Source organism: Pinus tabuliformis, chromosome Q (genome assembly GCF_031772625.1).
Source record: "Pinus tabuliformis cultivar Carrire ecotype Pingquan chromosome Q, CPIR1, whole genome shotgun sequence".
NCBI lineage: Eukaryota > Viridiplantae > Streptophyta > Pinopsida > Pinales > Pinaceae > Pinus > Pinus tabuliformis.
Genome location: NC_142296.1, coordinates 720,808,616 through 720,880,704, shown reverse-complemented (window position 1 = coordinate 720,880,704; position 72,089 = coordinate 720,808,616). Strand labels below are relative to the sequence as shown.

The 72,089-nt window shown below is 36.4% G+C and overlaps 1 protein-coding gene across 6 annotated transcripts; it reads right to left on the bottom strand.

Moving 5' to 3' along the window:
• Positions 1–49,797: 49,797 nt before the first annotated feature.
• Positions 49,798–60,656, bottom strand: LOC149221571 (ran-binding protein 1 homolog c-like). 6 transcript variants are annotated; one of them, XM_089385140.1, is made up of 5 exons: positions 60,375–60,637; positions 59,100–59,251; positions 58,814–58,939; positions 50,283–50,375; positions 49,798–50,110 (listed from the first exon to the last, which is right to left on the bottom strand). In XM_089385140.1, coding segments are annotated over exons 1-4 (348 nt in total). In that variant the 5' UTR covers positions 60,377–60,637; the 3' UTR covers positions 49,798–50,110; positions 50,283–50,307. The 6 variants fall into 6 exon arrangements, 5 of the variants coding, with proteins under 5 accessions (XP_089241266.1, XP_089241270.1, XP_089241269.1 ...); XR_016249376.1 differs by lacking the exons at positions 58,814–58,939; positions 59,100–59,251 and adding an exon at positions 54,788–54,947 and having other exon boundaries at positions 60,375–60,656; XM_089385144.1 differs by lacking the exons at positions 58,814–58,939; positions 59,100–59,251 and having other exon boundaries at positions 60,375–60,524.
• Between the last annotated feature and the right edge of the window lie 11,433 nt (positions 60,657–72,089).

Below are 72,089 nucleotides of genomic sequence, written 5' to 3'. Positions count from 1 at the left end.
TAATCTCTTCTACCTGCAAAAATAAGAATTCATGATGTGGATGTGTGGCTCTTACTACACCACGTGATATAGCGGGGGTGGTAGGTGATTGAAGATTTTTTTATTTTTATTATATATATATATATATATATATATACGATATGCAGCTAAATGATTTATCCATCTACATGATTTAATCATGCATCTAGAAAAAAACTGAAAAAAAATAAACTCTAGACTGAAAGCTAGTTCCTATGCACAGTTCCCCGGCAACGACACCAAAATGTTGAGGCAAATTAATTACCTATCATTTAATTGTCAATCCGGGGGTTTCGTAAAACTTGCGAAGCATGCATGCACTGTATATGCTAGAAATTAACTTCCAATTTAGATCCATCTAAATATGAAACCAAATAACAAAAAATCCAATTCACCTATTCTAATTCAACAATCAATTCAAAAGAAATTATAGTACAGTGCGTGGAATTGAAATCTTAATCTATCACACTTGTAGGAATTGAAATCTTGATCTACCACACTTGCATAAATGAAATTGCATGAAATAAAATCTACTCTAAGGGATCATGTGTGTATTATCAAATCAAGACCCTATGAAATGAATAATCAAAACCACATGATATTAAATGAAAGGAAAAACAATCATTCTTAACCTCTATATATGTAAGCAAATAAAAACAATCACTCTTAACCTGTCACACAGGAAAATATATGAAATAAATAAATCTTAATCTATGAAAGCAATAAATCTTAATCTATAAAAAATAATAAATCTCACTCATTATAGGTGGCCAATCCAAAAGCATGAGGGATGGAAAGTTGAGAGGCTCCAGATACAAGCATAACCAAATAAAAGTGAACATCACTCATGAGCATAGTGCCAAATCCAAATTCTATATCCAAAACATGCGCATTTCCCAAACTTTTCACATGCCTTTGAAAGGAGGAGGCTCTCCTATTTATACAAAAACATAAGAAGCTACCTCATTAATGGAGGTCCATTATTCTGTCCCTAGATCCCTAGAAAATCTCATAGAGTTACAACTTAAATAGGTAATGATGAGACACATATCCTCTTTGACCTTTATCCAAATCGTCTTCCATATCTTGAAGAGAATTCGAATTTGAGCATTAGAGGCCACATAAGGGTGCCTTGGAAGCTTCCAAATGACCTACACATGTCATGAAACTCAAGCCACTTTTACGTATTAGCAAGTATATGCCATTTTTCTTAGTTTTAACCATTTAATTCACTTATAATACTAGAAATCATTAAATTTTGGAAAACACAAATGGAACCCATATAATTATGAAAATGGAGGCTAATGAAAGGTTATATGGTTGTGACATGTGAGTGAAATGGTGGTGATAAATGTGAAAGTGGATGATATTTTGAATAAATTTTGGAGACATTTCAAGATGTCCAAATCTCAAATTCCATAACCAATTTTCATCTTTAACTTCTGCTTGAAAGTTTACTTGTGTGACAGCTACATATTTTCTTCCATCCGCTTGTGAGTTCATTGATAGTTGTGCTTGTGCACCTTCTTCCTTCAAATTTGATCTTATATTTACGAGAAACATTCTATTGTTTGTCATTTGAAACTTTTCAATTAGTTGTCTACTTGAAGGCCTATCCAAAATTGAGCACTCATGATTTTTGAAAAAGACATTATAGCCATTTTGTATGGGTTGTCCAATGCTTATGAGGTTATGCTTCAGACCGGGGACAAATTAAACATCTGAGATGTACTTCTTCTCTCCCTTCTTTGTTAGGATATTGACTCTTCCTTTTCCCATGATAGAGACTTTGCTATCAGTCCCTAATTTCACTTCAGATTTCACACTTTCATGTAGATTGGAAAACATTTCTATGTTCCCTGACATGTGGTTGCTACACCCTGAATCTAGATACCATATATCACTTTTCTTTTCTTGTGCTACATTACAAGCTAAAAACATGTTATCATGTTTCTGATTTTCTTTTGTGAAATTTACACTTGGTTTATTACTAATTTCATATTGCTTCTTTCTACATTCATTTGCATAATGATCATACTTCTTATATTAATGACATTGAACTTGAGATTTATCATACCTTTGACCTTGTGCTTGATTCGGGCTTGGGCCTTGACTTGGATTTTTATTGCTACCCCTTCCACTTGAGCTTGAGAGGCTGCTTCTTCCACCTTTGTATTGGCTACTTCCTCTTCCTCTAGCATATGATCTTCCTTTGCCTCGAATTTGACCAAATGAAACTTGTGTCTTGAAGGCATGCTCGAATGAGGAGCTTGTTGCTCTATGCAGTCTATGCTCATGAGAAATTAGTGATGTGTGAAGCTCATCCACTAAGAACTGTGAGAGATCATTTGTCTCTTCTATGGCCACAACAATGGCATCAAACCTTGCAGGCAGGCTTCTCAAAACTTTCTCAACTATTTTCCTTTCCTCAAGTGTCTCACCATGAGACCTAATTTGAGTAACCAACCCAATTACATGTCTAAGAAATGAGTCCACATTCTCAGACTCTTTCATACAAAGTGTTTGAAAGTCTCTTCTCAACATTTGCAACTTTGTTGTCTTGACTTTTTCCATGCCTTGTTAGGCTGTCTGGAGGGTGTCCCATGCTTGCTCGGACTTCATTGCTGCTACAACCCTTGGAAAAATACTTTCACGAAGTTCTTGGAAAATATAGAACAAGGATCTTGAATCCTTCTTCCTGTTGTCCCTTAACAAATCTCTTTCTACTTGAGACAAGGCAATGTATGCTGCTGCATCTGCTGGTTCTTGAAAACCATTCTCCGCTAAATCCCAAATGTCTTGAGACAAAAACAGGGTCTTCATTGTAATAGACCAATAATCATAATTTTTTCCATTAAATTAAGGTATCTTAGGATTTTTCAAGCTTGTGCTTAATTTTTCCATTTCTGAGTGTAAAAAAAAACTTTCTACTTGCTGGTAAATATGCTAAAAAATAATCTGCCCTCAAAACAATTTTAACTTCTAGTAAAAACACTTGTTTTTACGCTAACAATATTTAACCTACTCTGGTACCATGTTAGAAAAATTTTACGGGGCAAGAGGAGAGGAGTCTCACTCAGAATCCAGTTGCGGCAAGACAAATCTTAAGATAATTCAGTTGTGTGGAGGTAAGTCTTATGTTACGGCATGGAAATCGCAATTACATAGAGCCTTAATAAAACACAGGAAATAACTCATGGCAAAACAGAGTAAAAGCGAAAAGGGTTGCGGTAAAGTTACTCATGAATGTTTAAGACCACATCGCAACATAACATACTCTTGATTATAATATAAAACATAGGAAAATACATCCTCATGATAAATGGAAGTTTCATCTCCAAGTGAAAAGACAAAAGACTTACTGCGATTTACGCATCACGTGGGTTGCAGAGTAAATGCATGTAAAACTCCGTAAAACTGGTTTTCACACACCCACCAATATTTACTCCACCATTTTCTCCTCACAGAATCTTGCTCTCTAACTTGCCCAACATTATAAATGACTTTTACATCCATATTTATCTCAACATACAAATTTGACATTAATACATGACAGAGCAAATAATTAATACACAACAGGGGCGATTTCACATAGTAATTAGTTTTCTAAACTTGTAGGTGTTGTGGAGCGTGGGCAATAGTCATGGAGTAAATGTTTGCTCATATCTATTTACCAAAATTTATTAAATGCCTTAAACTCTCTGCTGTGTTGCGGAATGGTTAGTGTTGTACTTCTGCTCTGACTTTAGTCCTTTCCCTTGCAAACAAATTCGCAACCGTGCAGTAGTTGACCGGGCAAGCATGGTGTTTGTCAGTGTGTTTAAGACGGTGGTTGGGACTTTATGTGTTCTACAAATGAAGCTCGGTGTCTATTGTTTTCCCATTAAATTTAATCCAACCATTGCATAGAAGGAAACGACAAAATTATGTCATTTCAAAAACCATTTGCAGATCAAGGAAAAAGTGAGCAGTGGATAGATTTGTTATTTGAGATTTAACCAAACCTGCTTACTTGTGAATTGTATGCCCAAAAAAATATGTAATTTAAAATTGGATTTATTTTTTCTGCATCCCATCCAACACCTATAATAATAAATAGAAAATCATGTGTGGCGACCCATCTGGTTGGCATTCAACTCCGGATCCATCGTGTGGCAAGTGAAACAAGGGTTTCAATTCCATTAGGGCACGAGATTCGTGGTATACCACACACATGTATGGGATACACGGTTAAGGACATATCCTAGGTTCAATAAATCCAATGGATCATGAATTTACAGACTTCGTATAATATTTATGGCTGGGATGCCTATGTTTGGGATTTTAGAACAATCGATGCTTTCCAACCATAAGCTGAAAATATCGAGGTTATTTTCCAAAATCTTGGTCTGGAAGAGGATCCAGCTTGCAGTCCCATTCTTGACGCCATCACCCTGAAAAATATTTATACTCCTGAAATGATTTGAGGTAAATTCAAAATTAAAGTCTTTAATTATTCATGTTTGTTGTTTAACAATAAATTTTGGTTTTAGTTTCTTTGAAAATGTAGCTCCGAAATGGGAAGGAGGATGCATAACATTTTTAATAAATGTTTGGATGTAAACTGGTTTTTGGTTAAAGTTGATTTTATTATGGAAATTTACCTGAATGTTGACGATGGGTTTCAGTAACCTGTAACTAATTAAATTAATATTTTTAATGTTCGTGATAATCAATTTGAAGAATGTTATCATTCAGAATAGTGATTTCAGCTAGTTGAGATAATTCTTTTAAAGAACATTGAGGGAATATTAATAATCAAAGAACATGAACAAAATATTAACAAAATACACATAAGATTATGAATTTAAATGATTTAAAATGTGTTTTTTATGTTTAAATAATTTCAATGTTTTTAAATGCCAAATGTCAAGGTCTTTAAATTTTACATTTAAAATTTATATTATAAATGTGTTTTACAACTGAAGAATAAGTATTGGGGGTTTTTGTAGTGCATTATATTAGATATCATTTTTTGGGATTCAACTGCGTTAAGTAAGTCATTCATCTATGAACATTTCCATGAGAGGTAGTTGTAACTAACTAACTTCTCATGATTTTTGAATAGTCTAGTTATAGTCCAGTTAGCACTCATTACATCGGGTGATGCTCACAGGGGTGAAGAAGTGGGATTGAAACTAGTGAAATAAATCACATAGTGTCAATCATCGGTTCCGAGGCTTGCACCCGGTAACCAGGACTTCATGGGTAGTCACCCATCCTAGATCGTCTCTAACTCAAGCACGCTTAACTGTGGAGTTTTCCCCACAATCAAGACCACTTAGCTTGCTACCCCATTTGCAAAACCTTGGCAAGTATTGTGCCTCATGAATCATTCAAGTAGAGTTCCCTTCACTCCTTTGAATTAAGTATTGGGGGTTTTCGCAGTGCATTATATTAGATATCATTTTTTGGGATTAAATCGCGTTAAGTAAGTCATTTATCTATGACCATTTCCATGAGAGGTAGTCGTAACTGACTAATTTCTCATGATTTTTGAATAGTCTACTTAACACTCATTGCCTCGGGTGATGCTCACATGGGTGAAGAAGTGAGATTGAAACTAGTGAAATAAATCACATAGCGTCAATCATCACTTTTGGTGCTTGCACCCGGTAACCAAGACTTCCTGAGAGGTCACCCATCCCAGATTGCCTCTAGCTCAAGTGCGTTTAACTGTGGAGTTTTCACCACAATCAAGCCCACTTAGCTTGCTACCCCATTTTAATTATAAATTTTAATTATTTTAAATATTTCAATGTCCTGAAAGGTTAAGGGCTTCAAATTTTATTGCTAAGACATACAATTTTAAGAAATTCATTAAAATATATTGATATGACTTTGTTCAAAAATTACCTTTACAATAATTTGGACTAGCTTAGCTCGTTGGTATCCTTTACATTAATTTGGAGTCAAACTTTTCTCATTGGTCTCCTTTATTTGGAATCACTCTGCTCGTTGTCTCCTTTACTGTAATTTGGACTAACTTCGCTCATTCGTCTTTGCTACAATAATTTGGACTAACTTAGCTCTCTGGTCTCCTTACGGTAACTTGGAAGTTAGACCAACTTAGGTCAGTGGCCTCATGAGCATTGACCAGTGAGAGTAAGGAAATTTTTTATAATAGTTAATCTTTAAAATAATAGTCAACCATGTATTGGGAATCTAGATGCATTGGCTTGACTTTCAAATTTTTTTCCCTTATTAATATCTTTTCTTGAAGTTTTTCTGAGCCTTCTCGACGTGTCGATCCCCAACTTCCAGTGCGACATTAGAAACCCTTCTATTTCAAATGTTATTGTATATATATACTCAAAGCGTAAAAAACCCCAAAACACTATCTGCGTGTCTTTGCACTTCTTGGTGCAAATGCTAGTTATATTATCTTCACATAAATGGGTAAAATTATGAGAATCACATACAATTAAGGAATTTATGGATTATCCTAATGTAAATGTGTAAATTAATGGAAATAACTTAGGAAAAGTGGTTCGTTATGCTATTTTATTAGGTGAAAGTGGGCTTTAATATGTAAAACACATATTAACATGGCATATTTCGATATGCCTAGTGATTTCGTCTCTAGGTGATCACTTTTGTGTGATAACAAAAGGTGTCTAGGTTTTCACTAGCTAAATCATTGAAGTTTTTTTCTATGTAAAACTGAATCTATTAATGAAAACATAATATACAGTGAGGCCCTGGCCTCTGCGGGTTTAGGTCAGCCTAATGACCAATTTAAACAACACGACTTAAAATCAAGACTGCCCCCAGAGGGGAAACCAGTCCAAAAACGAGATAAAGATAGGTACCTTCTACCCACATAGGGGCTACAATTCCAGAAATCAAAATTTACTGCCATGGTAAAATTCAAAATTGACTGCCAAAATTAACCACTGTAAAAGATCAAAAAAGCAAAGAAACTCAGAAGACCAAGCTTGACACGTGACCTGTGGCATGCAAATGCTAGGTGTCTTAGGACAATGGCTTCTATTCCACGATTGGACACCCATAATCTTCTGAATCTGTATCCTTTGCCTGCTTGCCACCCGTGGTGTCTTGTGGCTCTTTGTCGTCAACTTGAACACCTTTGGCTTTGCTGGTGGCATTGGCTCCCAACTTCTCTGAGCCACTTATGGACAGATGATCCTTGGCTTTCTGCGGATGGCTTGAGCTCAGCTCCCTCTGAACATTTTCATGCAGCTGAGGAACTTGGTTCTTAGCAGGGCTATAGGTTGTAACAATGCATGACAATGACAATGACAACCGGTCGGTCCATGGAGCAAGAAAAACAGAATTGAGCATATTGGGTAGTAACAGTAAGATTGGTTAACTGGGTGGCTTCGTTAGTCTGATGAACCTCACAGGGGTGAGCTCGTCCTCTTCCACTATGTGTATCCAGATATATGCCATGGAAGCAGGAAGAGGAATGACTGGGGACTGGGGAGGATGAAGCGGAGGGTGGCAGCGAAGAGGGGTGGATGGCGCTACCATGGCTACCACCATGCCTGCATCTCATACGATGATGACGATGCATATTGCTCTGAGTGGGATGCTGCAGCGAGAAGGGATCCAAAGTGGCAGGAAGCGGGGCGAGAGTAGCAGAGGTGATACTGAAAACAATAGGAGAAGTCAAGTCCGGGACAGAGGCAGGGGCCGAGGCCTCAATTTGCAGTTTGTAGTGTATAGACTGGGAGAAGTGATAACCATTGCCCAGGTCGACGCAGCAGAGCAATCTGCAATGCCTTCTTGTTGTGGTTTGAGAGCTTAGCTCTGCTGTGACAGTGTGGCAAGAGCAGTTTAGAGGCAAAATGGATGAGTGAAGAGGGCTTGGCTCCATGATTTTATGCTTGCAGGGGAAGTCTCGATCCGCACAGTGGATTAATGGTGGCATCCGAGGGGCAGATTTTTGCCTTAAATTCTCAGAGGGGAAGGAACAGACTTCCATGTGACACAGCCACCTGCCAGGCTGGCATCGTATCCACTTTGAATGCTCATCTGCCACCCGCCTGGGGGTTTTACATCATTTTGCACCAGTGTGTTATATTCCTGTTGGTGTTTGGAATTTTTTATTATATCCAGCGAGCCTGTGTATAGAGTTCAATCACTATTCACCCCTAAATTAGCTAAGAGGTCGGCCACTTTGTTGTCGTCTCTCTTGATGTGTTAGAAGGTGATTGCTCTATTGGTTGCAAGCTAATGCTCAATGTGTTGTAAACGAGTTGTGAGTCTCCAGCTACAAGATAGCTTATGTACTGGAGTTCCCTGAAGAATTTGATTGGCCATATTGATGTGATTTGTGAGTCTCCTTTGATTATTAGGGGAAAGTAGCCGTGTTGCTGAGCTAGGTGGAGACATTGCGACAATCCTTCTAGTTCCGCAGAGTTATTTGTGTCCCATCCTGATGTTCCTAGGAAGAGCAGCAAAGGTTTGCCATAATGATCCCTGAAAATTCCGCCATGTCCGCCCTGGCCTGGATTGCCTTTGGAAGCGCCGTCAAAGTTTAATTAGGTGAATCCTGGAGGCAGAGGATACCATTTACTGGAAGAGTGGTGGGATGGGACGGATCTGTTGGGATGTTCTTGAGTCTGGATGAGCCTGAGGTTCCAATTCTTCTAGATGTTCCATTCTTGCAGATTGGAGGAAAGTCATCATTGCTCCAAGATTGGAGCACTAGAGTTTTCTGAAGGTTACTGTATAGATTGCTCCATATGATCTCTATGGGGGTGGTTTGATTCCTAAAGATATGTCGATTCCTTTCCTTCCAAATTTTCCATATGAGGAGGCCTAGAATGATTCTCCATAAGGAATTAAGCAGGGGAATTTTGTATGGATTTTTAGCCTAGTGATGAATGGTTTGGGTGTTGTATTCTTTGACTCTACCATCTTTTTGGCATTTGAAAATTGTTTTTTCCCAAAGTTTGTTTGTCAGGTAACAGGAGTCCATGAGATGCTGTATAGTTTCTTCCTGTTGTTTGCAGTTGGGGCATCTTGAGGGGACAATTTTTTTCTTTTTTTTTTCCTTAAGTTGTCCCAAGTGAGGATTCTTTTATGAAATAACAGCCATAGAAAGGTGGAGACCTTGGGCCAATCATAAGGTTGTACGCCTCTTGTGTGGTGAAAGTTCCATGTGGTGTGTAACTCCAACGTAGGATATCCTTTTCTTCAGATAATCTAATTCTCCTATTAGTTAGCTCTATGTCCAACTCCTTATACATTATCTCTGTGTCGTGCCTGATGATGTGATTTTCGTTTTGCCATTGTCTATATCCCTGATCGAGGGTGGGGGTCCAGTACTGGTTGACCGTTTTCCATTAGTGAGCTTCCTCGTCCTTTATTTGTGGTAGTGTGATTAAGTTGTTGAGTCTGGGTCTTTGTTGCCACAAATCCATCCAGAAGTGGACATTGTTACCGTCCCTTATTTTGAAAAAGTTGTGCTAATGGATCATATGTTTGTGCAAGCTAGCCGCATTCCAAATAAGGGAGCCCTTTCCCGTGTTTGTGAGCCTGATCAAGTCTTCATTCGATCTGTTGTTAGCATATTTGGCCTTCCATAAGATCGCCCAGGGGGGTGTGGAGCTGAGAGCCACTTCCACCAGATTCTTGCTCCCATGATTGCATTACTGTGTTGAGGGTCCTGAAGACCGATTCCCCCAAGCTTTTTTGGGAGGCAAACTATTGCCCACTTGATCAATGCCCATTTGCGATTATGTCCAGCAGATCCCCATAAAAAATTCCTTTGAATATCTTTGATTTTTTTAAGTATCCATTTAGGCGCTGCTAGAACAGAGAAGAGATAAAGAGGCATAGATTGCAGTACAACCTTGATGAGGATAAGTCGACTTGCCATGTTTAGGGCTCTAAATGTCCAGGAAGTGAGGCGGGCTTCCAGTTTGTCTAGGAGCAGTTGCCATGAGGTGTGCTTAAGAGTAGAGTCAGTTAAGGGGGCGCCAAGGTACTTGGAGGGGAGAGAGGTGACAGAGAATCCCAGAATGCGGGCTATGGAGTTTTGAGTTAAGGCAGGAGTATGAAAAAAGAAGATCTGGGATTTAACAATGTTGATGCTAGCTCCAGAGGCTGCTGAGAAGTCGTCAAGGAGGGACTTGAATTGTTGGGCTTCTTGGACCGAGGGATGCCCAAATAACATGTTATCGTCCACAAATTGTTGGTGGGTGATGGCAGGGGAATTATGAAGGGATATACCTCTAAGCTGTTGCTCCTGGAGTGCATGCTTGATGGTCCTGCCCAACCCTTCACCCATAAGAACAAAGAGAAAAGGGGAGAGGGGATCACCTTGGCGGATGCCTTTTGAGGGTTGAAAGGGGGTGGAAGGAATTCCATTAAACAGAATGGAAAAGAAAGTTGAGGAGATTAAGCTCATGACCCATCGTAGCAAAGCATGTGAAAAACCAAATGCTATTAGCATTTTTTGAATGTACATACAGCTCAACTTATCAAAAGCTTTTGAGAGGTCAATTTCAAGAAGCATACCTACTTTCTTGTCATTCTTGAGAGAGTGGATGATCTCATGAGTGAGGATGATATCATCTATGATTTGCCTTCCTTCCACATAACCTGATTGTTCTGGAGAAATGAGCAGTGGCAACATTGGCTTCAATTGGGAAGCTATGGCTTTAGATATGATTTTGTAGATAACATTGCAAAGGGCTATTGGCCTGAATTTATCCGGAGTATTAGAGTGCTCCTCTTTGGGGATGAGAGTAATGAAAGTTGCATTAAGAGAGGGTAGCATCCAATGGAGGGTTCTAGATTCTTCCACTACTTGCCAGACCTCTTCTTTGATGACATCCCAGAATCTGTGAAAGAAGTTGGAGGTGAAGCCATCTGGGCCAGGAGCTTTTCCTTCCTTGAGCTATTTCATAGCTGATTCAACCTCCTGTAAGGAGACTAGACAAAGTAGTAGTTGATTGTGTTCCTCTGTTATCACCTTCGGGATAAATGGGAGAATCTTGTCAATTGCCGGCTGTCTGTTGATGTCAGGTTCTTGATGAACTGTTTTGAAGTGCTTAAGGAGTTCTTTTTCAATATCCTCATGATCTTCCAATCAATCTCCCTTTTGATTTTGAATTTGGGTGATGTTATTATGCATACACCTCTGGATGGCAGTACGATGAAAGAATTTTGTATTCCTCTTGCCTTCCTTTAACCATCTTATTCAGGATTTCTGTTTCCAGAGGATTTCCTCTTGTTTTTCTCTTTCCATGATCTGCTTCTGTAGGTTTGGATATTGTTCTATGAGGGCTTCAGTCCTTCCTTCTGTTATGATGGTTTGCTAGAGTTTCTCCATCTCCTGATCAAGGGCTCTTTGAGCTTGGAAAATGTTTCCAAAGGTGGCATGGTTCCACTGTTTGATGTACACTTTGAGGAATCTAAGCTTTTGCTGAAATTGAAACATTTTGGAGCCTGCAGGGGGAAGGAAAATTTTCCATGCATACTAAACTAGATCTTTGAAAGTTGGATGGTTCAACTAGAAAGATTCAAAGCGGAAGGGTCTTCGAGTGGAGTTTCCCGGTCTTTGCCATTGAAGCGAGATGGGCCAATGGTCCGATCCTAAGAATGGAAAAATTGAGGTTGAGAGGTCTCCTCCCAGGAGGTTAGTATTATCTAAAATCAAAAATCTGTCTAACCTTGAAGCAGTCTGATGGGGACCAGATCTTTTGTTATTCCAGGTGTAGATGCCATTGTTCAAGAGCAGGTCAATTAGCCAATTTCTTTGAATGAACTTCTTGAAATACTAACTTTCATTGTCCACTTTGATTTAACCTCCTCTCTTTTCTTCTAATTTAGTGATCACATTGAAGTCACCCCTCGTAATCCAAAGTGGATGAGTCCGAGTGGTGTTGAGCAGCGTGAGCATGTCTAGAGTTGTTGTTTTCTCCACAACAGCTTGTGGGAAATAAACATTGGTAAGGTGACTGTGCACATTGGTCCCTATGATATGGAAGTTGGCTTGTATGAAATGATGGTTTGCATGGAAGTCTGTTAGCGCAATGGCCTGTGCATTCCATGCTATTGCTAATCCTCCCGAGGCTCCTATAGGATCCACTGCAATTGAGTGACTAGCTGGCCAGGCTTTTGAAAGAATGGTATTGAGAGAAGTACTATTAAATTTCGTTTCTTGCATGAAGAAGATATGAGGTTTCTCCTGTTGTATCAAGTTTTTTATCATTCTGTATTTCCCATGGCCATTTAGCCCTCTTAAATTCCATGATATGAGCTTCATGATTCAAGGTTGGGGAGCGGCCTATAGTACTTTGTGAGTTTAGAGTATCTACTAGAATCTACCAACATTTCCCTGATGAGGATAGTTCTTTGTAGATTTGTCTTTCTCCCTCGTTTCTTGGTATCCTTGAACAGGTTCTTTCCATCCCACTGACTTCCTAGTTGGATTCCTAAATATCGTTGTTGATGTGCTCTGGAGAGGATGACCTCTAGACTTTCTAGCTATCTTGTCGGGATTTTATCAAATTGTTTCTGCTTGCATGCTTGCTCAAGGCCAAAAATGTCCAAGTCTCCTAGGTCAATACTTTCAAGCTCTTCATCCATCTGCTTGAGCTCACTGCTCTTAGCCATGATATCAATTACATGCTTGGGATTAATCAGAAAGGTATCGATGTCCATACCGTTAGGTTTCCAAGCTGAATCTTTAATGGGATAGGAGATGGGGGGAACTTGGGTTCACTCGGGGATTAGGGCAGGAGATGAAGCTAAATGAGGGTTGACAGAGGGCTAGTTGGGAGTCTCCGAAGAGTGCACGGGGGGCTTAGAGACCATTGAGGCAGGCTGAGCTAGAATGTCAAAGCTATTGCTGGTAGAGGGAGAAGAATTGCTGGCAGGGGGATTTTTTGGTTGAGTAGCAGGCTTTTTATGGTTCCTTTTTCAAGAGTTCACTTTAGTAAAGCCATCTTGATCAGTTTTCCCAGAGGAGGCATTGGAGGAGGGCTTGGCATTAAGCGGGAAATCCCGGAATAAATGGCCATGAGCGTGACATTTTCTGCATCTAAAGGGAACATGTTCATAATCTATTGTCTGAATCCATTCAAAATCATCATGAAATAGACTTACTGAGTCCAGAAGAGCTTTGTTCAGATGCATGTAGACACAGATGCGGGCATAGGAAGTATACCTTCTGAGTTTTGTTTCTTCTGCAACTTTTATAAACTCTCCCAAGCCGTTTCCAATGTCTTTTAATGATTCTTCATCCCAATATTCCAGCGGCAGGGAATATAACTGGATCCAGACTGGTGCCGAGCTCAGATCTTCTTTGTCCGGATTGAATCTTTTGATCCAATCACGTAGATAAATCCCAATAGCGTTGAAGAAATAAGGGCCACCGTCTATGACCCTATTTCGATCCTCGATGCAGTTGAATATCGCTGTAAAGAACCCCTTTGGTCCTAACTTCAGATTGATGTGCCCTTTTGGTTTCCATTTGGCTGCTATCCAGCCCTGTAAGGCTTTCTCTGTTGGCCAAAACCCAATAAATTTCCCAATAAGGGCATGATCTTTCATGAACTGGATCTGGGTGTTGATTCTTTGACTGGGAAATTCAATCTTTGGTCATTCGACGGCTACAGGTTTGTAGGTCGCAGAGGTTGCTTTGGGCATTTCATCATCGCCTGCAGCGTTTTGCTGCCTGTCCGGGGGTATATCTTCTGTTTCCTGTGGTCCATTATGTAGATCATGTTTATGCTCATTTATTTGCATTTGCGAGGCAGAGGCCTTGTCAGATTCTTTCTTAGCCAGAAGAGCAGGGTTCACCATTGGGGAGGCTCAGAGTCCTCCCCCGACAGGGTTGCCATTGAGGCTGTACTATTAGCTGGTGTGTGTATTTGTCAGAAGTTGCAGAGTTAGTGATTCAGGGGTGCATTGCTCAGTGCCGAGCTCCATTGTAGGGTTTGGGTAAACCCTAGATCGCCATCAGAAACTAGGTTTTCTAAGTCATTGAAGTTAGGGAGGGTAGAAGGTGGTATTTTATTCATTTGAACTAGTCCAATATGATCTCGAATAGGAAACTTGATGGTAACTTGTTCCTTTTGATTTGGCCATTCTACTTATTCACCCCTACCAAGGTATGTATTTACTCAAAACTCATATTTGTTTGATTTAAATTCTAGTTATATTATCTGCACATAAGTAGGTAAAATTATGAGAAACACATACAATTAATGAATTTATGGATTATTCTCTTGTCAATGTGTAAATTAATGGAAATAACTTAGGAAAATTGGTTCCTTATGTTGTTTCATTAGGTGAAAGTTGGCTTTAATATGTAAAACACATATTAACATGGCATATTTCGATATGCCTAGTGATTTCAGCTAGTTGATCATTTCTGTGTGATAATAAAAGGTGTCTAGGTTTTCACTAGCTAAATCATTGAAGCTAGGGAGGGTAGAAGGTGGTATTTTCTTCATTTTAACCAGGCCAATATGATCTTGAATAGGAAACTTGAAGGTAACTTCTTCCTTCTGATTTGGCCCTTCTACTTATTCACCCCTACCAAGGTATTTATTTACTCAAAACTCATATTTGTTTGATTTAATAGAAGGCTTAGGTTCCTCTACATAATTTTCACCTTCTCCCTCGGAATTATGCAATCTTGAAATTGGGGAGTTAATAGTTTCATTGGATAATGATTCAACTTTGGGAGGATCGCCTCTTGTATTGGAAGTTATTTTCTCTTTTTAGTTCTTTGGTTGGATTCTTAGACCAGATTGAGGGTCATCTAATCTTCCTGTGCTGTGTCTATATTATGAGTGGTTCCCAAAATACATCACAAGAAGGTCCTTGGTTTCGGTCTTTTTCATGCATCTAACATGACCTAATGCATGATCCTTGGAACATAGGTTATCAATGGGGTAGTCAACAGTTTTTTGCAGTCAACTTTATTCTTTATCTTTCATATGATCAATCTAAGACAAACGTCCTGGTTCTTTGAGTGCCTCCCCAACAACGATGTAAAAAATGACTATTTTTTTGTGTCTTCCTACTATTAAGGGTAAAAAAAATTACGTATATTTTAATCAATCAACTTAGGGTCAATTGACCTTATGAGTCACTAAGTGAAGTATACACAGAAAAATAAATCTATCTTATCCAAAATCAATTGCTACCTAATATAATATAGCTTTCACACAATATAAACAGAAAACAATTCAAATCTAAATATAAACTAAAATGTAAATTTTCTATAACAAAAGGAACCAACAATATTCTCAATATCATATTTGCATTTTAATCTCCTGCTTGAAGCCATAAAACTCTTATTTTAAGCCACATTTCTTTCTACTCCTTTAGGAAGTTTTTCCTTTTTTTTCCTCCCACAATTTGACCTCTAATTTTTGTTCCTTCATTGAAAGTACAAGACCTTAATTATTACAGAGGGTTTACCAAGCTTCCTCTAATTTTTTTAGGGCATTGTCATCCTTTTGGGTCTCTTCTTTGACACATCATATATCTACACTCTTTAATCTTTTTAGGTTTTGATGGAAATGTATAGAAGAAGAATCTCTTAAGTTTCCATTATATAGATCCCATATTTCTTTAACCTTAGTTATAAAAATATAATCTATAATCCATTTAGGGCTCATATTGAAAGGACTAGAAATATTTTCTTGGGCCATAGCTATTTTGATCAAAATTTGGAGGAAACCCATTATCTTATGATTTATGTCATCAAGGAGAGATTCTAAAATTAGGAAATGATCAAGTATCTTACCAATATGTTCCTACCTAGTTATTTGTTTTTCCAAAATGGAGATAATATTGTAGGATCAACATCTAGTAGACTTACTTATTCCAACATTTTGACCAAATAATGAGAAAGAAAGTCCATCTATTCTATTTATATCCATATCTTTAATGCTCTTGGAGTAAAATTCAACTCCCTTCGCACCACTAATAATCTAGTTTGTAACTAGACCATGTGAAGAAACTTGTCCTAATGTTTTATCCTGTCAACAAATCACCCATATATGTACAACAAAGTGATATGTTCCTAAGATTATAAGAGAATAGGGAAGTGGTAAACTTGTCATGGAAACCTAGAAATTAGTTAGTTTGAAATAACATCTCTTCCACTTACTTATATTCCCCTTGGTCTTCCAATAACATTGATAAAAGAAAAATTGCATCCACCTAAAATTTTGAAGAGTTCTTGAATGGTTTTCTTCCCTAGATCATATTATTCTACAAAATAATTATTAAGGGGTTAATTTCCTCTATCAATCTTTTTAAGGCCCAATTTTTCAAAGAGTTTCCTAACCCTTTATAGTTTAGGGTCATGACAATCACTTGAGACTCTCTTTGGGGGAAATTTCTCTAACAACCGATATCAAGGGACATTGTTTGCCACTTTTTATTTCTAAGGAAGCTTGTTTTTGAGCAAGAGACATTAAAGTTTCCAATTGCTTATAATGGCTTTCTACTCTTGTTCCATTTGGAAACCCCAAACCCGCTCCCCCCTTTCCATGGAATGTTGGGTTGTGTTATATTCTTTCCACGACTAGCCCACATATTTAACCGGGGGGTTAGAAGGGGGGCAGAGTCCCCCCTTAGTTGCGCCGAATGCGTAGCGGGGGGAGTCACAGGGGGTTTGAGGGGTGAAGGTAACCCCACTCTATGGGGTCCGGGGCAACGCCCCAGAAAATTTTGTTTTTGCACCCTATATTAGGTTGGGCAGACCTACCTATGATTTTGTGCATGATTTTCCGCACATAGTTTTGGATGCGATGGTTTTCAGTCCATGGTTTTGGACGCGATGGTTTTCGGTCCATGGTATTGGATGCTTCATCATGTATGAATATGTATTGTAGCATTAGAAGGAATATAATGAAAAATCAAGCTGGTAGTCCCAGTTTTGGGATCCATGGGAAAATCTCTATATGTGTTTTATGTGTTATGCTCTCACATTGTTTATTTTCTGTGTTTTAGATTTCAAATGCAGGTAATTTCTGTAAAGGGTTAAAACCTATATTTGGTATCAAAGCTATTTTGGCTTCAAGGGGATGCCTTTGGTGCTAAGAGGTTTCGCTCGGGCTTGTGGTAGACCCTATTCAGTGGGAGATTTGCAGGATCGATTCTGGTAGTGAAAGAAGATGGAGAGTAATGGAAAGATAGAGATCAAGAAATTTAATGGTCAGATTTTTGAGTTGTGGAAATTAAATATGGAGGATCTATTGGTGGATAAAGATCAGTGGATTGTGGTAGATCTAGGTACTAAACCAATGAAAATGTCTGATGAAGAATGGAAGAAGTTGGATCAGAAGGTAAAGAGCACAATACAATTGTGTGTCTCAGATTTAGGATTGTTGAATGTATCAGGGGAAGCTATGGCGAAGAATTTGTGGGACAAGTTAGGGACTTTGTACCAATCTAAGTCTCTGGTGAATAAACTGTTCCTATGGAAAAAGTTGTATAACCTGAGGATGAAAGATGGAGACTCAGTGTCAGAGCATCTGCATGCGTTTAATACTATGGTAAGTCAGTTATTGTCTAGTGATATCAAAATTTCATATGAAGATAAGTGCATTAGTTTGTTGTGTTCTCTACCAGATTCATGGGATAGTCTGGTTATTGTAATAGGTAGCAATGCTACTGCCTTGCAGTTTGATGAAATAGTCTCATCCTTGCTGATGGAGGAGATGAGATGGAACAATATGAAGAGCCATAATGGTGATGCATTGTTTGTACAAGGACGGTCCCAGAACATAAAAAAAATAAGTCATCGAGTGGAAGATCTAAATCTAGAGGAAGATCTAAATCTCAAGGAAAACCTATAAAGGTGGTGTGCTAGAAATGTGAAAAGGAAGGGCACTACAAAAGGGACTGTAAATCTAAATCTCCTGACAAAGGAAAGGGATTTGATGATGATCCTTCTGCAGAGGTGAAAACCACCTCAGATGAAGGTGGGGATGTGTACTTGGCTTCTTCAAGTACACATGTAGATCATGAGGCATGGTTGATTGACTCAGGGGCATCTTTTCACTTCACTCCCCATAGAGAGTGGTTCTGTGAGTATGAGAAATACGATAGTGATGATGTCTTCTTAGGGGATGATAGGAAGGCTAGAATCGTTGGTCGTTGAAAAGTAAAGTTGAAGTTGCAAGGTGGAAGGGTTAGAACACTTTCGGGTGTTCTACATATTCCTACATTGGCCAGAATCTAATTTCTGTAAGCAAGCTGGATGATGCAGGTGTAAAAACAGTGTTCGAGAAGGATACTTACAAGATGGTTTAGGGAGCACTTGTATTTATGTGGGGAGTTTGGATTGGAACTCTGTACAAGCTACAAGGTAGCACTGTTGTTGATGGGTGCAACAGTTCCGTGGTTCCTGAAAGTGGAGCAGAAAATCTAGTGGTCTCTGGAGAGAAGACCATGCTGTGGCATCAAAGGCTTGGACATATTGGAGATAAGGACCTTCGAATACTTCCTGGTAAAGGTATGGTAGAAGGTATGAGTAATAGCTCTCTGGATTTTTATTTCTATGAAAATTGTGTATATGGGAAGCAGAATCGGGTGAGTTTCCCCTCTGGTGGTAAGAGGGTGAAACAAATATTAGAGCTTGTGCACAGTGATGTGTTTGGACCTGTGAAGGTTCCATCACTCGGTAAGTCTACGTACTATGTATCATTTATAGATGACTTCTCAAGGAATACATGGATATATTTCCTTAAGAGGAAATCTGATGTCTTTGACAGGTTTAAAGAATTTAAGGCTTTGGTGAAAAACTAGATAGAGAAGAAGATAAAGGTGCTGAGGATAGATAACGGTGGAGAGTTTTGCAGTAAGGAATTTGAAGAATTTTGTAAGAATTGTGGTATAGCATGGCAGAAGACTACTCCATATACACCTCAGCAAAATGGAGTTGCAAAAAGAATGAACAAGAAGTTGATGGAAAGGGCAAGAAGCATGCTTGGTAGTGCCAAGTTAGGATAGGAATAACAACGTAAACTTTGAAATAGGAACTGATACTGTTACCCGTTTTGCAGAGATACAAAAAAGTGACCCCATTTTGAAAACGGGTGATGCAGAACACACCTTTTTTTTAGAGCATAGTTTTTGGCACTATAAATTTTTTTATGTACATTGCGTTTTAGAATGTTAGTGATTTTGATGTTGATTTAAAAAAGTGGTAATTCTACACCATGCCCTTTTTTTAAAAGGAATTTTTTTTTTTTTTAATGTATGAAATGTAAATAATTATTTTGTAAATTTAATAACTTTGGAAGTGGTATTCTTCTTCATATTTTCTTGTTTTCATTTTTATTTTTATTTTTTTTTCTAGTGAGGTTTTTATTGTTTTGCATATTTAAAGAAGAAGGTCGATATTTTGCATTTTTGATATTCTACATATTTACACATCGTTAATTAAATTTTCAATCCACATGAAATAATTGTCTCTAAAAAACACATATATATATATATATATATAAGACAAAAATAAAAAATGTTAAAAAAGAATTATCTCATAAACCATAAAAGAATTTAGAATATATATATATATATATATATAAAAATAGAGAAATTAAAAAAAACATTAGCAAAAAGTAGGAAAAATATTTAAAAACAAACTAGTTTTAAAAAAAAAAAAAAAATAGTAAAATTAATATTAAAAATAACATTAATAAACTCAAAAAAAAAAAAAAAAAAACCGAAAAAATATGAAAATATTAAAAAAAAAAAACAAAAAAAATTTAAAATTTAATTCAATTTTTTTTTTTTTTTTAACAATTTTTTTCTTATTTAAAAAAAATCATTAATTTTTTTTAATTTTTTTTTTTAAATGAATTAAAATTTTTAACTTAAAATTTAAAAATTTTAAAAAATTATTTATTTATTTAAAATTTTTAAATATTTTTATGGATTTTATTAAAAACATATTTTTTTCCTTATTAAAAAAAAAAAAAAAACACTTAAAATTTTTTTACATTTTTTTTAAACAAATTAAAATTTTTAACTTAAAATTTAAAAGTTTTAAAAAATTATTTTATTTTATTTTTTATTTTTATTTTTTTTATTTTTTTTATTTTATGGCCCACCCGCTCCCCCACCACCCGTGGTGGCACGGCCGTGGGTGGAGGGTTGGTCCCCCGCCCACGGCCATGCCACCACGGGCAGCCAGGGTGCGGGCGACCAATTCCGAGAATCGGCCGCTCGCCCCCTGGCCACCTGTGGTGGCGCGACCGTGGGTGGAGGCCCTGCACGCAGGCCCCTCCGCCGACGGCCGCGCCACCACAGGGGTGAGGGAGTGGGCGACCATTAAAAAACTTAAAAAAAAAAAATTTAAATAATTTTTAAAAAATTTTAAATTTTAAATTAAAAATTTTAATTCGTTTAAAAAAAATTAAAAATTTTTTAATGATTTTTTTTAAAGAAAAAAAAATAAAAAAAAAAAGTTAATAATAATAATTTTTTTTAAATAAAAAAATTTGTTTTAAAAAAAATTAAATTTTAATTTTTTTTTAATATATCTATATATATATATATATATATAATAATTTTCATATATATATATATATTCTAATTTGAGTTTATTTTTGTTTTTTTTAATATTAATTTTACTAGTTTTTAAATTTTTTTCGTTATTTTATTTATTTATTTTAAACTAGTTTGTCTTCATTTTTTTTTTTGTTCTCCTAGTTTTTGCTAATGTTTTTTTTTTTTTTTGCTAATTTTTTTTTTTTTGCAATTATATATATATATATATATATATATATATAGTTTTGTGTTTTTTTTTTTTTTTTCCAATTTTTTTTTAAGATTTTTTATTTTTGTTTTTTTATATATATTTTTATTATCTGTTTTTTTAAGTAATCAACATTTTAATCTTAATTTTAGTAGTTTTTAATTTTTTTTGTTAATTTTAATTTTAATTTTATTTATTTATTTATTTTTAAAATCTAGTTTGTTTTTAATTTTTTCTTAATTTTTCTATTTTTACCTACTTAATTTTTAGTTTATTTTATTTATTTTTGTTTCATTTTTTTTTTTTTTTAATTGTTTACAAAATTATTATTATTATTTATTTATTTATTTTTTCCCATTTCTTTTTACTATTTATTTGTTTATAATGTTTATTTTTTTTAGTTTTTTAATTCTTATCATTAATTTTGCTTTTTTTTGTTTTTTTTTTTGGTTAAATTTATGTTTTGTTATTTTTTTTTTAACTTTTTTTTTTTTGGTTTTGTGTTTTTTCATTGTTTTAATTTATTTTTATTTTTATTTTATTTTATGTTTTCATTTTTTTTTTTAATTTTAATGTTTTTTGGGGTCATGATAAAATATTTTACGCCATTATTTCGAAATGTTGAAATTTTACTTTTGAAAAAAAAGTGTTTTCCCAATGTTAACACTTTTCGTTTTGAGGGTGTTTTTTGGACAATTTTTGCGCAAAAAATTGGTTTTCACTGCCATTTTTAAAACATGTTGAAAATTTACCCAAGAAAAAAAAGGTGTTATTCCAGCATCAACACTTTTCATTTTTAACACTATTTTTGATGTTTTTTCGAGGTTTTTTGGCTAGAGTTCCCGTTTTGAGTTTATAGTTCCTGTTTCAAAGTTTACATTGTTGAATTCTGGGCAGAGGCGATGGAGACAACATGTTACCTGGTCAACAGATCACCTTCATCAATGGAGGATAAGACTCCACGAGAGGTATCGACTGGTAAGAAACCTTCTCTTTCACATCTGAGGATGTGATGCATATGTACATGTTCCAAAGGAGAAACAAACCAAGTTGGATAGTAAATCTGAAAAGTGCATCTTTATTGGGTATAAGGATGGTTTAAAGGGTTATAAGCTTTGGAACCCAGTAACAAGGAAGGTTGTGTACAACCGAGATGTGGTGTTCAGAGAGGTGAAATATGTTATTAAACATGAATTCCAACCAAAGGAACCTGAGAAGATAGAGTTTGAGCTAAAGGAGGAAGAATTAGACTCTACAGTAGAGGAGGAATCAGAAGATGAAGAGCCACAAACTCCGGGTGTGAGAAGATCAGTTCAAGAAAGAAGGCAGTCAGAAAGGTATATTCCATCTTCTTTCTGTTCAAATTTTGTTTTATCTATTGCTGATGATGATCCCAGAACTGTGAAGGAAGCAGTGGTTTCAGAGGATGGAAAACTCTGGAAAGAGGCCATGGTTGATGAAATGGCATCTTTGCATAAAAATGAGGCTTGGGATCTGGTGGAGTTGCCGGCTGGAAGGAAATCCATTGGCAGCAAATGGGTGTTCAAGAAGAAGACAAATGCAGAAGGAAAGGTGGAGAAATACAAAGCTCGTTTGGTAGGAAAAGGTTATTCCCAGGTGTCAGGAATTGATTTTGGTGATATTTTTTCTCCTATTGCCAAGGTAACTTCTATTAGATTACTTTTATTTGTTGCTGCTACTTTTGATTTTGAGGTAGAATAGATGGATGTGAAGATATCATTTCTTCATGGGGATCTAGAAGATGAGATCTACATGAAGCAACCTGAAGGCTTTGCGGTGAAGGGTAAGAAAGAATTGGCATGCAAGTTAAAGAAGTCTCTGTATGGGTTAAAACAGTCACCAAGGATGTGGTATCAGAAATTTGATACATTTATACGGGGACTTGGCTTCACCAAAAGAAAAGCAGATCACTGTGTGTATTTTAAATTAATTGGTGACCGTGTTATTTATCTGGTCTTGTGTGTGGATGATATGTTGCTGTTTGAAAATGACAAAAAAATTATCCAAGATTTGAAGACCCATTTGTCCTCCAAATTCGTCATGAAAGATCTTGGTGCTGCAAACTATATTTTGGGCATGGAAATTAAAAGAGATCAGACAAAGACGAAGCTCTAGTTAAACCAGAGGAAGTATGTCGAGACAATATTGCAGAGGTTTAATATGCAGGATAGTAAACTGGTGAAGGTTCCTATTCCTGTTGGTGTAAAGTTATCTGTTGAATAGTGTCCCAAGACATAAGAAGAGGAAGAGGACATGTCCCGTGTTCCATATGCAAGTGCAGTTAGTAGCTTGATGTATGCGATGGTCTGTACTAGACCAAACATTGCACAAGCAGTGGGAGTATTGAGCATGTTTATCTCAAAACTAGGGAAGGAGCATTGGACAACAGTGAAGCAGGTTTTCTGGTATTTGAGTGGCACTAGTGATTATGGTTTGTGCTACCAAGGAAGACCAAGATTGGATAGAGTGTTGGATATTTGTGGCTTTGTTGATGCAGATTGGGCTGGAGATCTAGATCAGAGAAGATCTACAAGTGGGTACATGTTTAACCTATTTGGAGGTGCAGTCAATTGGATGAGTAAGAAACAATTTGTAGTGGCACTATCAACTACAGAGGCAGAACACATGGCAACCACTCATGCAAGCAAGGAAGCAATTTGGTTGCAGAGATTGTGTTCAAGTATGGGGTTAGTACAGGGAGCTATAAGGATAGACTGTGATAGCCAAAGTGCAATTTTCTTGGCAAATAAGCCCGCATGTCATTCAAAGACAAAGCACATTGATGTTTAGTATCACTTTGTGAAGGATATGATAAAAGACAAAAAGGTGTTGCTAGTAAAGGTGGACACTTTGAAGAATACTGAAGATGCACTGACAAAATCTGTGAGCTCTGAGAAGTTCTCTTGGTTTAGAAAAACAATGGGCATTGCAGGGCTAGATAAATGACTAAGCTCTCTTGTGGCCCCCTGTGGAAAGAAAACAACAAGTGGGAGAATGTTGGGTTATGTTATATTCTTTCCACGACTAGCCCATGTAGTTATACGAGGGGTTAGAAGGGGGGCGGAGCCTCCCCTTAGTTGCGTCGATTGCGTAGCAGGGGGAGTCACAGGGGGTTTGAGGCAGAAAATTTTGTTTTTGGACCCTATATTAGGTTGGGCGAACCTACCTACGGTTTTGTGCATGATTTTTCGCACATGGTTTTGGACACGATGGTTTTCGGTCCATGGTTTTGGACGCGATGGTTTTCGGTCCGTGGTATTGGATGCTACGACATGTATGAATAAGTATTGTAACATTGAAAGGAATATAATGAAAAATCAAGTTGGTAGTCCTAGTTTTTTGGATCTAGGGGAAAATCTCTGTGTATATGTGTTATTCTCTCGCATTGTTTATTTTCTGTGTTTTAGAATTCGAATGCAAGTAATTTTTGTACAGGGTTAAAACCTACATGGAAATCAAGGTTTTCCTTTACTCATAGACCTTAAATTATATTTCATTGTTTCCTTTATAGACTAGGTTTTGTGATTCTTAAATTACTCAGTGTCATTATTCAATATTTAAGAGGAATAAAAAAGTGGATTTCTATCCACAAGACCTCCCACTCTCATAAGAATGGTAATAAGAGGAGAAGGGGCCAGGCTTTTGATTCTTAAAAGGATGAGGACGAAGTTAGTAGTGGGTTCTTGTTCATTGTCATAAAAAACTATGCCCCACGACCCGAAAATAAAATTTCACATGATTTCTTTTTATTTGAAGGAGCACACTAATTATAATTACTCAAATAAATATGCAAGTCCTGATTGATTGAGGTTTTCACCATCAACATATCATTAAGATTGCTTACTTATAGAGGACAACTAGTTTTTGCTCCAACACTTTCCTGGATTCCATTAGCACCACCCTTGTGCTTCAAAATCCCTATACATTATGTTTAGAATCTATTCTATAGTTTTTTCCTCTCATATGAAAGTATTATCCTTTTGCACCTGGGTTTTCCAGGTTAAGTGAGTGCATTATGTTACGAGGTTTTCCAAGTTGAGTGAATGCATTATTTTACTAGATTCCCACATTTTGTATCTTAATAATATTCCTTAATAATATGAATTTAAATTATAAAGTTTGATTATTTCTAAATTTACATGGACTCTATTAGCACTTTGCTAAATCCAAACCACCTAAATTGTAATCTCTATCCATATAAACGAATCCTTTGTATTGTAAATTAGCCTTATAGAAAATGCCTAATACATCTCCAAATTTTTGAAAAAATTAGTTAAAAAACAAGTTCAAAGAAAATCCTAAAAACCTTACTTATGTGGATGATGTTGAGCTGGATTGACATCAAAATTGATATGCCACTTTTTCAGAAAAAAGGAGATGAACTTCCCATATCCACCTCATGTGCATTATTCCACTTGGCCCGAACATTCCCTAACATCCAACTCCATATCAATATAATGGCTTGAGGGTACTAACCAATAAGAGGTTTTTGTCCAATTTGTTAGAGTTTTTGGGCTCATTCTTTTATTAGGAAATCTTCCAATTGGGCATGGTGAGCCATCTCCAAAACTTTCACTATTTTCTTCTCACATAGCAAGAGGTTGATAGGTTCCTCCATTGTTTTTAACACATTGACATCATTTCATTTTCTTCTTTCCTTAAGAATCGAATAGGACAATCTTGACTCCTATATAGGAAACCACTCGTGTCCTTAAACTCCAACATTCCTCTCATGGAAGTATACTTGGATATTTTATCAAACAATCGTTCCAAGCCATAAATAGGAGGATAAAACTCTACGCAAATATTGTCTAACTTAGAAAGTCATATTTTAAGCATAATTACAACATTGAACTTATGTGTTTACCTCACTTGTGCTAAGATTTAATGCTTAAAAATTGCTAAGATCTATCCACACAGATTTTTTTAAGTATCCCCATGCCAATGGTTAAGGAACTTGAGGGATTATCTCACGAGATACGCTGAAGTCTCTATTGAAAGGACATCTACCTTAGTACAACGAACATATAGAGCAGATTTCATCCCCCACCCAAGACATGTAGTGTTTTTTGGAATCAACGTGTCATATCAAGGGTGATAAATTTACCATGAGAAAATTTGTTAGCCCTCCAACATTTGATAGTCCAAGGCTTCATCCTTTTGGTTTGACATTTTGGAAAACTCATATTACATCCAGTCATTGTCACTATTGCCTAAAAAATCACTTGCAAGTTGCAGTGCCTTGTTTGCATTCCATGAGTCAGAGATACCAACACCTACATAAACCATCAACAAACCACCAAAAATGTGTTATGAATGAGAAGCCATTGATGAAATGTTATGTGGAAATGATTGGTAATGTCTATATAGAAATTAACTCACATTGCAATATTTATTTTTTATTATTATAAAAAATAGTTAAATTATAATTTAATTTTTAAATAATAATAATAATAATTATTATTATTAATTATGAAAAGAATTAATATTTTTCTATAATATATTTATATTTTTAAAAACATATAACTAGTACAATTATATTAATAAATGTGGTTGATATATGTCGATCAACGTTATTTATATGTTGATTGTTGACAACCAACGTTGGTGGGGTAGATTTGTTGACCATGGTTGAAGAGGGTTGATGAGTTGGATCATGTTGAAAAGTTTGATTTAGGTTGAATACAGTTAACCATAGTCAACCATTACTATTACATCGATCTAACGATGTTATATTAATGTTGACCATTGATACATTATTATATTAATGTTACATTAATAGTGACCATGATTGACCATTATGAACCATGGTTGACAATCGTTGAACATTAATGTTACAAAAATGGTTGCATTAATGGTTGAAGTGTATTTACAGGGTTGGCAATGGTGAATGAGGCTAACAATGGCTGAAGAGGGTTGATCATTGTTTGTCAAGACAAACCATGGCTAACCTGAGTTGATCATGATTGATAATGATTACCATGATTGATTAGGGATTAAGAGGAAAGATTATGGTTGACCTTGGTTTAATATTGTTGATCATTATTACATGGTTACAATAATGTTACGTTATTGTCAACCATGGTTGACCATGGTTATTGTTACATTAATGTGAATGCTAATGTTACAAAAATGGTTACATTAATGGTTGAAGCGGGTTGACAAGGTTGACCATGTTTAAAAAGGGTTGACCATTTTTGGTTATCGTAGACCATAGTTCCCCTAAGTTGACCATGATTGACAATAATTACCTTGGTCAAGCTCAGTTGAAAATGATTGATGATGATTACCATGGTTGAACTTAGTTGAACATGATTGACAATGATTACCATGGTTGACCTTAGTTGACCATGATTAACAATATTATCGTGGTTAACCTTACTTGAGCATGATTAACAATGGTTACCATGGGTAGCCAATGGTTACGATGGTTAAACATGGTTGACTATGGTTGGGCATGATGGACCATGGTTTGACCATGTTGACTATCGATGAACATGGTTTAGTATATTTGGCCATGGTTAAGCATAATTTTCTATGATAGATTATGCTTTCCCATGTGGACAATGGTTGATCATGTTCAACCATAGAGAGACCTTGATTGACCATGTTCGACCATTCTAACCAGGGTTAACCATGGTTTTCCATCAAGAGTGGGTAGAGCATGGGTTGTTGTAGGTTGACTATGGTTGAACAAAGACAACCATGGTTGATCATGGTTGACAATGATTACCATGGTTGACCTTAGTTGACCATGATTAACAATAATTAGCATGGTTGACCTTACTTGAGTATGATTAACAATGGTTACCATGGGTAACCAATGGTTTCGATGGTTAACCATGGTTGACTATGGCTGGGCATGATGAACTATGGTTTGACCATGTTGACTATTGATGAACACGGTTTAACATATTTGGCCATGGTTGAGCATAATTTTTTATGATAGAAAATGGTTTCCCATGTTGACAATGGTTCATCATGTTCAACCATAGAGAGACATTCACTGACCATGTTTGACCATTCTAACCATGGTTTTCCATAAAGAGTGGGTAGAGCATGGGTTGTTGTAGTTTGACTATGATTGAACAAAGACGACCATGGTTGATCATGGTAAGTCAAGATTAACCATGGTTGACTAAGGTTGTGTGGTTAAACATTGGTGATGATAAGTGATAATGTTTGACCATGTATGACCATGGAAAAGTTTGTTTAAGCATGTTTGACTATAGTTCAACTAGTCAAACATGGTTTAACATGGTCAACATATGGTTGATTGTGGACGTACATGGTTGATCAAGGTTGTTAGTGTTTACTATAAATGACTATGGTGAACCATGGTTGACCATGATGCCCATGTTGACTATAGTTGACCATGTTCAACCATGTTTCCCATGGGTGACCATTATTAAGCTTACCAACCACATAAACCATTATTGAAAATGGTTTAACCATATTTGACCTTAGTTGGCTATGGTTTCCCAAGTTGCCTATGATATACGATGGTTACTGTTACCAACTAAGGTTGATTATGGTTGACTATGGTTGACTATGGTTAACATATGGTTGAGTAAGGTTGATTAAGGTTGGTCGTTGTTGACTATGGATGACCATGTTTGATGATGGTTGATGATGGCTGACCATGGTAGACAAGGTTGATGAGGATTAACCATGGTTGACCAAAGTTTTATGAGGATTGACCATAGATGATCATGGTAGGCCATTGGTGGTAAGGATTGATAATAATCAATTATGGTTAAATATGGTTGACTATTAATGATAATGTTAACCATGGTTGACCATTGTTGAACTGATTTATTATGTTTGAAATCCTTGTCCATGTTTCACCATGGTCACCTTGTTCGACCACATATGAGCTTGTAATATCATGGTTGACTATGGGTGAAAATGATTAACCATGGTTGGAAATTTTTAACAATAGATGAATATAGTTGACCATGTTTACTATGCTTGATAAAGTGGTTCACCATATATGTCCATGGATGATCATGCTGGCCATGGTTGATTATGGTGACCATGGTTGACCATAGTTGAGTTGTTTCAATCATTGTTAAACATGGTTGACTAAGATTGAGCAAGTTGACTATGGTTTATTATGGTTGATCATGTTTTGTATGTTGGATATGTTGATTATGGTTGATTGTGTTGAATGTGATGACTATGGTTGACTATGTTAACTATGTGATGATGTTGACTATGGTCAACCATGTTGTAATGATTGATTATGGTTAACTATGTTGCAATGGTTAACAATGGTTAACTATATAACCCTAGTTGACTATTTGGTTGACCATGGATGAAAATAGTTTGAAATATTTGGCCATGGTTGACCATACTTTTCTATAATAGATTATGGTTTCCCATGTTGACAATGGTTGACCATGTTCAACCATAGATACCTTGGTTTACCACATTCAACCATTCTAACCATGGTTGAGATTGGCTGCCATTAGGAGTGGGTAGAGCAAGGGGTTTTGTACGTTGACTAGGTTGACTAGAGATGACCATGGTTGGTCATGGTTGACCAAGGTCGACCATGGTTTACTATATTTGACCACAATTGACTATGGCTAACTAAGGTTGTGCATGGTTGAACATGGGTGATAATGAATGACAATGATTGATCATGTTGGTAATGTTTGACAACGGATAAGCTTATTTAACCATGTTTGGCAATACTTCAATTGGTCAAACATCGTTGAATATGGTCAACATATGGTTAACTATGGATGTACATGGTTGATCAATATTGTTAGTATTTACCACAAATTACTATGGTGAACCATTGGTTGACCATGAAGCCCATGTTGATTATGGTTGACTAGGTTCAACCATGTTCTCAATGGGTGACCATTATTAATCATGTTGACCATGGATACCATTATTGATAATGGCTTAACCATATTTGACCATAGTCAACCATGGCCCAAGTTGTCTATGGTGTACAATGGTCACCACAATCATTTATATTGTTCAACCATAGTTAACCATAATTGATCATTGTCAATACTTGTCACCAATGGCCTACCATGGTCAGTTATGATCAATCCTCATCAACTCTTGGTCAGTGATGATCAATCCTCATCAACCTTGTAAACCATGGTTAACCATCATCAACCATTGTTAACCCTAGTTAACGCTCTTCAAACATCGTCAAACATGGTCATCCATAATAAACAATGGTCAACCTTAATGAACCTTACTCAACCATATGATAAACATAGCTAACCAAAATCAACCTTATTTAGCAATAGTCTACCATTGTACACCATAAAAAACTTGGGAAACCATTGTCAACTAAGGTCAAATACGGTCAATCCGTTTTTAAAAATAGTCTTGATAACTATAGATGGTTTACCACAAATGGTTAACCACATATGATAATGTTAACCGTGGTTTACCATTATTGAGATAGTTGACTGTGGTTGAACTTCTTGTCCATGTTTCACCATGGCCACCTAGTTCAATCACGAATGAGCTTGTAAGAGCATGGTTGACTACGGTCAAGTAAGGTTGGCTACGGGTGAACATGGTTGTCAATGTGTAACAGTATATGAATATGGTTGATTATGTTAGCTATGCATGATAAAGTGGTTGACAATGGATGTTCATGGATGATCATGGTGGCCATGGTTCCTTATGGTGACCATGCTTGACCATTGTTGAGTTGATTCAATCATAGCTGAACATGGTTGACTAAGATTGAGAAGGTTGACTATGGTTGATTATGGTTCATCATGTTTTCTATGTTTGATATGTTTATTATGGTTGATTTTTTTGAATGTGATGACTATGGCAGACTGTGTTGACTATGGTCAACCATGTAAAAATCATTGTGACTATGATTTACCATTGTGGTATCAAGAATTTATGTCCATGTTTGACCAAGTGGACTATAGTTGGCCATGTCTGAATATCTTTGATAATGAGGACAACATTAATGTATATCAACCATGGTCAACCCATAGTATAATGTGTATGCCATTAGCATCTTAAATATGTTGTTTGGCACATTGGGATGATTGATCACGTTGCAACAATGTTGATTATTTGTTATATTGTGACATCGTTCATCACACTATGACATTATTTGTTGTTCATCACATTGTAATGACATTTATTGTTTGTCACATTATGGTGACATATTTTATTCATTACATGGCAATGTGTTCGACACAATGCAATGGTGTTTGATATTCATTAGATTACAACGACATTTAATATTTATCACATCAAAACATCATTTCTTGTTCATCATATTGCAAACAACTTTAAAGTTATTAAATTTATATTGTAGGTCCCATTGTGATGATGTATATTTTTCATCACAATGTGGTCATTTCTTATTTTGCACATTGTGACAATGTTGATTATTCATAAAATTGGGACATTGTTCATTGTTCGTCACATTGCAATGATGTTTAATATTCCTCACATTACAACATTATTCATCACATTATAACATTGCTTGTTGTTCATCAATTGTGACATCATTTCTTGTTCAACATATTGTGACATCGTTTGTTGTTCATCACATGGCAAACAACTTTAAAGTTATTAAATTTATATTGTTGGTCATATTACGATAGAAATTTATTTTTCATCACATTGCGATGTCATTTATTATTGCACACCTTACAACAATGTTGATTATTTGTAACATTTTGACATTGTCCGTCACAATGTGATCTTTTTTGGTGTTTGTAACATATAGTTGACCATAGCTATCTGTAATTTCTTATGATTAAAGTTGGTGGGAATATGATCATCAAAATGTGATGTAGGTCAATATTTATCGCATTGATATAGGGTTTCTTTGTGACAATGAAATACCAAGTTATTACATTACTACTGTTGTTATTTTTAATATTAATGCTAACGTTATTAATAATATTAAGATGAATTATTACATAGAATATTATTATTACATTAATAATATATTTATATTATAACCAACATAGATCCATGTTAACCCCAACTCTATCAAGCACCAAGAGGGATCAAATTTCTTGAGGTGCAAACCTCTTTTAAAGTGCAAAACTTGAAGAAAGATTTGCACCTCGAGAGATTTGAGCTCTCATGGTTCTTGAAAGATCTTGGATTAACATGGATCTATGTTGATTATTTATATATATGCCATGTGTACTCCAAACTATGTATGAAAGGAATTACACATAGCCTTCATCTTGAGCAACACACTAATAAAATGTTTTAACTGCACTTTTTTATTTTATTTGCTTTAAACACTATACACATAATCTCTCTCTATAAATAAATAGATATTTACATGATATTTTTTGTAATTAATAATTTTTTTAAATGTCACATGTCAACTCATTAAATTTTTTTTATTAATGGATGGAATTACACATCTCATTCATTTTGAACAACACACTAATAAAATGTTCTCACCACCAATTTTTTTTTTATTTTTTTTTTTTTTTTTATTTAATTTTTTTTACAAATTCTATCTATATTTACATTCAATCCTTTTTGTTATTTCTATATAGTTTTTAAATGTTACATGAAAACTCCATATTAAGCATTGAAGGAATTACTAAATATACTAAATTAGAAAGTATGCATTAGTAATATGGGCATTGAAATATTTTATTTGTGATAGACATTATTATTATTTATTTTTTTTGTTATCAATATAATTTTTTAATTATCACATATGAACTAAACATAAAAAGATTACACATGTATAATACCAAAATTATTTTTTTATGTCACAGATTAAGTTCATATTAAGTAATGAAGGAATTACACATCTTCCTCATACTACAAAGAAATTATACATAATATTAGATTTTTCTTTTTTTTTGACTTTTAGTTAGTTTGTGTCTCGATATAAAGTTGATGTAAACTTAAGGTGAAAATTGAAGTATGTTATTTATGATAGACTTTAAGTCTTTTATGTTATTACTAATTTTTAATCTGTTAATATAATTTTTATTTTATTATTGTTAAATATAATGTTACATGACAACATCTCCCCATAACACGTTATAAAGTGTCACTCAACACAATTAATGTATTAATGTATTATTATTAATGTTATTAATGATGTTACAAATAATATTGTTAATGTAATGTAACATTATTATTGTTATTAATAAAAATATTATATATATATATATATATATATATATATATATATATATATATATATCTATATCTATATAACATTAGTTTTATTACTTAAATGTGATTAATATAATAAAATGAATTATTACATTTAATAATAACATTACGTCAACAACTATTATAATAATGTTATTAGTAATATTGTTAGAATGAGCAAAATTTTAAAATCTTATTTTTTTATTAATAATAATATTATTAATTATTAAAATTTAAATATTGTTTGTTTGTTTTTTTTTTTTTTTTTTTCTAAATTAGACTAATTCTATTAATGTAACAAAAGTAGTACAGGGAGGCACTGGCCTCTGCAGAGTAAGCCCCAAATTATGCTATGTTTAACAACAAAAGACTAGAAAGACACTGCCTGCACTGGGTAAACCAGTCCAAAACTATAAGAGTTTGCTGCCCATGCAGGGGTAACAACCTGTAGTGCCAGAGTGGAACAGTTTTTTGAACAATCATCAAAATTAACAACATTGCATAAAAAAGAAAAAAAACACCAGAATAGACCCATAGTATTGGGAGCCGGGAACCCAGAACTTGAAAATCATTGACCAGCTAGGTGTTGTTAGGAGGAGGAGGTTCTTCCACTATCAGACACCTATACGCCTCCATGTCATCTTCTGCATCCTGTTTATCTCTCTGAGTTTCTTCCGTGTTCTTGAAGCGGCCTGGATTGGTGCATACTTGAGCAGCTTATGTGCATCCCTCAGCTACTTCCAGGGGATTTTCTCTTGCTGGTGGTGTTCTGCGCCTGAGTATTGCAGGCTGGGCCTTCAGAGTTTTGTGGCTCCTCTCTAAATGCCACCGAGATAGTCACTATTATGCAGGGACGTTCTAGCGTGTAGCGAAATTGAAATTGTGCAGAATGACTGGGCTGCAGAGATGATACAGAGGCAGCAGCATCAACAGGCCGAGGACCTGCAGTCTGAGCCCACCCTTGACTTCTATGAGTGGCTGGGTAGCGTCTAGAGAAATGAGCCATCGAAAGGGAGGATGAGTTAGAGGGCGACGAGTCAGAGAGGGACAGGGGGGGTGAATTGATATTCCTCTGCTACTGCCCCTCCTGTAGTGCATTCATTGACGCAGATGAGGCATGCTCACCTGGGAAAAATTGAGCGGACGTGGACGAGAAGGAGCAGTGCCAAAGAAAGAGTGGTCAATGGGAACAGAAGGACCTATAATTAGCGGTTCAGAGCAAAGATTCAAGACTGAAGAACTAGTCCGTAGGCAGCATAGAAGACTCTGCGAGAAATGTGCACCATCCACCATCTCAATGCAGCATAGAACTTGGCAGCGTCTCCTCGTTGTCATGCGCGAGCTCGACTCTGCGGCAGCAGTTAAACAATCACAGTTTAGAGGAGGCGGAGCAGGGGGAAGACGGTCTAAAGAGGCCATCTTAAAAACCAAATTGATGAAGCCTCGACCTGCGCAGTTCATTAATGCACCATTAATATCGGCAGTGGCTTTTTGAATATGCTTCTAAGTGGAAAAGTGGGTGGCCAAGTGGCCTCGCCACTTGCCAATCCAAGGTCGTTACATAGTACCTGCGTGCCTAAACACTTGCCTCCGGGAAAAATGTAAATATTGTTAATGTTATTTATCAATATTAATATTAATACTATTTATATAAATAATGTTAATAAGATTAATATTATTAATTAAATGTTGTTAATGTTATATTAAAATTTAAATTTTATTAATAACATTAATGTTATTGATCCAAATTTATGAAGGGAATGAAATGAAATATATATTTATAACCAAAACTCAAAAATACAATGAAAATCACCTCTATTAATACATAGAAGGTGATGAAACTGTAAAAATGTAGAATGAAACAAACTAGCTTAGATGGTGGTAGCTTATCTTTGAAAAAAGATGCGATGACTACACACCTTCGCTAGAGTGAGTTACAATGAGGCTAAAATTACCTTTTTAACATCATAAGAAATGACGAAACCATCAAAATCCAAAAACCTAACCCTAGGAGATGAAATTCCAAAAGGCTTCTAGGCTCCACTACGGTTAATTGGTACTTCCTAGGGTCATAGCTTTGCATACAATATTCGTTTCGTGTACTTGGTAGCCCATTGGAAATGTCTATATGAGAATTAAATTTTTTTATAAACCCAAGACCTACCTATCACTATAACCTAGGTCCTTGCCACATCAAAAAAAAATCATGCAGGGCCTCAAAAAAGGCTTAGAAGTTTAGGACATAAAAATATGTAGAAAATTTTCCAATATGGAGAAATATGGATGGCCACTGATATTCCCCTGTATTAGTCATCCCCCATTAAGAAGAAATGGTCTCCATTTCATTGATTCCCCCCATTAGATGGGGAAAATTCTATTGAACTTGTCTCCCATTGAGTAACTTGCCTTGGTGAAGAAGTTGCCAAACTTTCACAACCTGGTAGAGTTGGATGTGTTGTTGGTAGGTATCCTTTATCTTGGTGTCCATGATTTAATACATTGTATCTTATTCAATGTAATCATGATTAAACTCAATGGGATCCAATTTCTCAGTTGCCTCTAATGTGTCCAATAGAGGTGGATAATATTGTCGAAGAAACTCCACATTAAACACTGGGTGCAAGTCAATGAATGGGGGGGTGCTCAATTCAAAATAATTGTCACCCACCATCTTTGTGATTGTAAACATTCCCTATCTGAGTTGTTTAATCTTACGATAGGGGCTTCTAAGGAAATCTTTCTATAAATGTAACCATACCTTATCACTAACCTGAAACTTATGTGTAACCCTGTGTTGGTCATGTCACAGCTTGTACTTGGAATTTTACTTCTACAAGATATCATGGACTTGTTGTTGGAGGTGTTAGATCCACTCAACAAATTTGGCTACCTTGCTTGGCTCAATTTGAACATGAGAGGACTCCATCAATGAAGATGCAATGGGCATAGATACAAAAATTGGTGCTAATGTTTAGAACTTAAAGCACACCTAAAAAGGACTATGGCTAATAGAGTTGAGGATCAGTGCTTTATTATAGCTATGCTAAACATATGGAAGGTTTTCATCCCATGTATGCAGGTGCTTGGAGTTGTAGGTGTGCAAGATATGCACAATATTCCTATTTATCAATTCTGTTTGTCCATCTGATTGGGAACGAAAGGGAGTCAATTTGGACAACTTGATTTCCATGAGACAACAAAGGCTAGACCAAAATGTGTTGAGGAACCTGCTACCCCTATCTGAAGTAATGGTTCGAGGTAACCTAAATTGAACCCAAACATGCTCAAAGAAGGGTTTAGTAGTGGATTCAGCTGCGATACTATTCTTGCACGATGCCAGAATTTCCATCTTAGAGAACTAGTCGACCACCACAAACACACAATCATTGCCATGCTTAGTGGATGGAAAACTTAATCTGTAATCCATGAAGAATGGATCTGTGCCTTTTCTAGGGTAGGTAGAGGAGTGTATAACCCCTACTTTTTTTTATGGTTGGTTTAGTAATGGCACAAGTGGTGCATGATCTGATATACCATTGGATATCTTGTTGAAGCTTTGACTAATAGAAATATTGTTGAAGTATTGCTACTCTCTTATCCACACCAAAGCGCCTTGCCACCTGAATGTAATATGCCTATGATATCAACTTTGAATTCTTGCTTGATATAACAAAAAGGTCGCCCATGTAGCACAACAATGCATCTTAGATGTGGAAGTGATGAGCCTCAGTATTATAGCAAGGATGTTGCACTCCTAGGGCTGCCAAATTTACTTTATCAGCCCAGGGTTTTGTACAAGCTAGGTGGTGACAGTGCTATACGCACAACAGATTCAACATTCTACTCATGTCGCTTCTCAATTGGGGTGATAGACCACTAGGGTTTCAAACAAGTCTTCTATCGACTAGAAGGAGTTTGACTACTAACAGTGAATGTAAAGCTAGTTCTAATATAGGAAAGTAAATGCTTGTCTATTTAGGAAATGAAGCTTACTCAACGGAAAATGCCATGAATCGTCTAGCTAGAAATGACACAAATAATTTGCAGAAAAGAACTAAGAAAACATTTCATTTTATCATCTATCTATTTGGAATAATTGGACATGGGAAGTCGTTCTATCATCTTATGATTCATATATGCACGCACTAACTATCTCATGTTGCATTTGTAGAAAAAGAGTCTTTTAATTTCTAAATTCATAAATGTAAATGCTATGTTATGCTATCTTATCTTGCAGGGAAGAAAAGGCATGGGAGAGCTGGTCTCAAGTGGAACTTATAGGCATGGAATCCAAGATGAGGGCCCAACCTATACTCAAACTAGAATTTTTTTTATCAAAACAAGCTACTATAGGATATCTTGTAGCAGCTATAGGAACTACTAATTTGCTACAGGATTTCTTGGTTTTTTACATGAAATTAGCTAAAAGCTTTAGGAGGGTCAGAATAGTAGAATAAGGTGTTGGAGAGATGTATGACAGTGAGAGAAGGTGTAAGGAAGGTGGACATAACCCAAGGCTAAGCCCATCACTCTAGGGAGGTTGGATTTGCCCAAGGTGGCTATTCACGGTGGCTGCAAAACATAGATATGAACTATGGGATGGTATGCCTTGGAAATATGTGGAGAAGACTTAGATGAAGCTAGTTAGATGAGTTCCTCCCTGCAAATCAACAATCCATGCAACAAAACTTTTTTTCCTCTTCAAATATGCATCACTATATACCAACATGGAAAATATGAGTAAATTTTTGAGAAAGATGATCTATATATTGCTAATGGATAGATCTATGGAATTGAATAACTTCTAAGCTATGGAAAACTTAAGAACAAAATAATAATTGAAGGTCCTTCCTAGAAAACATAAACAATGATATCTTTAAGCATATAACCTAATCTATGTAAAGATCAAAAGTCAAACTTTGTTTTTGGGGATGTTAGAGTGGGGCCCTCTAATCATGATCCCATAAGGGAGATGAGGAAGAGGCCATTGTCAAAAGATTTTTTGGAGTACTTTCCTTCACTACTACACGACTGACCTACTTCTTCAAACTAATGGAAACAAAATTAAGCAGTCATTCAAATACTTGTTAAGCTAAAAAAACATAAATAAATTCAGCAGCTAACTATCATCTTAATCTAGGAATACAGATACAAAAATGAGAACTTATATTGCTAGGGTTGGGCCCTAACCCAGAGCTTCGGCCCTCTGAGTCAAATCACTGTTGGATCAAGGTTAAATTTCTGATTATTATCAAAATTTCAATTACAACATAGAAAATAATAGTCACAATGTTTCAGCTCAAATTGCCTCTAGGCTATATCAAAAAATAGAATCCTAATGAGTCCCTTGGCTCTCTTATTTATACAAACTAAAGCTACCAACAACTTCCTAAGAATTAGGGAGACTTGGCTCCCTAACTAGAGAATAACTTGTCCTTGACTGTCATTGGCTTGGCTTCCCATGAACTAGGCTTGCTTGGCTACTAGTAACTCCAAGTTGATGAGATATGGTGGAGGAATCTTCGAATGATTTGAGGAGTAAAAGAGGGAGACCAATATCCTAAAATATCTCTTGCTTTCCCAGCTCGAGTTCCTGCACTTAATTAACCCACAACTACTATAATTCCTGCATTTAATGAATATTAGGCCACATGACATAGCAACTCACCTTTACCCTTCTCACTAAGAAAAATATAACAAAATATGTAAATAAATGTGAGAAAAGTCAATTTTAATAAGCCGGAGAGTGGAATTGTGATTCATATAGTTTACCTATTAATGAGTCTCATCATCACCCCCCACTGAAGGTATATGTCATTTTTCTAATTTAAACCATTTAATTCACTTATAATACTAGAAATCCTTAACTTTTGGAAAACACAAATGGAACCCATATAATTATGTAAATGGATGCTAATGAAAGGTTATATGGTCATGGAGTGCGACATGTTAGTGAAATGGTGGTGATAAAGGTGAAAGTGGATGATATTTTGAATACATTTTGGAGACTCTACATACCCCTCAACTGATGTTATTGCATGTCCTCATGCAATCTACTGCATTTCTTATCATGATTTTCTTTTGAATGAGCTTGGCTTATATCAATTGTCCTTAAACATTGAATTTGGAAATTTCATTTCTCTTTGCAAAGTATTCCTTGTCATACATTTAATTGCAACATGTTTGGTTGGTTCTTGTGTGACAACCAAATCTTAATTGGCATTGGTTCTTGTGTTTCAATACCTTGTTTCTTTTTGTTGCAGCAAGATTCATTGAACATATTTAAGAATGGATCTTTAAATCAGCCATATAATATGCTCATAATTTAGGCATTTACTTGCAAATCACATAAATTTTGAACCATAATTCTATCATAATGATTAGGACAAGTATGTTATGATGAAATGAAGTGATATGAAGAGTGATCATAAATGGATGTCCCTTACCCCCAACTAAAGGTGTTTATGGTTTTTTTTAATGAGAAAGGAAATATGGTGAAGTATTTTCCAAAAATTATAACTTCAGTATTCAAGGAATTCTAGGATTAAAAGATAGAAAAGAACATACCTTTACTTACCTAGGAAGTGGACAAACTGTACATATGTAGAGAAGTTGTAGCCGCTGCTAGATCATGGAATAGAATGTACAATTTCATCTACTTCTTGGTTGCATAAATGATGGATGAGGTGGTGAAAGTGGATTCTTTATTGTTGCTGCTAAATCTGTTGTATATGTTGCGAAATGCTGAAATGATATAGTCTTCACCTGCTTCAAACCCCAATGGTACAATTCTAGTCATACGAATAAATGTGTTCTTGACGAGCATGAAGAGAATTCATTAGATTACTGACCATTGATGAATGTCATTAACCAATGCAAGGAAAACTTTCCATTGATGTCAACAAGTGCCAAGGTACATTGATCCAGGTGGCTCCAGACAGGCAAAAGTCCCAGAGGACTCAGAAAGGGTCAAAACTCAAAGTGTTTGGATTATGCTTGAACTAGGTTCATGTTGAAGATCTCGTTGTTGTGATCGCGGTGGTGAAAATGGTTCTTCAAACCGAGTCCGTATGCGAAAGCTAGGAGCAATCAAAGTTCAGGGTTGACTTGGATTACTGGGCAGGCTTCAGGAGGCAGCAATTTGGACAAAAACCGGCCACTAAATTCTGACCAACCTGGGCCAGATTCTAGGAAAATTTGTGGCCTACTTAAATTGACTCCTTTGGTTAATTTTCTGAGTTTACAAAATGCCTAATGATTTTTTTTATAACATAAAATAAAAAAATATATATTTTTGGGTGGCAGGCCACCAACCCTGCCACCTCCCCCAACAACCATTTATTATATATGCCATTAATCAAATGTGAGACCAGCGGGGATTGAAATCGTCCAACCCACATGGGCCAACCCCCACCGGACAACCCCATAATGCTACCAACGCACAACAAATATCACTCCACCCATATGGTATACAACCAAAACGCGCCATTTTAATTAAACGGTTACAAACATATTTAAGGATGGAGCTTTAAATCAGCCATATAATATGCTCATAATTTAGGCATTTACTTGCAAATCACATAAATTTTGAACCATAATTCTATCATAATGATTAGGACAAGTATGTTAGGATGAAATGAAGTGATATGAAGAGTGATCATAAATGGATGTCCCTTCCCCCCAACTAAAGGTGTTTATGGTTTTTTTTTTTTTTTTGAATGAGAAAGGAAATATGGTGAAGTATTTTCCAAAAATTATAACTTCAGTGTTCAAATAATTCTATGATTAAAAGCTAGAAAAGAACATACCTTTACTTACCTAGGAAGTGGACAAATTGTACATATGTAGAGAAGTTGTAGCCGCTGCTAGATCATGGAATAGAATGTAGAATTTCATCTGCTTCTTGGTTGCATAAATGATGGATGAGGTGGTGAAAGTGGATTCTTTATTGTTGCTGCTAAATCTGTTGTATTTGTTGCGAAATGCTGAAATGATATAGTCTTCACTTGCTTCAAACCCCGATAGTAGAATTCCATTCATGCGAATAAATGTGTTGTTGTTGAACATGAAGAGAATTCATTGGATTACCGACCATTGATGAATGTCATTAACCAATGCGAGGCAAACTTTCCATTAATGTCAACAAGTGCCAAGGTACATTGATCTAGGTGGCTCCAGACATAGGCAGAAGTCCAAGAGGATTCATAAAGGGTCAAAACTCAAAGTGTTTGGATTGTGCTCAAACTAGGTTCATGTTGAAAATCTCGTTGTTGTGATTTCAGTGGCGCGAACGGTTCGTCAAACCGAGTCCGTATGCGAAAGTTAGGAGCAATCAAATTTCAGGGTTGACTTGGATGACTGGGCATGCTTAAGGAGGTAGCAATTTGGACAAAACCCGCCCACCGAATTCCGACCAACCTGGGCCAGATTATAGGCAAATTTGTGGCCTACTTAAATTGACTCCTTCAGTCAATTTTCTGAGTTTACAAAATGCCTAATGATTTTTTTATAACATAAAATAAAAAAATATATATTTTTGGGTGGCGGGCCACCAACCCTGCCACCTCCCCCAACAACCATTTATTATATATGATATTAATCAAATATGAGGTTGGAAGGGATTGAAATCACCCGGCCCATGTGGGCCAACCCCGACCAGGCGGCCCCATAATACTACCAATGCACACCAAATATCACTCCGCCCATATGATATACAACCAAAACGCGCCATTTTAATTAAACGATTACAAACCATATGCCATATATACACATACATATACATACATATACATATACATACATATACATACATATATATATATATATATATATATATATATATATATATATATATATATATATATATATATATATATATATATATATATATATATATATATATATACATATAGAACTGCACGCCTAATTCGAGAGGGTAGGGATTTGATCCCCCGACCTCTCTTTAACCAAACACTAACTTTACCACTATGCCCAACCAACTCATGTGGTAAAGTCCGCCCGGTAAATTGTATATAGTATCATACGCAGAGGATATAACGTGGCACGAAGTTTGAGTCATTTATTTTTTAATTAATTTTTGTAGGTGGAACCATGAACCTAGAAAAACATAGGCGGAATCATGATTGAGCCAAATTTTCAGGAGGATGAAATTTTGCCAGTGTCCAAATTGGACAAACTTTATTTCAATCTTACACCTCTCAGTGACACGAACTTGATGGCGCAATCAGAATTTTGATATGAGTAGCAGATATTCAGATGACCCAGAGGAGGGAATCTTTGAGGAATCTAGGGGGAATCTAAAAGATTCCTATAGCCCCAGATTTCCACTTTCTCAGAATTCAGAAATCTGATAGTTGATTTTACCCTATTCGATGCCAAAAATCTGATGGTGCATTCATATTTTCCATTTGATCATTTCATTTTTGGGCCACTTTTCAAAGTGGAGTGCATGTGTTAGCATTCAACATGCAAGCAGTCATTCCATGAGATTTGACGTCGCGAGATTGATGGTACAACCAGCTTCTGTGGTTTTATATCCTTTTCTTCAGATGGCTCCAAGATGTGAGATATATGCAATGTGTTCATGTACTTCTTTTTGCTATGAGATGCATTGTGCTGCATAGATCTCTGTTTGATGTTTGATGTGGGATCATGTTTTCTTACTTTTTTTCATGATTCCTGATTGATGTGACGCGGAATCATCTGTGAGATGTACTTCTTGTCATGTTGTTATTGAGATCCCTTTGTTGTCATGTTGATGGGATACTCATGTTGTTGCCATGTATGTCTGAATTGAGATCCCTTTGATGCCATGTTGGTGGGATGCTCATTATTGTCATATGTGAAATTATGTCATACTGATAGGAGTAATTTTTGAATGAGAGTTCCTGCAGCGAAACATATCTTGGAGCCACTCCTACATGAGGGCATATTCCTTGTATGATAGAGAAAACACATGAATGTACATCATCACTCTTTCTAGCACTTAATGCAGCGGCCTACACCATCTTGACACTGGGGCTCGGAGACGTAGTCCCTCCTGGACGAACTCCATTATCAACGTCTTGTGTATTATGTTGCTGATTCTTATCATGTTCCTTGTTCTTTACAACATGCATTTATCTTCCTTTATGCTATTTTAATTCAATTCTAATCACATCACGAAAGCAAAAGATCTTGGTTAAATCTGGGAGCTAAGTCAACTCAGATCAAGTTTGGTATCAGAGTGGTCTTTGCGTGGATGTGAATTGCAAGCATGAACAATGGAATGTGCAGCGACAGAGGATGAAAAAGCAATGTACGAGACCATGCTCAAAATTTCCAAAAGGGTGGAAATAATGTATGAAGCTCTACAAAAAGAGACAGAGGAAAAGGAGCAATTGCAGCTTCATTTGTGAGCCACGGAAGAGGCCCTAGAATAATTGAAGCACAACAACCAAAATATTCAAATAGAGAATGCTAAATTGAAGATGCTTCTACATGAAGATAAAGAGGAGAAACATAGCCTGTTATGACAACTGCAAGCAAAGGACGAGGTCTTGGAAAAGTTGCAGCGTGACCCATGTGAGATAAAAATTAACTCTCCATCTTCATGTATGTTTCCTCATGATGATTTTGCTATTTTTTAAAATCATACCACAGGAATTGGCTCCAAACTGCTGAAGAAAATGAGTTATGAAGGAAAAGGTTTGGGAATTAACGGCCAAGCCATTGTCAACCCATCAAAGTAGAGGAATTACCGAGTTAGGCAGGACTTGTGTATGTCGGAAAGGAATTTGGGGAATGTTCCACGACAACAAGCAAACCACCAACAACAGATGAAGAGAAGCCCTCATCAGTTCTTTCCAACTCGATGGTGGAGGTAAAATATGTTGCGTTCCCTTCAGTTTCGTCTTCACATAGTATGATTTCTATTGGAGATGTGGAGACATCAATTAGAGGGACAAACATGAGGCTCCTTACCAGGATGAGGTACAAGGAGGAGAAAGAGATCAGTGTTAATAACCAAGGCATAACTCAACCATTGGAGGTTGTGTAGAGACCTCGATTTGCAGGCTTGGGATACACCAAAGGAGAATGCTCGAAGGTGTCAGATTCTTCCGAGATATCGTCGAAATTTTCAAGGAAAGAGAATGATGGGAACACATCCCCATCATCCCATGGCAGTATCCATTGCAGGAAACGAGCTGAGGCAAGCTCTCATCGCCATAATGACAGCATAGGTAGCAAGAAAATGTATAACTAGTTTCGATATTCGAATGTTCATTTCGATTATGATCATGTTGTTAAAGATGGACATAAATCAAAGCATTGGAAAGCATGTACCTTTTGCGGATTACATAACCATACGTTTTCTAAGCGTTGGAAAAGAATAGCAGCACACAAAAGGAGGAGGCATGAAAGACCCTCTCAACAGCAGGTAAAGAAACATGTTAAGCAGATCTGGAGGAAGAAGATGTATTGCAGTCATTGCAACAAAAGTGGCCATCAAAGAGCCACTTGCTGGAGGCTCAATCCAGAGTAGTGCCTTAAACACAAAGCATCAGTGCATGAGCCAGATAAAACGGTTGTCCAACCAACAAATGCGACACAAGGAGGCAACCCATTCACATTGATAAGTGAAAAATGGTTTCTAGATACGTTATCTTGTCATGGTCGTGCTTTTGTAAATCATTTGTTTCATTTTAAGATGTAAAAGTGATGATGTGTGTTCCATGACTTGTTAAGAAACAATGATGTCTGGTCTTATTTTGTGTTGCATTTTACACTCTAAAAGTGATGTTATGTTTCCATCACTTGTCAAAGAAAAATATTGTTTGGCCTTATTTTTTTAAATCATGTGTTACCTAGTTATTCGACTACTTCACTTACCTTCTTTACTTACGATATTTTACCACCCACATGACTTGCGAATTATTGCCACAATGAGCGGTTAGCTACCCAACCTTATACTTAAGGCAACCGCAAGGATGCTCAGACTCACTCTACCCACCTATACCCCATTAGTTGCTGGATAAATGATGATGTGTTTTCCATCACTTGTTGGAGCAACAATGATATGTTGGCCTTATTTTGTAGCTGAGGTATTATTTCCATTTTGATGTAATATTGACCACCGATTATGTGTTATAAACTCATGGTAAGTATGGGATGCTTGGGTCATTAGTTGGTCATGAAAGCCAAGCATGTAATATACAAAAACAATGTACTACAGGTTGCAGAGGTTGTAGGTGTCGGCTCATCGCTTAAGGCTCCGAAAAACAAAGGTGAAGGTGATGGAAGCGAGACCTTTTAAGGATGCTTGTGATGCAGACAAGGTACAGAGAAGTGGCAGATTATTTTCATGCTTTTGGAGGACCAAAAAATCCTCAGTGGGAAGGATTGATCTAGGTGGCTCCAAACATAGGCATAAGTCCTAGAGGACTCAGAAAGGGTAAAAAATCAAAATGCTCGGATTGTGCTCAATCTAGGTTCATGTTGAAGATCTCCTCGTTGTGATAATGGTGGTGTGAACGGTTCATCAAACCTAGTCTGTATGAGAAAGTTAGGAGAAATCAAAGTTCAGGGTTGAATTGGATGACTCGGTAGGCTTAAGGAGGCAGCTATTGGACAAAACCCAGCCACTGGATTTCGGCCAACCTTTTCCAGATTCCAGTAAAATTTTTGGCCTACTTAAATTGACTCCTTCAGTCAATTTTCTGAGTTTACAAAATGCCTAATGATTTTTTTATAAAATAAAATCAAAAAATATATATTTTTGGGTGGCGAGCCACCAACCCTGCCACCTCCCCCAAAAACCGTTTATTATATATGCCATTAATAAAATGCGAGGCCGACGGGGATTGAACCTGCCAGACTCACATGGGTCGGCCCCCACCGAGTGGCCCTATAATACTATCAATGCCAACCAAATATCATTCCGCCTATATGGTATACAACCAAAATGCGACATTTTAATTAAACGGTTACAAACCATATGCCAATATATATATATATATATATACTTCACGCCTAATTTAAGAGGGTTGGGATTTGATCATCCAGCCTCTCTTTAACCAAACATTAACTTTACCACTGTGCCCAACCAACTCATGTGGTAAAGTCTGCATGGTAAATTGTATATAATCTCATTTTCGCAGTGCGCCCAGAGAGGACGGAGGACAGAGCATGGCACGAAGTTCAAGGCATTTATTTTTTAATTAATTTTTACAGGTGGAACCATGAACCTATAAAAACACAGGCGAAACCATGATTGAGCCAAATTTTCAAGAGGGCGAAATTTTGCTAGTGTCCAAATTGGACAAACTTTATGTCGATCTTACACCTCTCAGTGACACAAACTTGATGGCGCAGTCAAAATTTTTATCTGAGCAGCAGATCTTCAAATGACCAGGAGGAGGAAATCTTTGAGGAATCTAGGGGGAATCTAAAAGGTTCCTCTAGCCCCACATTTCCACTTTCTTAGAATTCAAAAATTTGACAGTCGATTTTACCCTATTCGACACCACGAATTTGATGGTGCATTTAGATTTTCCATTTTCCATTTCCTTTTTTGGCCACTTTTCAAAGTGGAGTGCTGGTGTCAGCATTCAACATGTGAGTAGTCATTCCATGAGATTTGACTACACAAGATTGATGGTACGACTAGCTTCAACAGTGTGACATCCTTTTCATCAGATGGCCCCAGGATGTGAGGTATATGTAGTGTGTTCATGTACTTCTTTTTGCTATGAGATGCATTGTGTTTCATAGATCTCTATTTGATGTTTGATGTGGGATCTTGTTTTCTTTACTTGTTTTCAAGATTCCTACTCGATGTGACGTGGAATCATCTATGAGATGTACTTCTTGTCATGTTGTTATTGAGATCCATTTGTCGTCATGTTGATGGGATACTCATGTTGTCACCATGTATGTTTGAATTGATATCCCTTTGATGCCATGTTGGCGGGATGCTCGTTATTGTCATATGTGAAATTATGCCATACTAATAGGAGTCCTTTTTGAATGAGAGTTCCTGTAGTGGAACATCTCTTGGAGCCACTCCTGCGTGAGGGCATATTCCTTGTATGATAGAGAAAACACATGCATGTACATCATCACTCTTTCCAACACTTAATGCAGCGTCCTACACCATCTTGACATCAGGGCCCGGAGATGTAGTCCCTCCTGGATGAACTCCGTTATCAATGTATTGTGTATTATGTTCCTGATTCTTGTCATGTTCCTTCTTCTTTACAACATGCATTTATGTTCCTTTATGCTATTTTAATTGCAATTATAATCACATCCCAAAAGCAAAATATCTTGGTTAAATCTGGGAGTTGAGTCAACTCGGATTAGTACCTAAGTACATCTTGCAAAGTGTGAATAGATGAGATGATGTCGAACCACTTGCAAGATCTAACGATCAAGGGACATTGATATATTCCCATGATTGTCAGCGAGAGAAATTTTCATTGATGCATACAAGCCTCAAGGTACTAATAAGGACTCTAGCCCTAAACCTAGATAATGTGTTGATGTCGATAGGCCAAGACTTGTTAGAAGGGAGGCCTTAATGAATCCTCCATCATCTAACGCGAGCATAAAACAATAATTTTGAAGGACTATGGATGAAAATTTTTGCAGTGGATCAAGGTTTATTTGAAAAAGCAAAAAGGGAAACTAGAATGAATCAACTTTATAAGGGAAATGAATGGTTTTATTGGTGGGTTTAAAGTTTAGTGAAAGCAAGGTAGGAAAATGACCATGAAGGAAAATGAGATGAAGATTTTATTGACTGAATAAGTAGAGATACAATGGTAATATTGGTATTTGAAAGGCTTCCAAATGGTGTGATGGATCTGATTCGACACCTTTTTATCCAAAATCATGTGCTAATGCTTGTATATTTCATCTTTGATATTTCTCTAATCATGTTCTTTTGAAAGAAATGTGGTCTTTGAGAGACATTCACTACAACAAAACCAGTGATTTGCGCCAGATTTAGCACCAGATTTTAGTGCATTTTTTTTGTAATTGTGATGAGCAACCTGGCGCTAAATCTGGCTCTATTGTACAATTTTTAAAGCGTCCTTTTTTGCACCTGATTTTGCATCCTTTTTCACGCTAGATTTTGCATCATTTTTTACACCAAACTATGCATCATTTTTTGCGTCAAATTTTGAACCAAGATTTGCATCTTATTTTATGACAGGTTTTGCTTCTAGTTTTGTGTCATTTTTTGCATCTATTTTTCATTCTCTTTTGCTTCCTATTTTGTGTCATTCTTTGCTTCCATTTTTGCACCATCATTTGCATCAAGTTTACACTGTATTTTGAATCCAATTTAACATCTTTTTATGCATCTATTTTGTGTCAGTTTTTGCATCTAGTCTTACGCCAGGTTTTGTATCTAGTCTTACACTAGTTTTTGCTTCTATTTTTGCACCAGCTTTGGTGCCTATCTTTGCACCATGTGTTGAATTTGATTTAGCACCAAATTTTGCATCCATTTTTGTGCCCATTTTTGCATCTTTTTTTGGACCATTTTTTACATCCACATTTACGTTTGATTTGTCTCCATTTTTCCCATCTCATTTTGCACCATATTTTGCGTCATTTGTTTCATCCAATTTTGCATCATTTTTAACACCATCTCTTGCATCTAATGTTACATCATTTTGAGCATCCAAATTTGCATTTATATTTGCATCTTATGTTGAGTCATGTGTTGTGTCCACCTTTGCATCTTATTTTGTGTCTAATGGTACATTCAATTTAGAGCCATTTTTTACGTCTACTTTTGTATTTGTTTTTGCACCAAGTTTTGCATCCAATTTTAAGCTATTTTATGCCCCTTTTTGCACCATTTTTTTGTGTCTACTTGTGTCGAATGTTGCACCATTATTTACACCGACTTTTTCATCCAATTTTGCATTTTTTTGGTGTCTAGTTTTACATCGTTTTCACCATCCAAATTTGCATCTTTTTTTGCCTCATTTTGTGTCCACATTTGCATATAATTTTGTGTCTGAGTTCGAGCCTAAATTTGCATGTGATTAGGAATCATTTTTTACATCCAATATGACATCCTTGGTTTCACCTTTTTCAGCCCCATTTTGCATCTTGTTTTATGTCTTTTCTTACATCTTTTTTTTTCCTTTTTTGCACCCAAGTTTGCATCCCAAATTTACACCATTATTTGCATCATCATTTGGCATATTAATTTGTAACGTTTTTTGCTTCTTTTTAACGCTCAACTTTGCATCTTATTTTACATCTAGTTGTTGTCTTTTTTTGCATCTAATTTGGTGCCCATTTATGTGTCCTTGTTTTTGCCCAATTTGATATCCTTTTGTATGCCATGTTTTGTTCCCTTCTTTGTGTCAACTATTGCACAATTTTTCACTTCTAATTTAAAACACTTTGTATGTCAATTGTTTGCATTTTGTATTAATTCCTAGTTTAACATCCAATTTTACTTTCAATTTTGCATCCATGGTTACATCCGCATTTGACTTCTTATATAGAGTATATTTTTCTTTACATATATGACCCCCTTTATAGATTCATAGTGAAATATATGATAGTTTCTAAATATCATTAAAGCAGATATCACAATTCAAAATCATTTGTAAAGAAATTTAAGAGAAATTGACAACATCCATCCAAAAAAATAACAATGTGTCATTAACAATTTTCAAAACATGTATAAAATAGCAACATAATACTAATAAAATCAGTATTATTTTTAATCAAAACAAGTAAAATTCAAATATGATTAACAAATCAAAATATTTCATGAATATCGTTATTCTACAATAAATTAACAACATACATAAATCAAACTCATCGTATGATTACAAAATCAAAATGTCTCATTGATATAGGGTAAATTCACAACACCCATCTAAACATAGCAATGTCATTCTACACAATAATTTCTTCATAAAAAACAATGCATGTGCATGCCTAGCTACCACCACCAAGATCATCCTCATGATCATCTTGACCATCCTCATTACTCTGATCCACATCATCACCAACACCGCAACTATCATCATCATCTCCTCCTTCACCACCATCATCCCCATCCTCATCCTCATCATCTCCTGATATATGTTGAACATAATTTGGATCATCGTCTTGGCAATCATTACCTATAGCATTCTGACAAAAAAAATCAATATTACATGTTAGTATTAATTACATAACACAACGCATGTTTTTGTTATACAATGTTAACCATAAAATGAGGTAAGATATAATATCTAATAGTACTAAAAAATAAAATGAAAATATGGTTTAAAAGTATATTGGAAATCCAACTAAGATTACATACCATAGAGTCCATCCAAACAACAAATTCAACCCATCTCTTTTGCTGCAGCACCTCCTTTTCCAAATGATTTGGAGGTCTTCCATATTTTAGTTCCTATCAATCAGTAAATAGGGAGAAATTAGATAACAATGACTTTCTTCTAGTACAAAATTTATTAAAAAAATATCACATGTTTAATATACTTACAAAGGTTCTTATCAGTGCTTTTAAACCTTTCTGGCTACTACGATGAGTGACTTTTGTCTTGGTTAACCTCGCCTTGGATGCCTTGTCCTTAAACATAAACCAATTCAATTTATTTTCACACAAATACATGTCTAAGATACTTATAAGTATTAATACATTCTAAATAATGTTTAATGAAAAATTCAATACCTGAATGCTCTCATTGTCGGCTTTTCTTTGTGCATCCAACTTCTCATATGATTTTACAAGTTCTTTCCATACTTTAAAAGGTATGTCAATAGGTCTTTGTTTCAGTCTTTGATCTTGAGGCATTTTTTAAATTTTTCTTGTTTGGTTAAAAATTTTGGTTAAAAAAAACCGAACAAGTAATTCACATCAATGGCATGGGGACTCTATGGATATGTGTAAAAAAATGGCTATAAAGAAAACATCCAAAAAACATATGAGCTCTCCCTTTGATGGTCACTTGGGGCATATAGCTGGAAAGGAACAACTCCATTTTCGAAAATCAAGGACAATCCTTTCTCAAAGTCCTTCCTAATATTTGCTCCAAATGTCTTAAAATGAAAAACAAAATTCAAACGTCATCCTTAAACATCTCCCTTAATTATAACGTTGGACCATAAATTCTTCACTTTTATTGTTATCGGCTCTGGAATGAAATATGTGTGCACTAATGAAAAAACATTGAGTTTCATTTTTCATAATCACAAACAATGAAAAAAGAATCACACGTAACTAGCATCATTTTGGAAATTTTATATTTATTAAAAATATTTAACATGTTTTCCTCCCATATCTCATAAAAAGGTGTGAAATTTTTTATATACTCTCCAATAAGCACTACAACAAAACCAGCGATTTGGAGGTTTTACACTAAGTTTTTCAACATCGAGCTTACTAGGGCTTGCACCACCGGGGTTATTAGTAAGAATCTCATGAGGTTTGCATAGCCATGATTATTAGAATCAAAATAGTAGGATTTGCACTAAAAAACAGTTCATAGAGCTTTCCTGCTGGGGAGAAAATCACAAGTTCAACTTCTGCAGTGTAGAGCACCGAGAGCTCGTAAGCTTTCTTCAGCAATCCACCTACGTTTCAAAAATGTAGCCTGCCTGCTGACAATGTTCTCAATCCTCTTCCTCTGCATCTTTCCCCTCCCTATTCTTGTATGTCCTCTTTCGTTTTTCCCTCCAAACAAACCCTCTCAAATTGAGAAAGCAGAACAACTCACTCGATGAGAATCCGAATCCAATTATCGCTTCTAACAATAACCCAATACGATACCAGAAGTGATTACACAAAACCTGATTGACTCTTCATTTGTTTGGAAAAGAACCAAGCATATACTTCTGACGAGGGTTTCTGTCTCAAGTCTGGCTCGCAGGACGTCGCTTAGTCAATTGCGAGAAAAGTTTTCCACATGCTTGTCACATACGGTTTGTCACACTATATATTAAAATAAGGTTGATCATACTAAAAATAAGGTTGTATAGTTTAAAAGGAGGGCTCTCCTGACTGCATTTGGTTGGTTTATAGAAAAGATTGCTGGAATGTGTAATGTGAATGCTCTGCTAACTGTTTTTTAAGCATTTGGAAGTATTAAAACCCCCTAGGATAATTAATGTAAGACCTGTTAATTAATGTGTAAAGATGGCTATTGTCCTTGTGCTACCTTAGCTGTTCGTGTTTAGTGATCTGTGGTATTATGACTCCTCAAGTCACTATTAAACCATGAGAACCATGCCCAAGCAGACTAGTGTGACATTGTGGATGAGAACCAAAACTAGACTCCTATAACCTCCTTTTTCATCCTTTAAATTGCAGAATTAACTGATTGTTCTAGTAATCGTTCTTGAGCACCTGAAGATGTGCACCCTAAATAATAAGAATAATACCCTGTAACATATGAATAGTCCATCCTGTGCATGTAGGATATGCACATGAGGTCCAATAAAATCACTAACCAGAATACCAGGTGTTATTAAAGCCTCTACAGGTTGATATATATGAATGTTACAGTGTGCAGGAGTATGATTCAATTCCATATGAAAATACAAAACATCTGATAGGATTTCCTTATACCTCATAGGCAAACAACCATTGTCCCTTCTATAGATGAGCAGAATAAGTGCTTGGTTCTCTACACTAAATAAAGACAAAGTATAGTACTTATTGCTGACAAAATAGGATTTAAATCACGGTTCAATTTCTTGACATTCAGCTGGTCACAGAATTGTAGAGTGCATAATCATAAGTGATGTTGCGAGCCAGTAGAAGTGCTCTCCTACAAAAGCCTGATCTAGCATATCTCTTACCTTTATTTAGTTGGGATCAGCAAGGTAGTTTTGGGCTAGCATACTGATTTTCACATGAGTTAGTTGAGGCCAACAAGAAGACCTAAACCTGGTTAGGTACAGCTAGGTGATTTCTGTTGTAAAACTGTTTGTAATTTGTGACACTGAGAGAGGTATGCTCCCGTAACTGTGCTCCCTTATCATATCATTAGCCCTGCTTGGGTGTAACAGTCATGTAGGAATGTCTACGGCTGGGAGGTGAATCCATCCTTTGGCAACTTGTTTGACAGCCCTTGTCTTTTAAATGATAGGTATTGCGGTCCGGAGCCCATTTTGCATGCTGCTATGTAATTTATATTATGGTTAGAGATGAACTATATCAATGTGCTTAATCATTTGAGATGTTATAACTGGAATGTAATAGTTGATTTACGCTTCTTATATTCTTTCACGGTTACTAGTCTAGAATTGCATTACTGTTCACACAATTATTAAGTTGGAACTTGGCACCAAAGCTGCTTATGAGAGCTAAGATTTAGGTCTTTGTGCCAGTTGGGCTGCCAGACCTAGTTAAGTGAATTTGGTTCTGTTATGAAAGCGAAGTTTTCATGAGCCCATTGTGATCTGGTTTTGAGAGTGCATTAGAGTTTGTCTATGTGAGAATCATTAGAAAGTTGTATGTGTATGTGTGTGAGAGCTCAATACGTTATAGAAGAAAGCGACAACTAGTGACTAAGACTTTAGTTGGTGTACGTCAGTCCAGACTGTTGGGTCGTAACCCTTCATAGTCACATGATCCAGAATGTTGGATCAACACGTTATATGTTGTCAGTCATTGTACCCAATGTGCTCAACCAATGAAGTCTATAAAACAAACACCTCAAAATGGCTGACCATAGCATCTGTCTGATTATGACATTCACCCTATATTTTGATCAACCAATTAGGATGCCTTCTATATCGAGCACAGTGTTGAAAAAATTGGCATCGGCAAAAAATCGGCAGAGGGTACAGAAAATATCTTCTCGGAAACATCGGCAAAAAAAATTGGCAAAAATTGGCAAACTGCGGCTCGGATGGTACCGATGAAAAACCAATGATACCAATTTCATATCCCATGACGTTATTCAAGTTTCGATTGGACTCATGTAACAAATATGGGTGTTCCTGACAATCAGAGAACCTAGGGCTGCATGGCCTTGGCAAGCTCAAGATTAGCATGACATCTCCCCCTAAACACAGGGATAAGCGAAGGATGACCTTCTAATTGTTGGTTGGCAAAATGATCCAGCAGCAGTAGATGCACCGAATAAAATTGTGTCTATAAATGTTAAAAGCCATATACTGCAGCAACTACTTGTAACAAATTAACGTCATCAAATAAGGAAGATATTAGGCCATAGAGCAGCATCATTGAAATTGTAACACCACCCAACAACCCAACATGGTCTCAATGGGTGACGCAGATATATAATCTCCTTAAACTATGGATTCTAACTACATCATAGAGGAAGTTATTAGTTTGGTGCAAAAATCGGTAGGGGTCATCAACTCGGAAAGCTCAGGAGAAAATTAGCAAAAACTGGGAAATCATAAACTCGGAAAACCCAGGATAAATCAAAGAGTTTTGCAACTCAGTGAAAAGTTAAAACATTGTACTGTATGCCAATAGACCAACATGATCTGAATGCTGGATATATATACAGTTTACCTCAAAGAACTAAGGAATATAATGACAGAGAAGCCAGATCACCAAATAACTTCTGTTTCCCAAATTTCCACTCAAATCAAGAACTTATATAGCATGAAAATAACCTAGTTTAAACTTTGACCTTTGTATTGAGGTCTTGAGATTCTATGAACTATTTTATTAGCTTCAGTAACTCGTTGAGCTTCTCAGATGTAAGTACCTGCTGGAGAGAGCTGTTCTTAGTTATAGTGTAGTGGACTATCAGATTTCCAAAACTACTAATAAAATAGAGCTGGTACAGACACATGGAAAGCCAAAATATAAGGATGTACCTGATATTGACTCCTCCATTGAAAGCATAGCGTACGACATTGTCACGAACCCACATGTCAGCAGCTTCAGAAGACGAACTGAGAGTTTCCAGCAAGTCATTAGTAATGCCGACCATGACTTGAATATCAGAGCCGATCAGAGCCTCCAAGACCTTGGGATCTGCATCAAAGAGCTTCACTTTCATAATGTGATTGGCCTGTAGCAGCTTCACAACGATAGAGGGAGCCAGTATTTGTGATGACAGAATTCCCCAGTTCACACCAATGTCACCCAACACACCAAAGCTGGATGCCCAGATTATCCATGTGAATGATACCAGTGTTCTTGCATTGTAATAAAACATCTTCATATGCTCTGTATGCCACAATGTCAATGTGCAAACTGCATTTCATGCTGTCTGTGAGGAAGACAGGGTATATGCTATAGCGTAAGATGTTTGGAGAGACCCACATTGCTGTGAATATCAGGTATGATATCCCCATCTGAATGAAACTGACCCACAAGCTTCCATTGGGACTTGGGCATGGTTCACTGTGACCCACAGTAAGCATAGTTTTATTACGTTCTATGATTGAAGGTGAAACTTTACAAACTTCCATGGGATCTGGAAATAGTTTTAAAAATGACACACTAACCATAGATTTATTATTTTTTAACTGTATGATTTAAGGTGTGGAACTACATCTGTTCATCAATTTGTCAAGAAGCATGGCCTACAATTCAATTTCTCTAAGCCTATCACTTCTTCCACCTGTCAAATAAATTGTTTCATGTTTGTTTAGTTGACTATGGTTCTAATAAATATACTATTGTTTGATGTAAAAAGACAAAACAAAACAAAAAATATGGAAAGTTGTGACCCCATTTTCTAACTACAAATTGAAATCGGATTACCATAGTGACCACCTCTGCTTATTGGAATAAAAAAGGGGGTGGGTTAACCCAATACGATACCAGAAGTGATTAAACAAAACCTCATTGACTCTTCATTTGTTTGGAAAAGAGCCAAGCATATACTTCTGACGAGGGTTTCCGTCTCAAGTCTGGCTCGCAGGACGTCGCTTAGTCAATTGCGAGAAAAGTTTTCCACCTGCCTGTCACATACGGTTTGTCACACTATATATTAAAATAAGGTTGATCATACTAACAATAAGGTTGTATAGTTTAAAAGGAGGGCTCTCCTGACTGCATTTGGTTGGTTTATAGAAAAGATTGCTGGAATGTGTAATGTGAATGCTCTGCTAACTGTTTTTTAAGCATTTGGAAGTATTAAAACCCCCTAGGATAATTAATGTAAGACCTGTTAATTAATGTGTAAAGATGGCTATTGTCCTTGGGCTACCTTAGCTGTTCGTGTTTAGTGATCTGTGGTATTATGACTCCTCAAGTCACTATTAAACCATGAGAACCATGCCCAGGCAGACTAGTGTGACATTGTGGATGAGAACCAAAACTAGACTCCTATAACCTCCTTTTTCATCCTTTAAATTGCAGAATTAACTGACTGTTCTAGTAATCGTTCTTGAGCACCTGAAGGTGTGCACCCTAAATAATAAGAATAATACCCTGTAACATATGAATAGTCCATCCTGTGCATGTAGGATATGCACATGAGGTCCAATAAAATCACTAACCAGAATACCAGGTGTTATTAAAGCCTCTACAAGTTGATATATATGAATGTTACAGTGTGCAGGAGTATGATTCAATTCCATACGAAAATACAAAACATCTGATAGGATTTCCTTATACCTCATAGGCAAACAACCATTGTCCCTTCTATAGATGAGCAGAATAAGTGCTTGGTTCTCTACACTAAATAAAGACAAAGTATAGTACTTATTGCTGACAAAATAGGATTTAAATCGCGGTTCAATTGCTTGACATTCAGCTGGTCACAGAATTATAGAGTGCATAATCATAAGTGATGTTGCGAGCCTCATTGCTCAAAGTCTAAGGGTCTTGCGAGCCATAATCACAGCCATGTATGGCATATCTTGTGATTATGGCATTTTATGAGGTCAATTCTTGTGAAGACATTTCAATTTATAATAAATTTTGAACCTCAACAGAGTTTTGGCAAGACCTGGCTGAGCTAGGACATCAACAACACAGCTGATATGAATGACATAATCTAGCCTCAAGAGGGAGCCTCTTTTGTTTCATCACTCTAACAATCTATGAAGTGGTGGAAAGCATAACAACTTCCCCTTGAATATGACACCTAAACTGAGTACAAATCCTAAATGATGCAGCCCTTGGTGCATGTCTCTCAAAGTATCGATATTTCAAATGTTGAAAGCTCTTATGCCCATTTGATATGCATTCGATTGCAGTTCCCCTAAAGAAAGAATCTTATAAAGGTGAGGCCATGGCCAATATGTTAGCCATATCCATTGGAGTTGCCATTGCTTGACAACTTTAGTGTGATCAGTCCCACCATGATTCACATGGGCTTCTACTCAACACTGGCTGTTGCTATTGTAAGAGTCTTCAAGCTCGTTGAACCCATAGTATTGATAAGTGTATTCTTTGGGTCTCTGGTTTTCAAATTCTGCCTATGTTTTCCTCTCAGTATCATTATTTCAAATGCTGAAAGCTCTAATTCCCATTGCTGTGTATTTGATTGTGGTTTCCCTGAAGAAAGAAGCTTATAAAGGTGAGCCCGAGGCCAATATGTTGGCCATATCCATTGGAGTTACTATTTCAGCTTATGGGGAGGCCAAGATGAATGCATGGGAGGTGATTCTCCAGTTAAGTGCAGTTGCATGGGAGACTACCCAATTGGTTCTCATACAAATTCCACGAACATCAAAAGGGATTAAGTTGAATCCCATCACATCTTTGTTGCTCCTTGTTGCCTTGTTTTTCTCAGCACCCCCTGGGCCTTAGTAGAATACCCATTTCTGATAATCAGGGCCTCTTCCTTTGATTTGGATTACATGACATTTCTGCTTGTGCCTTGGCTCTTAATCTTGTAGTGTTTCTTCTGATAGGAAAGACTTCAGCCTCTATGAATGTTGCTGGTCTTGTCAAAGACTGGCTGCTCATAACATAATCTTTGTCTGTAATAAATGAAAAGGTTACAGTCATAAACTTGAGTGGGTGTGGACTGGCTTTTCTGGCTGTCTGTTACTATAATCATTTGAAACTTCAAGCTCTCAAGTCCAATGACAACCAACCAAAGTACCTCATCAGTGCAGCTGATGCCAATGATGAAGGAGAAGGTTTGATAATGACGAGTGGGAGATTCTCAATCAGAGATTCAGAACCAGTAGAGAAAAATCAAACTCAAGCTTCAGGATTAGGTATTTAGATCATTAATATTGTCTTGTGCTAGAGATTATTGTTCTTGGATTGGCTCCTCTATGCCCAGATCTATTTGCAGGGAACAGGCCAGTCATTCACAGTGAAGAAGATAATGACAAGATTAGTGTATAATGATGGACAGGATGGTGCCATGGTGCCAACCTAAATCTCAAGTAAGGAGACATATGTTCATCAATTTGTCAAGAAGCATGGCCTACAATTCAATTGCTCTAAGCCTATCACTTCTTCCACCTGTAAAATAAATTGTTTCCTGTTTGTTTAGTTGACTATGGTTCTAATAAATATACTATTTTTTGATGTAAAAAGACAAAACAAAACAAAAAATATGGAAAGTTGTGACCCCATTTTCTAACTACAAATTGAAATCGGATTACCATAGTGACCACCTCTGCTTATTGGAATCAAAAAGGGGGTGGGTTATGCACAATCCTCCGTATCATTTGCTATTGCCAGAGATAATTAAAGCCACCCTAAACTCAAGTCTTAACTATGCTGATAGGGTGTTTGGGGAGGGGGATCCCTTACCAACCCACTATAATCTGCACAAAAGCATCCTAAGAACATATGCAAAAACAACCCTTCAATGAAATGATCCAAGAATATAGGTACTCAAACATTGATTTTATCAAAGAACAATACAAGACAGAAAGAAAAGATCATAACAAGGATTAGAAGAGTCTAAGAACAGTGCTCACTGTCTACAGAGCCAAGACGAATGCAGAAGAGTTCTTCCTTCAGTTCCCCATCTGAGAAATCAGTTGCATGCCAGACCCAAGTTTTATCACTACCTGCGTGCTCCTGAAGTGACATTGGGGAATGAACTGCAAGGCAAAAAAAAAAAAAAACAATATAATCCAGATAATAAGGATCAACACAAATTCTCGGCACAGAAAGCCTCTTAAAACTTGGACGTAAGATAAGCTATTACAATCTCAGGGGGGAAATTACACAAAAAAAAAACAAACAAACAAATTTACATACTTAAATGGTTTGCACATATTTTCAATGTCTCGGATTGCCTCATGACCAGCCGAACCTTTGTAGTATCCTTGTGCTTAAGAAACTTTACTGTTCCTACACCACGCTCCTTCCATTGATTCCCATCCTTGTCAAACCTGTACAGCTTCGCCTTCCTGCAGGGTCAAACATATAAAAAAGAATGGGAATATTAATAAACAATGAAACTGCATTAGGATCATTTTAAGAGCCCATGGCACCCATTAGAAGTAACGTCCGCAATATCCCACCATATCAAATGCATTCAAAGATAAATTACCAACGACCTATTAAAAACACAAGAGATATTCCTTAACATTACCAAAAAGGATCCCACAAAAAAGCTCAATAATAACATCAAACATGTAAGAATACAAATCATCAACTATTTAATAACAAAAGAATGCTCATCCCATACATCCCCATAAAGTACAGAAATGATCAACAGCCTGTTCAAAACATCATAGAAAGTCAACGAAAACAGTTGACAGAAGACCAAAACAGACATATCCCTGAATCATACCACCTCACAACATAAAAAGACAAATCACCCTAATGCCAATAACCAAAAGACAGATTATCAAATAGGCCCAATTCAGTATTCAATGGCTAATCCAAAAACCAAAAAATACGAAACCCCGTATGCTTAATAATAACAAATGACCATCACACCCCCCACTAAACCAGAATAACAAAGAAACCATCATAGATTCTTCAAAGACATTGAAAAAAGGATGGCCTATAGTTCAACAAAATATAAAAAGACTCGTCAAAATACAAAACCCCCAATGATAACAAATAAACCATCAAATGCATCCCCGAAAAAATCTTCATTGGCAGCCTATCAACATAGGAAAACAATTATTACAGACCATAATGAGATCAAAAAATGCTGATCAAAATATCAATGGGACATCAAAACAACAAGAAACTCACAAAATACACAGAAAAGCAAAACCCTAATTGCCCGATAAAACAAACCATAGCCCGCTAAATGCATCTACCATAGAGTTTCTTCAGCACCCCATTGAAATGACAAATCCGATCATCATCAACAGGCGAACAAAACATCAAGAACCCGATAAAAACAGATCTTACTAAAAAGGAGAAAAATTAGAAGTAAATAACTGCCCAAATGCATCTTCCTTATAGTCAAGGTCCCATTTATGTGCACAGGAAAAGGGCCACCGAAGAGGCCATGAAAACAACTTTCAACTGAGAAAACAAAATCATGAAATAGCCATGGATTAAGAAATTTACATGTCAAGAAGGACATCCTCCTCTTCTTCGCCCGTGGTGACAGTAACCTCCTCAAGCTTAACAATGGGTGCAACCTGAGCTCCAGTGTCCTCTTACTTTCCGGCATCATCCTCGTTCTCTCTCGAATCGTCATCTACTACCCGTGTAAGAACAGGATCCTCCTGAGTTCCAGCCATCCCAATACCATATAGTGCACAGAGGGAGGGCTCGAATGAAATCGATGGATCCAAAATATGCCAGAAACTCGCCCAATATCAGACACGAATGAGAAACCCCGAGGATTTTTGACAAAGGATTTAACTGTGAAAAAATGCTTCGAAGGCAAAGGGCAAAGAGGTCGACAGAGAGAAAACACTCTATATAAGGGTTTTTGAGGTCGATGGAGAGAAAACACTCTATATAAGGGTTTTGAAGAGGGAAGGCCGGTAGCTGTTAAAGATTGAGAGTAAAAGTAGCATCGTTAAAGATAATATAATAAATTATTACAGGGATGGTTGGGGGTTTCAAAGGGAGAGAAGGCCATGGAATAACCCCTAAATCATCTCCAACATGAGAGGCCTACTTCATTCATGTTGTCATGTTGGGACCAGAGGTTGTTGTGCGTTTTTTGTTTTCGCAATTTTGAACTCTTTCCTCGGTGATATATTATTGTGTTTATTGTAATAATAATGGGATGGGGTTGAGGGGTTTGTAAATGAGATAAATATGGAAAAGTAATTAGAAATATTGGTTTTAAATTATTATAATAAGTATTTTTGTGGTTGATCCATGATAAGTTGTAGGGTAGTTGGTTTGTATGGGGTTTAGTTGTTACGAGGTCTTAAGTTCAAATGTCATGGGGAGGGGTTGAGAATGGAAGTCATTTTGGGGGCATCAAAACTATTCTAAGGGGCATCTTCCACTGAGCTTTACACAATCCTGGATGTTGAGGATGAAAATAATATGAATATGCCAAGTTCACTCTACAGCCTAGTATGGTTATAGCCATGTTTGTCCATCATTCCAAGGGGCATCTTCCACTGAGCTTTACACAATCCTCAATGTTGAGGATGAAAATAATATGAATATGCCAAGCTCACTCTACAGCCTAGTATGGTTACAGCGATGTTTGTCCATCATCAAAGTTGAAATTTTGCTAGTGTCGGCCAAAATAAATTTAAAAAAAAAAAATTAAAAAAAAAAAATACAAAACATTTAAATAATGTTTGCTCATAAAAAATAATTTCCAATGAAGAAATTGGATCCCTCTCCGCTCATATTATATCTATATTTAAGATGGGTCTATGCTAGTGGATAACACAAAAATCACAAAGTGAAGAAGAGTTTAAATCAAGTCAAAGCAAAACTTTGGGACTAGCGCAATTCATCTAACTTCTATTGAAATGCGGTATTTATACGTGTAATGTGATATATATATATATATATATATATATATATATATATATATATATAGTGTAATTGCTATTATGTTGTTAAATGGTTGTTTAATTAATGTTGGTTATTCGATGGCAAGATGGTTTTGTAACTCTTAATGATGTAATTGTTCATCTTCTTGGTTGTAGTGTGCCATGTTGTTGACATACAAATATTGTAATGGAGCCAAAAGAAAATGACAGTAAAGCATAGTTGGAAGTTATAAGTTTATCCTCCTGGAAAAGCAAAATTGTGGAGTTAAAGAACCACTTCTAGGAAATCAATTTCCATCACATCCATAGGGAGCTAAATGCAACTGTAGATTCTCTCTAAAAAGGAATTATTTGTCTGGAGATAGGTTACATATATTATGATGAATTAGTTGGCAACCCAGTTCAAAGTTCTCATTCGATGCCCATATACTAATATGGATCAGCTTTAAGTCAAATTTTCAATTAGTTATCAACTAGCTTACTATAAATTTCAAGTGAGTCTACATTCAGCTTTCAATTAGCCTCAAATAGAATGTCTTTCTTTTTCTCTTGACAGGGGCCTCTTCATGGTTGTATAATACACTTTCGGGAATTTTTTGTTACAGGCTAATGTCATTTCTAGTCACTGTCTTCATTTTTCTCATAGTAGGGCCCTCTTCGTGGTTGTATAATACACTTTCTACAATTTTTGGTTGCATGCTATTGTCATTTCTAGTCAGTCTTATAATTTGCAGAAGAAAAATCTGGGTCGTGATGCCTTGTCTTCTGGCAGCCCATTGTAATGACAGAAGTTACAATCTTTTTGTCAATGTTTGTGCTTTTCTTCTTCCTCGTGAATAACAAAAGGGTCCTTTTTTTCTATAGTAATAAGAAGAAGAAGAATAAGAAGAAAGATATTGTAATGGTTATGTCATGGTTGGCATTCCTAAATATAAGCAGATATAGGATAAGCATGCATGCATATTAGAACTTGGTGCGCATGGATGGAATTCAATGTGCCAAATGATGTAGATGTTTCACAAGCATGGGGTGTGAGATTTCAACCCTAGTTATCAATAGTGATGAGAGGCCACCAAGGACAATACCCCTTGGACCCTATGATAAGTGTTGCATATTTTGGTGTTAGGAGTGGAAGGGTAAGCTTGGTTCGAGGAGGTTGGTTATGGGATGTTTTTTGGTGCACATGAGGTTGTGCATCAACTACCATGGCTACACTTGAATTAGTGGGTCTTTGCAAAAATAAAGTGGGAGAGTTAAGTTTTGTGAACAAAAGTAGCCTATGGGTGATATTTGCATTGATCACTTGTGTTAGGAACCTTTTTAGGCAAGTTAACTAATACTTGGAAGGTGTGAACCATGTAATTGAAATAATTCAATAGTGTCCTCCTTCCTTCAAATGAAGCAACAAAGCCAAGAACGTGACTATCAAATAAATATTAGCCCCCTATTGAGCCCTTGTTGCACATTTACAAATTGCTCAGACATTGATGTCATGGTGTTTCACACTAAGTATATCTAAGATTACATGTGATAGAATATGCCTCATTTTAGTACTAACAACTTCATTAGTTTTGTTCTTATGTATTACATACTTTTTTTATTTGTGGTTGTTATGTATGTGATGTTTATAATAATTACAAAACTAACTATGTGAAAGCATCCCTAACATAAATTTTCATTTGGCACTAATAATATTTTCCTTACAACCCCCTTCCTTCATTAGCGGTGGGAAGGAAGCTGATCCTTCCTTCCCCCCACACCCCCCTTCCTTCCTTTGGAAAGAGAGGTAAGAGCAAGAGTTGGAAAGATGCCGGAAAGAATGCCTACCTTTGGTAGTTGTGTTGTCGTATCGAGAGAAAGAAAGTCAGTTACCTGTCGTCCTCCCTTCGGTAGATGAATGCCTACCTTTGGTAGTTACCTTCAGTAGGAGAGAAAGAAAGTCGGTTACCTACGCTTCGCTTCGGTTGCCGTATCGAGAGAAAGAAAGTTGGTTACCTACGCTTTGCTTCGGTTCGGTAGGAGAGAAAGTCGGTATGAGTACTTTGGGTGTTGTTGGTTGTTCTTTTTTTTCGAACAACTGTTACTTGTTTGAAGAAAGAAGTCTATCTTACTCTGAAAGAGGTAAGGGGTGGCACTGCAGGAGAGTGGAACGCTCTCCGGAGGAGCCATCAAAGGTACGAGTTCAAGAAAAAAGATAAGCGGTAAGCGATCATAGGGCGAGGATAGGGGAAGGCACGCTTGAGGGCCGTCCGGGCGAGGGTGGGGTACGGGTAGGGAGAGGGGGGAAAGGACAGGGGAATAAGAGAAAGGAGAAAAGAAAAAAGAATAAGAGAGAGGAAATAAGGGAAAGGAGAAAGCAATCGACATTAAATTCAACAACTAAAAAGAGGCTCTTTGAGCCATGGCTAGCTCTCAGAGAATTTCATTCTCTTCGAGCTCTATACATATTATACTCGTCTAGACATATGATACTCACATCTCTACGTTTCACTTCTTTACTCTCTTCTCTACCGAGATAAAGATCTAGATCTAGTATAACTTAGCCATTCCAATAGCCAATAGTCTTTAGTCCTATTTAGTACCCTTCTAATAGTCCCCTTGGCATAGTAGGTAGATATTGATTCCTTGCCCATGCATGAAGTTCCATAGCAAGAGATTAGACCCACTTCACCATTGACCTTAGCATATGGAAGGATATGGTTTCCATTAGCGGTGTCTCGCTTTTATGGATCTTTTTATCCATTTGCGTAGGTTTATCTCATAAAAGCTCACCTTTCTCTCCCGTGAGGATTTTCCTCATAGAAGATTTCCTTTCTCTCCCGCACAAATTTTATGTTTTTCTCAATGGATATTTATCTCCAATCCATCCAACTTATCTAGAATTAAATCGAGAAGCTTTACCATGAAAGAATTATCCTTTCCCATTCACCAATGTGATTTGGCAAGAATCTCATCTCTTGGTGTCTCGCTTTTCCAAGTGATTAATTTATTAATAATGTATTTACTTTTTATATTACACATCATACCTAACTTTTCTCAGCTTAGGTTTGCAAAGTTTGACACACAAGGGAGGGGTGTTACATTTTGGATCCCTCTCTTTCCTTAAGATCCCTCCAACTGCAACTAGAGTTCTTAGATGACTGTAAGGAGGAAGCCCCTATTGGAAAGGGACAGACAGTTTGAAGGTGTCTATCTTGTTGGTAATTCCTATATCGAAAAGTTGTATTTTCATAGTCCAGGGGTTGGGAATACACAATTCCCATCCACTTGAGCTCAATTTTATCTCGCAAAACTTCATTGGGATCTACCTAAACACATATGCAAACATAGGTGAAAATGCCTTTCAAAAGTCTTTCCCTGTCTACTTTGACGAATCTTCCAATAAAATTGCCCACTTTTTCTAAGAGATCTAGATGGGTAAAGTGAATGGGAAAACTGGGAATCTTACCCATACTAGAGTAGTCATCGGCAACATAGTGAGAGGATTGAAGTTGGGAAACCATGGCTTCACTAGAAGACCAACTCATCCCCAAAACCATGGACCTTGGTCAAGGATTTTTTTCTTATCCTCAAGACATTTGAAGATCACCACAAAAAAACATGGGTCTACATCCACCCAAACCGGCGTTCATCCAATCCTATCATAATCGAACAGAAAAACGCTACTTTTTCAATAGAAAATGGGGAATAAAAGTATCACCCAAGGATAATGACCATCACATCAAGCGCTCAATCATAAGGGAGGAGCAATAATTTGACAATCACACGTCCTTGATTTCTGTTGATTTAGCTCTGAACACTCACGTAATATTCTCTTGCTTGGCGAATTAAACACCACTGCATGGAATGGACGAGGATTGAGCCGAACCCTGGATGAAGCCCACTTCATTCTCATCTAAACAAAAAACTATATATACGTCAAAGCTATTACAATAGATTCTGACTGTCAACACCTCGAGGTTCTGTTTATATGTGGCTACCTTTTATGGTTACTATTGAATGTGTGATTGGCAATAGTAATGGCAACTTAGGGCTGCCAAATTTCCTTCGATTCCCTCACTACATCCTAACGCAAATAGTTGTTCAATGCCTTGGTTGTCTTTCAAAACTGGTAGGCAGCGTCTTCTTTGATATTTCTCGATGGTTTTAATTCCACTACAATCACAACTTTCATTTACATAAACTTCGTGTTTTCGCACGAGCGACGATTGTTCCAAGGTGAAATGTCACTTGGATGGTTTCAATGTTGTTGACCCATCATAACTAACTAATGGATATGCCCATTACAATTTTATACCACCCCATTATCAATATCAATTATGCATGGGAACCAATTAAAGCAACTTTTCACATTAATTTTATATGAGCATGAGAACATGTGTTAACAAGCAGCCCATAAAGCCTCATTTTGAATGCCATAGTCACTTAGAAGGAATTCCTCTTGTAGTAGCATCCTCCCTACTAAACTTTGCTAGTGCTAACATTAGAACCACCATTACAACAATATATCTTTCTCTTGTTGACAACACCATTATAGTAAGATACCTCAAGAGAGACAGAAAATTTAAAAAGTATGATAGTAATACGTATCCAGAAGATGGTATTGAAACTAGTAATTGTTCACGAATCCATAAGATTGTAAGGTCATTCTCATTATCATAATCATTGTCATCATCATCACCATCATCCTTGTCATTGTTATTTCCATCATTACATTATCATCATAATCACCATTCATGCCATCATCATCATCATTATGGACATTGTTTGCAATTGTTCATAATTGTAGATGTTGTAAGAAATATCATCAACCCAAAAAATGTGATCAGTGCTAGAAAAGGGTTGTTTAGGACACATTGATATACGTAAGAGAAATAACAACTCTATTTTTGACAGATGATCGATGATGATCATCATCACCACCATTATCATCGTCATTGTCATTTTTATCATCCTCATCATCATCATTAATGTAATTTCTATCGACATTATTGTAATCATGCATCATCATCATTCATGCCATTATTGTTTTTGATGATGACCTAGATGAAAATGATGATCATGACACCAAAGATAATGCTTATGATTATGACAATGACAACATCTAAAATTGGGAAGATTCGCCAATGTCATTAGCATCGTCATCATCATAATCATTGCCATCATCATCATTGTCATTGTAACCACTATCGTCTTTATCATCATAATCACAATTCATGTCATCGCCATCATCTTCATTTTCATCATTGTCAATATTATTGACATTGTCATCAATTGTTCATAATTGTCAATGCCATAAAGAATATCATCAATGCAGAAAATATGATGAGTGTTGGAAAAGGGATGCAAAAGCGAACATAGAAATGGGGGCAACAATAGAAATAAAAGTGGATACAACATAAGTAGATGCACAACAACATGAAAAACCTGACACAAAAGTGGATGCAAAAGTAGATGCAGTTGTCAATGCAAACTTGGATGCAAACATGAAGGCAAAATTGGAAGCAAACATGGGTCCAATGGTAGGTGTAAAACTTGGCACAAATTGTGGTGAAACAAATGTGGATGCAACAACGGAAACAAAAGTATATGCAAAAATGGATGAAACAAAAGTGGATGCAATAGGGGATGCAAACATGGAAGCAAATGTGGTTGCAATGGTAGGCGCAAGATATGGTGCAACAAAAGTGGATGTAACAATAGACAAAAAATATGCAAAATAAGATGCAAAAATGGATGTAAAAGTGGAAGCAAACATTGATGCAACAGGCAAAACAAAATTGGATGCAAAAAATGGATATAATGTAAGTAGATGCAAAAGTAGATACAAAACGAGATGCAAAACCCAATGCATAAACCTGACATAAAAGTGGATGCAAAAATAGATGCAATATTTGATGCAAAAGAGGATGTGAACATGGATGCAAAATTGGAAGCAAACGTGGATACAACAGTGAGTGCAAAACATGGTGCAAATTGTGGCATAACAAAAGTGGATGTAATGATAGATGCAAAGAAAGAATCAAAGTATGATGCAAATGAAGATGTAAAAAGGGATGCAAAAAGTGAAATTTAAAATGGGTGCAACAGTGGATGCAAAATTGTGTGCAAAAGTGGATGCAATAGAAGTCGATGCAAAAGTAGATGCAAAACGAGACACAAAACCCGATGCAAATCCCGGTCCAAAATTGGAGACAAAAAGGGATGCAAAAATAGATGTAGTAGTTGATGAAAACCTAGACGCAAATGAGGATGCAAACGTGGATGCAAAATTATAATCAAAAGTGGGTGCAAAAGGAGGTGCCAAACTAGGCGCTAATTGTGGCACAAAAATATTAGATGCAATAGTGGGTACAATAATAGATGCAAAAGAGGATGTAAATATGGATGCCAAACAAGAGGGCAAAGTGGATGCAACAAAAGTAGATGCAAAATTTTATGCAAAACTAGACACAAAACACGATGTAAAACTTGGCGCAAAAGGGATGCACAAATGGATGAAAAAATGGATGCAAAAAATGATTTAAAAAAGGATGCAAAAAAGGATGCGAAAGTCGATGCAAAAGTTGATGCAAGTGTAGGTGCAAAAAGTGGATGCAAATGAGGATGCAAAAGTATGTCAAACAAAATTAGGTGCCAAACTTGATGCAAAACCTGGAACAAAACCTGGTGTAAAGGATGACACAAAACTTGGCATAAAATTTGGTGCAAAACGTGGTGCAAAACCTATTGCAATACCTGGTGCTAAACTTGGTGTAAGATTTGGTGCAAAACTTGATGCAAATTTTGTGTCAAGTTTTGCACCATATTTGATAAATGGATGCAAATAGCACCAAAAATGGGCTCTAGATGGAAAAAAAGAAGTAAAAAGGGACGCTAATCGCTGGTTTTGTTGTAGTGATTGTTTGTTTGTGTCCATCTGTTTATCTTCCTGGAACCTGCAGAAACTTAGTACTTTTTCTTCAATAAAATATAAGATTATCAAAAGCGAGAGGTGATTAATCTCTCTATTTATGACATTTACAGAAAAAAAAACTGAGAATTGGTACTAATAAAACAAATTCACGAAAGAAAATCAAATGAATTTTTACCTATCTCGAAACTAGTGCCTCGAGTTACCTTTTGTGTATTTTCATCAATTTGTTCATTATTTATTGTTTCAAACTCTGATGATATCTTTCCCATTGTGTATATCTTGTCTAGATCTTCCCAACAATGCTTGAATCGTCGAAATCTGATGTTGTATGAGAAAGTTAGGATGATTTGAAATAGTGAAAATTGTCACGCTTAAGTGTGGCATGGGAACATGAAGATAATGTGAAGGATGAAGTAGGCAGGTTATATGGCATGTTGCTCATGAATTTTGATTAGAATGTGTTATGAAACCAGCTCACAAAAAGATAGAAAAGATAGTTGAACGCCTTAGAATTCAGCCTCTTCGAGGGGGCAACCTCCTTTACATTACACAAATGAATAATTCTTGGATGATTCAAATGACAAAACCTCCTTTCTATATATAGGAGTCTAAGGGGTCACAATATAACCAAGCCGACCCAACAATAATAATATAATGGCACAAAAATAACAATAGAGAGATTCTATGGGGCATAGTAATAACAATATGGGGACAATAGGGGCCCAACAATATTAATAAGGGATACAACTACAATATTAATGGGGGCATCACTAGTATTATAAGGACCTAACATGCCCCTGTCCTTCAAAAAAGTGTTATCCTCAACACTTGAGTAGTTATGGATGCTTTTGTATAAAATTCTCAGCCTCCCATGTGGAATCTTCAGCAGATAAGTTTTTCCACATGATGAGATACTCTGAAATGGATCAATTTCGTAGTTTTCGAGTTCTTGTTTCTATGACTGCTTCCGGTTCCAATATAATTTTTCCTTCCTCGTCAAGTTCTGGCAATATTGTTTGAACTGGGAGCTTGTCGCCTATAACCTTCTTTAAACATGAAACATGGAAAACTAGGTGCAGTCGAGAAGCTGGAGGAAGCTCCAATTTGTATGCCATAGTACCAATATATTGTAACACCTTGTATAGACCATAATACTTTGGTGACAATTTGTTATCCTTCTTAGCTTGCTTGAGGGACATTTGTTCATATGGTTGTAGTTTTAGGAATACCCAATCACCTACATCAAAACTTCTTTCACTGCGATGTTGATCTACCTGTTGTTTCATTCTATTCTGCGCCAACATGAGGTTATCCTTTAAGAGTTGGAGAACTTGTTGTTGATGCTCGATGTGATGTTCCACTACTTGAACCTTAGAATTTTCTCTTAAATATGATGTGATGGATGGTGGCTAATATCCATAAAGTGCCATAAATGGGGTCATTTTTGTTGCAGTATGGAAGGAAGTGTTATACCACCATTTAGCCAGAGGCAACCATTTGACCCATTGTATCTGTTTATTAGATACAAAGAAACGAAGATATCCTTCCAAACATTTGTTTACTATCTCTGTTTGCCCATCAGATTGCAGATGATAAGATGAGCTATGAGCTAACTGAGTACCAAGACAAGAAATAATTCTGCCCAAAAATTTCCTGTAAAAATGGGATCTCTGTCACTTACAATAATCTTTGGGTTTCCATGTAGCTTTTGAATTGTTTCCATAAATGCCGTAGAAATTGTATTGGCTTTAAATCGATGTGATAATGCACAAAAGTGTGCATACTTGATAAGTCTGTCAACTACCACCATGATGACACTCTTTCCCTCAGACTTGAGTAAACCAATGACAAAATCCATTGAAACCTCCTCCCAATGTTGGCTTGGAATGGATAAAGGTTATAATAGACCTGGTGTCTTAATTGTTTCAGCTTTATTTTGTTGGCATACCAAACATTCCACCACAAACTTTAGAATATCTGATTTAAGGCCATCCCAAAAAATTCCTCCCTAACCCTGTGGTAAGTTTTAAAAAATCCTGAGTGCCCTCCTAAGGGAGAAGCGTGCAATTCCAGAAGAATATTTTGTTTGAGTTGGGAATTCTTACAGAGGTATAAGAGATCTTTGTACCATAACGAATAATTTTTCCATCTAAATGTATCAGATGTATTGGAATCTTGTTGTAACTTTCGAATAAGTTCCCACACTTCTTCGTCATTCTTCCATTCCTCCCTTGCTTTGTTTATCCAATCTAGTTTGATAATAGAAATGGCACACAACAATGCTTCCACATCCTCATCCTTTCTTGAGAGTGCATCTGCCACAACATTTTGCTTCCCTTTTTTGTATATGATTTCAAAGTCATAACCCAACATCTTTGTGACCCATTTTTTTTGTTATTCAGAGGATAATCTTTGTTCTAAAAGGTATCTAAGGCTATCATGATCCATTTTTACCTTGAAGTGTCTTCCCATTAGGTAGGGTCGCCATTTCTTAAGTGCATGTAGTATTGCCAACATTTCCTTCTCATAAATAGATTTTTGTAAATACTTTCCCTTGATTGGATGACTTTCGAAAGAAATGGGTCTTTCATCTTGCATTAAAACAGCGCCAATTCCATTTTTGAAAGAATCACATTCCACAATAAAGGTTTTTGTGAAGTTTGGTGTAGCTAAGAACGGTGCTTGGCACATTACCTCTTTAAGATATTCAAAGGCCTTTGTTGCTTCTGGAGTCCATGAAAATGCATCTTTCTTCAACAATGTTGTTGGAGGTGCTGCTATTTTCCCATAATTCTTAAGAAACTTGCGATAATACCCTGTCAACTCGAGAAATCCTCGCAAATGCTTTATGGATGTGGGGATTTCCCATTCCTTAATGGATTTAATTATTTTAGGGTCTACCTTAACTCCTTCATGAGATACAATATGAACCAGATATTCCACCTCTTGTACTCCAAAGAAACATTTGGATCTTTTTGCATATTGTTTCTCCTCCAATAGTTGTAGCACCCCGTCAATGTGTTCAACATGATCCTTCCAAGACTTGTTGTTGATTAGTATATCATCAAAAAATACTACCACAAATTTTCTAAGGAAGGGTTTGAAAATGGAATTCATCAAACCTTGAAATGTAGAAGGTGCATTGGTAAGGCCAAAAGGCATGACCAAAAACTCATAGTGACCCTCATGAGTTCTAAATGCTGTTTTTGGAATGTCTTGAGTCTTCATTCTAATTTGATGATATCCTGAATGAAGATCTAACTTGGTGAAGTAAATTGATCCATTCAATTCATCCAATAATTCATCAATGACAGGAATGCGAAACTTATCTTTAATAGTGAGCTTGTTGAGCTCCCTATAATCCGGACACATGCGCCATGATCCATCCTTCTT

What these genes read in the sequence shown, in the direction of transcription:
- LOC149221571 (XM_089385139.1), bottom strand. Translation starts at nt 60,507, where the DNA reads ATGACGATTCGAGAGAGAACGAGGATGATGCCGGAAAGTAAGAGGACA. An exon ending in GAGGATGTCCTTCTTGACAT is followed by an intron (nt 54,948 to 60,374) that starts GTAAATTTCTTA and finishes TCTTTGATGCAG; the next exon opens with ATCCCAAGGTCTTGGAGGCT.